The sequence below is a fragment of the Arachis stenosperma genome, chromosome 9 (assembly GCF_014773155.1).
Source record: "Arachis stenosperma cultivar V10309 chromosome 9, arast.V10309.gnm1.PFL2, whole genome shotgun sequence".
Lineage (NCBI taxonomy): Eukaryota > Viridiplantae > Streptophyta > Magnoliopsida > Fabales > Fabaceae > Arachis > Arachis stenosperma.
Genome location: NC_080385.1, coordinates 36,817,208 through 36,889,296, shown reverse-complemented (window position 1 = coordinate 36,889,296; position 72,089 = coordinate 36,817,208). Strand labels below are relative to the sequence as shown.

The 72,089-nt window shown below is 38.8% G+C and overlaps 3 non-coding genes and 1 pseudogene across 3 annotated transcripts; 3 read left to right on the top strand and 1 right to left on the bottom strand.

Annotated features, from left to right (window-relative positions):
* The first annotated feature begins 5,094 nt into the window (after positions 1-5,094).
* Positions 5,095-5,201, top strand: LOC130952923 (small nucleolar RNA R71). The gene has a single exon (XR_009075097.1). It is a non-coding gene; the product is annotated as a small nucleolar RNA R71 (small nucleolar RNA).
* Positions 5,202-43,120: 37,919 nt separating this feature from the next.
* On the top strand, positions 43,121-58,676 carry LOC130949397 (pentatricopeptide repeat-containing protein At3g09040, mitochondrial-like; annotated as a pseudogene).
* Positions 54,277-54,384, top strand: LOC130952126 (small nucleolar RNA R71). Its single transcript, XR_009074306.1, has one exon. It is a non-coding gene; the product is annotated as a small nucleolar RNA R71 (small nucleolar RNA).
* A 10,972-nt stretch (positions 58,677-69,648) lies between the features above and the next one.
* On the bottom strand, positions 69,649-69,756 carry LOC130953094 (small nucleolar RNA R71). Its single transcript, XR_009075268.1, has one exon. It is a non-coding gene; the product is annotated as a small nucleolar RNA R71 (small nucleolar RNA).
* Positions 69,757-72,089: the final 2,333 nt, after the last annotated feature.

Below are 72,089 nucleotides of genomic sequence, written 5' to 3'. Positions count from 1 at the left end.
TAGTCTCCTCTAACTCTCATCAACCGCCAATTCCTTGGTCAATTAATTTCAATTAGGGGATGAAGTTTAATTCTAGTTGTTATGCCACAAAAATCCTAATTATCCAAATATAAGAGGATTATATGTCACATATCCCGTTAAATTCAGATAATTAGAATTTAGGAGAAATTGTTTTCAAGCTGTTGTTCAAGTAAAGAGCTTTTTCAAGTTATACAAGAACTCAATTAGAAAGAGGGTCATACTTCCGTTCCACCCAAATTCATAAGATAAAGAACGAAAACAATTCTTGAAATATAAATCAATACATGAATTAAAATAGAAAAAATAATAGTATCAATCCATACAATAGACAGAGCTCCTAACCTTAACAGTGGAGGTTTAGTTGCTCATGGAAAAGAGTGAAAACTAGGATTCTGGTAAACTGTGAATTTTGGAATGAGATGGGATGAAAAGTTAACTAATGGAATCCTCCCCCCTCTGAAGAGAAGTTTCTTTTCTCTTTTATATCTAATCCCAATTAATTTAAAATCTAATTTCTAAAATTAAAATAATATCTTTTCTTATTTTTAAAATAAAATTTAAATTTAAATCAGAATTAATTAAAGATCTTTGCATTGTAACGTGGGGACCACTTGGCTTCACTAGGATCCACGCCTATCTTGAGCTTTAATGCGCTTTAGCTCCCAGCATTTTCTGCGTTTTCTGCACGTGGCACATGTCACGTGTACGCGTCAGTAACGCGTACGCGTCAGGTATGCGCACGCGTCGCTGTGCAAACTCCAAATCACGTGCACGCGTCACTCCTTCTTTGTAGCTCGAGTTATTCAGGTTTTAGTACAGAGAGGTTAGGGTTGACAGCATCATTCGCCTTCTTCTCTTTTTCTGCAGAAACTCTGTCAAATCCATCCAAATGCTACCTAAAATAAACAGAATTGCATACGACTCAAAGTAGAATCCATAGTGGCTAAAAGATAATTAATTTTTGGTTAAACTCAACAATTTAAATGTAAATTCACTAGAAAAAGATAGGAAAGATGCTCACGCATCACAACACCAAACTTGAATTGTTGCTTGTCCTCAAGCAACCAACTAATATAGGCTTAGGATGTGAATTTGCATGAGAATGAGAGTTCGATTAAGCTCATGTCTCTTCTTATAGTGGGGTTTACAACTGCAATCCTGAATAGGTTTGGCATCTCTCTATCCTTTGAATAAGAAGAATGTCATTGTCATTCGGAATTAGAATCCGGATAGTATTATAAATTCTCTAATCTTTTGTACTTCAATTTAATCCTTGAACACAGCAAATTTCCTTTTTATTCTTTTTTTTCTTTGGTGCTTTGCACCTTGAACCTAGCCGTGACTTTAAATGTTTTGTCTCAAGCTTCACTTGACACAAAAACACCACAAGCACTTAACTGGGGAACTCTCTTTAAGTTCTGATTTTTCTTTCAGTTACTCCCAGATAGTGGTGCTCAAAGCCTTTGGCATACTCTATTAAATGCAATTGATCTCGACTCTTAGTGTTCTGTCTCAAGAATTACTTGACACAATCACACCACAAGCATATGACTAGGGAAACAAGTCTTTGAGCTTTTAATCATGTCTGGCCTCCCTAATCATTGATGCTCAGAACCTTGGACCTTGCTTTTATTTTTTATTTTTATTTTTTTTGCTATTTCTTTTGCTTCAAGGATTAAACTTTCATTAATTTCAGAGAAGTCATAATAGTTCTCCAAATTCCTATTCCTTATACATCAATATCCTTTGATTCAAATTCAACTGTGCACTGTTCATATCATGCATTTAGAATTATAAATAATACCACCACATTTAAGTAAATAAGACTACTCTTAAAATTAAACTCAATTTCTCATGCACTACATCTTTTCTTCTTTCTTTTTGATTTCAAGCTTAGTGGGCAATACATGATACACCTTTCAACATTAAAGCAAATAACAGAAAAAAAATAAATTTAAGAACTAAAAGTACTAAAGATCATGCTGGCAATCAAAGCAACAGAAAATAGAAGATAACAAAATAAGAAGGGAAAGGGAAATAGAATGAAAGGAACTCAACCACCTCAGTTATCTTAGTGGCCGTCTCATTCTTTAGGTTGTGCTCCTCCGTGAAGATGATTCGCCTCCCTTTGGTGCTAGAAAAATAACCAGAAAAACCATAAACGAAGCGACAACAACACCAAACTTAAAGGTTTGCTTGTCCTCAAGAAAAGAAGAACTGAAAATAGAGAGGGACATAAAAATGAATAGTATAGATAGATGCATAGTTCAAAGAGGCGGTGTGTGCGACGCGCACGCGTACGCGTGAGTCGCATAAAGTTCAAGTGACGCGTACGCGTGCTCTCAGTTTATGCAATTCGTGCAAAGGCAGCCCCACGCAAGCACAACTCTTGGGTTAATGCACATGAGGACTAGATAGACAGATGACGCGTGTGCGTCAGGTACGCACACGCGTGGATGGGGACAAAGTGAAAATGATTCGCACGCGTCAGGGACGCGTACGCGTGATGCAGATTGTGCTTCTAGGACAATTCTAGCCCCAAGTCATCACAACTCTCTGGCCAAACACCTATTTACGCCGATTTTCAGGGTCACGCATACGCGTCAGGGACGCTTACGCGTGGTCTGGCAAATGCGCAAGCGATGCACACGCGTACGCGTGCTCTTGCTTGTGCACCAGGCACATTTCCAGCACCACTCCGGCCCAACTCTCGGGTCAATTCCTTGGTGGTGTGAACTCACACATGACGCGCAGGCGTCAGGGATGCTTGCGCGTCGAACACCCCCCGCCATTTTTTTTAAGTGTTCGGTTCCTGTTCTAAAATAGATGCATGATCAAAATGCACATAAAACGAAAGAAAAAAAACAGTAAAAACTCAATAAAAATCAAATAAATTAGAAAACTGCTACTACAAAAAATAATTAAGGATACGAAATTATCGGGTTGCCTCCCGACAAGCGCTTCTTTACCGTCACTAGCTTGACGGTCAACTCCTCTAAGGAGGAGGATCGTAGGGGCTCAGCTCTTCACCCCTTACTTTGAACTTCTTTCCTGTGTCTCCATAAAGTAGCTCAATATGCTCCGGAGAGAGGATTTTGTTTATTGTATAAATCCACACTGGATTGCTAGTCAACACCACTTTCATTCCTGAGGAGAAATCTTCAGTGGGGATCTTTTTGTTTCTCCATCCTCTGGGTACTTTCTTCTTTTTGGGAACCTCCTCCTTGGTGGATGATGCATTCCCGACACCAAACTTAGGTTTGATGTCAGGAGGAATTTTATTGATTGTCACCAAAGGAGGTTTGAGCTGCAGATTCTGTTGTGCATCATCAGGGGATTCTTGAAGGTTTGGATCAATAAGCTCACTCTGCATGCACCTCTCTTCTTCACCTGCTGAATGTATATCTTAAAGACATGAAAGACCAGTTGCTCATTATGCACTCTAAGCACTAATTCACCTTCTTCCACATCAATTAGAACTCTCCTAGTGGCTAGGAATAGTCTTCCTAGGATTATAGAGGCATTCTCATCCTCCCCCGTGTCAAGAATCACAAAGTCTGCTGAGAGGAAGAACTTACCCACTTTGACCAAGATATTCTCCACTAATCTGTATGCAGGCTTTATAGATTTGTCTGCCATCTGTAATGCTATCCTTGTTGGTTGTGCCTCCTAGATTTGCAGCTTCTTCATCACAGACAAGGGCATTAAATTGATTCTTGCTCCCAGATCACATAACGCTCTCTCAAAGGTTGTGCTCCCAATGATGCATAGAATTTGAAAGCTCCCTGGATCTGGCATCTTCCTTGGCAAGTTATTCTGAATGATGGCACTACATTCTTTAGTCAGGACCACTATTTTATCTCCCTTTAAAGGCTTCTTTGACAAAAACACCTTTATGAATTTGACATAGAGAGACATTTGCTCCAAAACCTCAGCAAAAAGAATGTTGATTTGCAGCTTTCTGAAGACTTCCAAGAACTTTGAAAACTGCTTGTCCTTGGTCTCCTTTTGAAGTCTTTGAGGATATGGCATTTTAGGCTTGTACTCAGGAGCTTTAGGTAATGTAGGATAAGTGTCAAGAGAGTCTAGGAATGGGTTGTCCGCACGCTTTGGAGGGGCGTGCTCTACTTCTTCCTTCTTTTCCTCTGGAGCTTCTTTTTCAATTGGCTCCTCATTAACTTGTGCTTCCGTACTTGCCACTCATCCACTTATCAAGGTGATAGCCTTGCATTCCTCTATTGGATTTGGAATTGTGTTACCAGGAAGGCTATTAATGGTCCTCTGATCAATTTCATTAACTTTTGTGGCTAATTGACCCATTTGAATCTCCAATTTTTGAAATATACTTGCAGACCTCTCAGGTATTTACTTGCTCAACTGACCCATTTGTACCTCCAAGTTTCTAATGGAGGCTCTGGTTTCCTACATAAAACTCCTCATCATCTCCCACTTAGAATCTTGTTGGGATTGAGAATTTACCTGCTGAGGTGGTTGTTGTTGATGAGACTGAAATTGGCGGTTATTATGATTGTTCTGTTGGAAACCGCCATGAGAATTATTGTTGAAATTCTGAGATCTCTGAGATTGGTCCCTCCACCCAAGATTGTATGTCTTAGAGTATGGATCATTATTGGGGTTTCTAGGACCACTCCCCATGTAATTGACCTGTTCAGAAAAGGATTGAGCATAATCATAATGATCATTTTGCATAAATTACCTGTCATGTCATAAGAGACCTCTTGAGGTGGATTTTGGGTGTTGATAGCTGAGACTTGCATGCCACCCATCTGTTGAGTAAGTAGATTTATTTGCTGAGACATGAGATTGTTTTGAGCGAGAATAGCATTAAGAGCTTCTACTTCCATAACACCCTTCTTCTGAGGAGCCTCAGAGTTCACAGGGTTCCTGTTAGATGAGTATAAATATTGGTTGTTAGCAATCAATTCAATAAGCTCAATTGTCTCCTATGGTGTCTTCTTCTTGTGTAATGAACCACCTGCAAAATTATCTAAGCACATCTTGGACATTTCACCCAAGCCTTCATAAAAGATATCTAGTTGGGTACATTTGGAGAACATGTCCAGAGGGCATTGCCTAGTGAGTAGCTTGTATCTCTCCTAAGCTTCATAAAGAGTTTCACCATCCTTTTGCTTGAAAGTCTGAACCTCCACCCTAAGCTTAGTCAGCTTCTTTGGTGGAAAAAACTTAGTAATAAACTCAATAACAGCCTTGTCCCAAGTATCCAAACTATCCTTGGGTTGGAAATCTAGCCATAGCTTTGCTCTATCCCTCAAAGCAGACGGGAAGAGCATGAGTCTGTACACCTCAAGGTTCACATTATTTGTCTTCACAGTATCACAAATCTGTAGAAAATTAGAAATAAATTGATTTGGGTCTTCTTGGAGAAGATCATGATACTGACAATTTTGTTGCACCAGGGTGACCAATTGTGGCTTCAACTCAAAGTTGTTTGCAGCTATAGGAGGTACCACAATGATTTTTCCATAAAGATCTGTAGTAGGAGCAGAATAAGAGCCAAGCACTCTCCTTTGTTGTTCATTCCCATTCGGATTAGCCATGTTGGCATTAGCAGCATTATAAGGATTCAGATTGGCAGCATGATCATTATGATCCATGTTGGACACTGTAGCTTTGAAAGTCTTGCTTGTTGCAAACATCGCCTGAAAGTCCTTTCAGGTTCAGGATCAAAATCTAAGAGGGGTTCCTTGTCTCTATTCCTGCGCATAAACAGATAGAAGACAAGAAAAGATGGAACTCTCTACGTCAGAATGCAGAGAATTCCCAGTGAGGTAACCTATGTAAAGAGATAAAAGTATTGAATAAAACAAACACTAAAATTCGAAAGTTACTATTAAAATTAAGACAAAAAAATTTCGAAATTATTAAGCGAATTAAAAAAGAAAAATTAAAATAAGATTAAATAGGGAATACCAAACTTAATTTCAAAAACTAAGAAAAATATTAATGCTATTTATTTATTTATTTATTTTTCAAAAGTACTAAAGCAAAATTTAAATAAAATTAAAACTAAAACGCCTAATCTAAGCAATCAAACAACTAATAGTTGTTAATCACTATCAATCCCTGGCAACGGCACCAAAAACTTGGTGCGGAATTTTACAATCCATAAACTAACCGGCAAGTGCATCGGGTCGTACCAAGTAATACCTCAGGTAAGTGAGGGTCAATCCCACGAGGATTGATGGACTAAGCAACAATGATTGATTAATTTACTTAGTTAGGCAAGCAGAAAATTATGTTTTGAGAGTTCAAAGAGCATTAAACAGTAAATTCAAAATATCAGAAGGCACGCAAGTAAATAAGTTGAAAATAAAATATGGAGAAAACAGTTAAGGCTTCAAAATTATCTATTTTCTGGATTGACTTTTCTTACTAACTATTTTAATCATGCAAGATTTAATTCATGGCAAACTATATGTGACTAGACCCTAATTCCTTAGACCTTTCTAGTCTCCTCTAACTCTCATCAACTGCCAATTCCTTGGTAAATTAATTCCAATTAGGGGATGAAGTTTAATTCTAGTTGTTATGCCACAAAAATCCTAATTATCCAAATATAAGAGGATTATATGTCACGTATCCTGTTAAGTTCAGATAATTAGAATTTAGGAGAAATTATTTTCAAGTTGTTGTTCAAGTAAAGAGCTTTTCCAAGTTATACAAGAACTCAATTAGAAAGAGGGTCATACTTCCGTTCCTCCCAAATTCATAAGATAAAGAACGAAAATAATTCTTGAAATATAAATCAATATATGAATTAAAATAGAAAAATAATAGTATCAATCCATACAATAGATAGAGCTCCTAACCTTAACAGTGGAGGTTTAGTTGCTCATGGAAAAGAGTGAAACTAGGATTCTGGTAAACTGTGAATTTTGGGATGAGATGGGATAAAAAGTTAACTAATGGAATCCTCCCCCCTCTGAAGAGAAGTTTCTTTTCTCTTTTATATCTAATCCTAATTAATTTAAAATCTAATTTCTAAAATTAAAATAATATCTTTTCCTATTTTTAAAATAAAATTTAAATTTAAATCAGAATTAATTAAAGATCTTCGCATCGTAACGTGGGACCACTTGGCTTCACTAGGATCCACGCCTATCTTGAGCTTTAATGCACTTTAGCTCCCACCGTTTTCTGCATTTTCTACACGTGGTGCATGTCACTCACGCGTACGCGTCGATGGTCTTCTTCGCGTGTCACGCGTACGCGTCAGGTACGCGCACGCGTCGCTCCTCTTTTGTAGCTCGAGTTATTCAGGTTTTACTACAGAGAGGTTAGGGTTGACAGCATCATTCGCCTTCTTCTCTTTTTCTGCAGAAACTCCATCAAATCCATCCAATGTTACCTAAAATAAACAGAATTGCACACGACTCAAAGTAGCATCCATAGTGGCTAAAAGATAATTAATTCTTGATTAAACTCAACAATTTAAATTCAAATTCACTAGGAAAAGATAGGAAAGATGCTCACGCATCAGACAGCACGGAAGCCTGAAAGACTACATGACACTCTTCACAACAGCACCCGTGGAGATCCCCGACCTTAATCTAGAGGTGCAGTTACACGCAATCAAGAGCGGTCTACGACCTAGAAAGTTCCAGGAAGCCATCGCTGTAGCAAAGCCGAAAACATTGGAGGAATTCCGAGACAAAGCCACCGGTCAAATCGAGATAGAAGAGTTGCGCGAAACTCGGAGAAATGAATGACCACCGTTCAGGAAAGAAGACGACAAACCCTACAGGTCCCAGAGCAGAGACCCTAAGAAACCTTTCAAACTAGCCTCGAAGTTTGACTCATACACCAAGTTTAATACTAAAAGGGAAGACATAATCAAAGAAATCCTCCAGAACAAGCTGATAAAACCGCCGAGCAAAGCAGGTACATACCAAGACCAAAGGTATGTCGACAAAACAAAGCACTGTTCCTTTTACCAAAAGTTTGGCCACACCACGGATGAATGCGTGGTGGCTAAGGACACACTAGAAAGGCTGGCACGACAAGGGTTGCTAGACAAATACATCGGTAGGCAAGTACGTAAAGACCCGTCAACCTCGGCCGAAGTAGAACACTCGAAGACAAACGACGAAAAATCCCAATGGCAGAATAGTCAACCACAAAAAAGTCATCAACTATATTTCAGGAGGGTTCGCATGCGGTGGAGAAACAAGCTCGGCTAGGAAAAGAAGCTACAGGACTATGTTAACAGTACAAGACGAAACACACCCTGACGTACCTATACCTAGAATCCCCGATATAACGTTCACAAGCAAAGACTTCAAGACTAAAGCTCCTAACCTCGATGACCCTGTTGTCATCTCGGTAACAACCAGAGACCTCCTAATTCATAAAGTCTTATTAGACCAAGGAAGCAGTGCCGACATCATGTTTCTATCAACCTTTAAGAAGATGCAACTGAACGAAAAAGTGTTACAACCATCTTCCGGTGAATTATTTAGATTTTCAGGGGAAAGAATCCCTATTACAGGTTACGTCTGGGTGAGGACGACCCTAGGGGAACCCCCTCACTCAAAAACCTTGGACATCCAATATTTAATTGTTGACTGCTTTAGTCCATATAATATTATTTTAGGAAGACCATCTTTAAATGCTTTTGGAGCTATAGTCTCCACTATTCACTTGTGTGTTAAGTTTTGTTCAGAAAAAGGAGCTATAGTAACAGTGCACTCAAACAGAAAAGAAGCAAGACAATGCTACAACGCATGTCTCAAAACACAGCAGACACCTGCAAGAAGGATAAACTCAGTATACAACGCCAGCAATATACCATACTTTGTCAAATTGGATCCTTGGATCAATCATGAACAAAGACCAACATCGGCAGATGATCTACATAAGGTAAACTTGACAGAAGACAAGAACCAATGCACTAACATCGGTTCTACTCTACCTGCAGGATACAAATAGCAGATGACAGACCTACTCCAAGCCAATGCCGATCTGTTCGCATAGACCCTGGCTGACATGCCAAGGATAAACCCGGAGGTCATATGTCATAGACTGGCACTCGACCATAAAGCTCAGCCAATGAAACAAAAGAGAAGGCATCTCGGGAAAGAAAGGACGAAAGCAGCAACAAAGGAAACACAAAAACTGATAAGCGCATGGTTTATCCGGGAAATACAATTCACATCATGGTTGGCAAACGTGGTAATGGTAAAAAAGAATTTAGGAAAATGGCGAATGTGTGTGGATTTCCTTGACTTGAACCGAGCATGCCCAAAAGACTCATATCCCTTGCCGAACATCGACAAGCTCGTAGACAACACCTCTGGCTATCAAATACTAAGCTTCATGGACGCGTATTCAGGCTACAATCAGATATTCATGCACTCCACTAACGAAGATAAAACAGTCTTCATAACTGACCAGGGCAACTTTTGCTACAAGGTCATGCCATTTGGCCTAAAAAACACAGGTGCTACCTACCAACGTTTAATGGACAAAGTTTTTCAGAGACAAATCAGAAAGAACATGGAGGTGTACGTGGATGATATGGTAGTCAAGTCAAACACCGAAGAGGAACACCTAGCCGACCTAAAAAAAGTGTTCGATCAACTGAGAAAATACAATATGCGGCTCAATTCAGAAAAATGCGCATTCAGAGTTCAAGGAGGTAAATTTCTAGGATTTATGCTAACACACAGAGGCATAGAGGCAAACCCTAACAAGTGTAAGGCAATTTTGGACATGAAGTTGCCATCAACGATCAAAGAGGTGCAGCAACTTACAGGAAGACTAGCCGCCCTGTCAAGATTCCTACCAACAATGGCAGCAAGATCGGACCACTTCTTCAACACACTGTGAAAATCAAAGAAGTTTGAATGGATAGAGAAATGCGAAAACACATTTGCCGAATTCAAACAAATACTCTCATCTCCTCCCATACTGGAAAAACCAAAACCTGGTAACCCGTTATATCTGTATCTTTCAGTATCTGCTAATTCAATTTCATCTGTGCTTGTAACAAAAATAAGTCGGCAACAGAATCCAATATACTTCGTTAGCAAGATTCTGCAAAACGCAGAAACACGATATCCGTCCATTGAAAAATTGGCATACGCCCTAGTAATCACAGCGAGACGACTAAGGCACTATTTTCAAAGCCACAAGACTATAGTACGGACAAACCAACCACTAAGGCAGGTGCTGACAAAACCCGACCTCGCTGGAAGACTAACCAAATGGTCCATCGAGCCGTCAGAATATAATTGAATATCAAACTTGGAGCTCACTAAAATCACAAGCGTTGGCTGACTTCGTAGCAGAACTAACATCAAACGAAGACATACACCCAGAATGGGAGCTGTATGTGGGCGGAGCAGCCAATGAGGACGGCGGAGTGATGCCTGAGCATCTTTTCTATCTTTTCCTAGTGAATTTGCACTTAAATTGTTGAGTTTAATAAACAATTAATTATCTTTTAGTCACTATAGATGCTACTTTGAGTCTTGTGCAATTTTGTTTATTTTAAGTAGCATTCAGCTAGATTTGATGGAGTTTCTGCAGTACAAAAATTAATGGAGAAAACCAGCGAGAATCGATGCTCACGCATACTGATAAATGAATTTCTGCCGGTATAGAAATCATCAAGTAACCAATCGTAGTATAGTCTAAACCGATGCAAAATCCATTATCAAAGTAATTCTACAATCTATAATCGAGAGTATTAATCTCCCGAGTCGTTCTTCCCTAGGAATGCTACAAGGATGCATGCTATTGGTTAAGTGGTCTTTTGTGGCTTGAAGAGTGTGGCATAAAAGTGCTAATAAAAGAAAACAACAATCAATCAATATTAAAAGCCTTGGCCAAGGTTGAACATTGGAAGTTCCATCACTATAGCTTCCTTCAATTGTGATAACAAAGGAGTGTTGCTTCACTTAGTTAACCCCTAATCATAGAGGAAAGTCAAGTAAAAGTAACTAACTTGAGTCACAAGTCCTAGTCTTACCCTAGGGAAGTCTAGCTTTAGTGCACTCTAAGTCAATTAGCAATTCTCAATTCTTAATCAACAATTGACATCCATTATTCAAGTGTCTCCAATGACTCAACCACTAGGCCAAGTGAGGGGATGCTACTCCATATCTAAAGTTGGCATTTTCTCAAACATTTGGAGAACAAGAATGAAAGACATAGTAAAATTGAGAAGAGATTTAGAATCAAAGTAATTCAACACAAGAGATTAACAACAATCAACAATGAACAACAATGAAAATGAGATCTTCAATGAATTAATAGAATCCAAAACAACAAAGTTAAATCTAAGATCTATGAGAATTGAACAATTACAAACACTAATTGAGATTAGAGAAGAGGATCTACAACATGAACAAAGTAAATTGAGAGTTGCAATAGATCTCACCAAGGAATGGTTGAGAATTGAGAAAATGAAGATGAATACTAGAGAGAGGTTGGAGTCTCTCTCTCTACAAATATAACTAACTAAAAATATCTAAAAAAACTTGTGGAATGAGTGTGTGGATGTGAATCTGTCAATCCCCTTCAATCCTTGGTTCTTATATGCAGTTTGGCGCCAAAGTTGGTTGCTGAAACCCTCCAAAATCGCCAGACACGTGTTGCAATAACAGAATCACGTGTGGACTACGACGCGTGCGTACACGGTATGCGTGCGCGTCCCTGGCTAATTCCGCAATGTGCGCGCGAGCGCCTTGTGCGCGTGCGCGTGCTTGGCTGAGATCAATTCTTTGGCTTTTGTGCTTCTCTCCACTTGCATGCTTCCTTCCTTGCTCCTTTGATCCATGCCTAGTCTATTTCAACCTGAGATTACTAGCAAACACATCAAGGCATCTTATGGAATCAAGGATGAATTAAAATTATCAAATTAAAGGTTTAAAAAGCATGTTTTTACACTTAATCACAAATACGGGAGAGATAACAAAACCATGCTAATTCATAGGCTAAATGCGAGAAAAGGTCATCAAAATACTCTAAATTCAATACAAGATAAACCCTAAAAATGGGGTTTATCAACCTCCCCACACTTAAACCTTAGCATGTCCTCATGCTAAAATAAGAAGGAAACAAAGGGTATGATCTTTATTTGATGCAACTAAACTATATGAGTCCTATCTAAATGCAAATACCTAAAGTGAGTGCAAATGCTTTGGTCAACATAACTCAACTTCCAAGAGAACATATATAAGCATAAGAGCTAGAGCAATAGGGATCAAGTCCAAACCACAATTGTATTGAATTATCAAAAGAAATCCAAGCTTGCAAGAATACAGATAATATGGTGAAGACATGTAATTGAACTTTTGAACCCTCACTGGATGTGTATCCACTCTATTCACTCAAGTGTCTGAGAGTTAATTCACTCAATTCTCTTCTAATCATATTTTTCAAAATTTGATTCTCTTCTAACAATCAACACCTATTCAATGCATACATACATTCATCATGAGGTCTTTCATTTAGGTTGTAATGGGATTAGGGTCAAGGTAGGATTATTTATGGTTAAGTGGACTTGAGTGTAGATCTTGGATTAGCATAGACTTTCCCACCTAACCTACATAATGATCTATACAAATTCAAGCTACTCTAACTACCCATTCTTCACTTTTTCTTACATATTCATGCATCTTATTTCTTGATTCATAATACTTATGCATTGATTCCCTTTTATTGAGCTTCACTTTGGGGCATTTTGTCCCCTTTTTGTTGCTTTCTTCTTTCTATTTTTTTTCTTTTTTTTCTATATTGCTTTTTCTTTTCTTTTTTTTCTTTGAGAATTTTCTTTTTCTTTTGTTTTTCTTTCTTTCTTTCAAGCTACACACAAGAATATCAATGCATAAAGTCTATACATTCAATCAATATATGAATATAGTCCCAATTCCTAAATATGGAAGTGTACTACCCTTTTTATCCCATCCAATATTCCCAAGCCTCACCAACTTTGAATAACAAACACTCTCACTAGTCTAGGCTAATCAAAGATCCAAACAAGGGACTTTCATTGGTTTTCCGCCTTGGGCTTGTAATGTGCTAAAATGAGAATAAGTTGGTTAAACGTAGGCCCAAAATTGGCCAACAATAGAGAGTAAAAGGTAGGCTATTTGGGTAAGTGGGCTAATGAAATAATGGCCTCAATCATACAAATGCATGAATACAAGAAATAAATGGACATATAGAATCAAGCAAATCAAGGATTGCAATCATAGAAAAAGACTAATTGCACACAAGAATGGAAAATAAGTGGTTATAAAATGTAACCACCTCAATAGGCTCAAGTCTCACAGGCTTGTGTTCTAAGCTCAATACATGCTTCACAAAGTATAGATTCAAGCAATTTTCACAAAAAAATATTTTTTTCTTTTTCAATCAATTGGGTTGTGCTCTCTAAATGGGTTCCTTGAAAAGTTCCATTATTTTGACTAAGCATTTTTGTGATTAAAAAAAAGTTCCTTAGTTTTCCCTTTCTATTTCCAATTCAAAACCAATTTCATATGTAAAAGGGTTGACTACGTCTTAATAATTCCAAAATATTCTCTAATCACAACTACAAGCTACTAAGAAGATAACTATATAGAGAAAAATCTACTAATATCTAACATCCAAAATAAAAGAGTATGCAACAACCAAAATGTGTCCAAAATATCTAACACAATGTTAGGAAAATATAACTAGGAAATGCGCCCAAAATGTGGTGCCAATGGCGACCTCTCCACACTTAAGATTAAGCATCATCCCCGATGCTAATCCGGAAGGTTAGGGTGAGATCTAGAGGTTTTTGGAGCATATGCTTGAAGTGAGGCAAGAGTAGGTTCTGGTGTTCTCTTCCTCTTTCTTTTGTCTGACATCCTGAAAGTAGAATATGGTAGAATATAAGCAATTGAACAAGTAGTATGAAGCAAATAGGAGCATATTCAGGATGCAAGATGGATGGCAAGTAATTAAGATGCGAACTTGAAATAGAAAACTTGGTTTGCAAGTAAGCCTAGAGAAATTGGAAACATAAACCAAGAATTCAGGATTCCAATCAAAGTGTCACAATTCTCAAAGATTAGGCATATGCACCATCATACCTTAAGGGAATGGTTAAAAGGTCAAGTGTAAGTAAGAGTGAAGTTAGCGGTTAAAGAATCAGTAAGTTAGAAAAGTGAAGTTGGTGTCAGATTCTCTTTTTTATGAATAACGCGCGCGCGCGCATGGTGCGCGTCCGCGTGTATCGATAGATTTGGGGATCGACGCGTACGCACCTTAGGCGCTTACGCGTGGGTGGTGAAAGTCGGTAAGGATGCATACGCGTACGGTGCGCGCATGCGTGTAAGGAGTTGGGCTGGAGGCATGGTGCTGGCCCAAAGTAGGCGCAACTCTCTGGACTTGGTCTGGAAGTTGCGTCACTAGATCGGCGCGCACGCGGCATGTGCACGAGCGCGCACATTCTCGTATAAACGCATGTGCGTGCAGGCGCGCAGTGCGCGTCCGCGTGCTATCCCTTGATGGTGGAGGGGGCGCGCACGCACATAGTGCGCGTCCGCGTGGTACGAGTTAGGCTAGAGGCACAACGTTCGCCCAAGATAGGCCTAACTCTCTGGAAGGTGTATGGTGGTGCATCCGCTCATGGACGCGTGCGCGTACAGCGTGCGTGCGCGTCCTCCCCCCCCTTTTTTTTGAGAAAATGCCTAAAAGCTCTAAATTGCCCAAAGACTCCCCATGGTGTCTACAACTCCTTATTCAGTCAAAAACCACACACTTTATAAAATACAAGTTGGTTTTTAGATTTATTCCATTACTACTAAGCACAACATACATGTTAATATGCTAGTAACTAATGTACACAAACAAGCTAATTATGAGATGAAAACCTACCTACAATGGTAACTCAAATAACTTATTAAACAAAATTAGAAGAGAGTGGAAAGAGTTTACCATGGTGGGATGTCTCCCACCTAGCACTTTTAGTTTAAGTCCTTAAGTTGGACATTTGGTGGAGTCCTTGCTAGGGTGGCTTATGCTTGAACTCTTCTTCGAATTCCCACCAGTGTTTACACTTCCAATAGCCTCCGGGATCCCAATTTAAACATACAAGGCCTTCAAGGAGGCCTAAGCAAGTGACAAGGCCCCTAAGTTGATAATGCTCTATGTATGTTCCGGGGTCCCATACTTTGTTTGTCAACTCCCTTTTTTCTTGATCTTCATGCTTCCATTTGGGTGGCAAACTCATTGAATTCTCATTTAGGCCTCCAAACATTCTCCTAGACCCATGCAATTTGGTTCTACACCACCCATTGCCATTCAACTTTGAACAAGCACCCATCGTGAACTTAGAGTGATGTTTCCAACCACTACATGACTTTTTCTTACTCCCCAATCCACAAAGAGCTCTAAGTTGCCCATCCGTCTTAAGCAAACCATATTCAAGTGGAAAATTAAAGATTAGAGATAAGAATTTTACCCACTTAAATGTTATGTTGGATGGTGACTTAGGAAGGGGTGGTCCCAATGATCTTGCAAGCTCCACTCACTTGTACTCTTCCTTGATTACCTTCACCTCTTCACAAGCTTCTTCAATTTCAACCTCTTCCTCTTGGTGGCTTCCTTCCAATTCAATCTCTTCTTCATTGCTTACCAACGGCATGGGAGGTTGTGCATCTTCTTCCTTGATCTCAATTTTAAGCCTAATGGCCGGGGATTCAATTATAGATAAGAAATTCTCAATGATTGAATCCATCTCTTGATCAATCTCTTCCAATCTTTCATTACTCATACTATGCCTTGGAGGTTGCGCATCATCCTCCTCAACATCATTTTCAAGTTTAATGGGAGAGACTTCAACAACTTCCACAAGATCATCAACAATATCACTTGGTGTGGAAGTGTTCTCAAGCTTGAAATCCACTTCTTGTTTAACTTCCTTTAACTCTTCAACCATTTCTTCTTTCTCAATGATCTCTTCCTCCTCCACTTGTTGCAAGACATATCCCATTTCCTTGTCCTCGTGTTGGGATCCTAAAATCTCCTTCATGTCCATCTCTTCGGTTGATTTCTCACATTCATCCGTGGAGATGCTTTGCTTGTTGTATGAATCCCAAGAATCCATCTTTTGACGGATGGTTGCTTGAAGTCGATCCATTTCTTCCTTGAAACGATCCCTTGATTCTTGTTCCGCCTTACTAACATAAGTAGGATCGTATTGCTCTTGGATTAATGGACATTGATATGCTTCCATGGAGGTTTGTGACGGAGAGGGAAAATCATGATATAGTTGGAAAGGAGGTTCATCAAAGCTTTGAGGTGGGAAGTTATTTTGGTTATTGGTAGAAGGTGGAATTATACAGGACATAGATTCTTGGAGGGTAGAGGTGAAACTAGTGAGTGCAGTTTGGAGCTCTTCTTGCTCTTGAAGAATGATACCAAGTGTATCATTCATGGGGACTTGGTTTGGAGGGTAAAGATGTTGGAGTGGTGGTGATTCAAGGGTTGCTTGTTCATAATCGTCACAAGGGTATGCATAGGGGAAATATAGATTTGGATCATATGTAGGCAATTGGTGCAAATAAGATGTGGGTTGAGAATATGGTGCATAGAATGATGGTGGTTGAGTGGTATAACCATGATAAGAATCATCATATCCATAAGAATGATATGCATTATAGGAAGGATTACCATCATAGTAACTTGAAGGGGAAGGTTGCCATGATGATTGCTCATATGGATGTGGCTCCCTTCCTAAGAATTCATCTATCCCATAATGTGAGCCATCACTCAAGTTTTCATCGCCTACAACATAGTCATAGTCATATCTGAAACCACAAGGATGAGAATTCATAGTGGCAACTAGGAATAAAACTAATAGAGATCTAAAACTAATGAAAACTAACAAACAAACAAAAGACAAACATATTCACAATATTCACATATTTACATTAACCAAAAAAATGGCACTCATGTGCATTCCCCGACAACGGCGCCATTTTGATAAATGAATTTCTGCCAGTATAGAAATCATCCAGTAACCAATCGTAGTATAGTCTAAACCGACGCAAAATCCATTATCAAAGTAATTCTACAATCTATAATCGAGAGTATTAATCTCCCGAGTCGTTCTTCCCTAGGAATGCTACAAGGATGCATGCTATTGGTTAAGTGATCTTTTGTGGCTTGAAGAGTGTGGCATAAAAGTGCTAATAAAAGAAAACAACAATCAATCAATATTAAAAGCCTTGGCCAAGGTTGAACATTGGAAGTTCCATCACTATAGCTTCCTTCAATTGTGATAACAAAGGAGTGTTGCTTCACTTAGTTAACCCCTAATCATAGAGAAAAGTCAAGTAAAAGTAACTAACTTGAGTCACAAGTCCTAGTCTTACCCTAGGGAAGTCTAGCTTTAGTGCACTCTAAGTCAATTAGCAATTCTAAATTCTTAATCAACAATTGACATCCATTATTCAAGTGTCTCCAATGACTCAACCACTAGGCCAAGTGAGGGATGCTACTCCATATCTAAAGTTGGCATTTCTCAAACATTTGGAGAGCACGAATGAAAGACATAGTAAAATTGAGAAGAGATTTAGAATCAAAGTAATTCAACACAGAGATTAACAACAATCAACAATGAACAACAATGAAAATGAGATCTTCAATGAATTAAAGAATCCAAAACAACAAAGTTAAATCTAAGATCTATGAGAATTGAACAATTACAAACACTAATTGAGATTAGAGAAGAGGATCTACAACATGAACAAAGTAAATTGAGAGTTGCAATAGATCTCACCAAGGAATGGTTGAGAATTGAGAAAATGAAGATGAATACTAGAGAGAGGTTGGAGTCTCTCTCTCTACAAATGTAACTAACTAAAAATATCTAAAAAAACTTGTGAATGATGTGTGGATGTGAATCTGTCAATCCCCTTCAATCCTTGGTTCTTATATGCAGTTTGGCGCCAAAGTTGGTTGCTGAAACCCTCCAAAATCGCCAGACACGTGTTGCAATAACAGAATCACGTGTGGACTACGACGCGTGCGCGCACGGTACGCGTGCGCGTCCCTGGCTAATTCTGCAATGTGCGCGCGAGCGCCTTGTGCGCGTGCGCGTGCTTGGCCGAGATCAATTCTTTGGCTTTTGTGCTTCTCTCCACTTGCATGCTTCCTTCCTTGCTCCTTTGATCCATGCCTAGTCTATTTCAACCTGAGATTACTAGCAAACACATCAAGGCATCTTATGGAATCAAGGATGAATTAAAATTATCAAATTAAAGGTTTAAAAAGCATGTTTTTACACTTAAGCACAAATACGGGAGAGATAACAAAACCATGCTAATTCATAGGCTAAATGCGAGAAAAGGTCATCAAAATACTCTAAATTCAGTACAAGATAACCCTAAAAATTGGGTTTATCACATACTTGACACGTTCGCGTGATTTGAAGCTTTCCATGGCGACGCGTGCGCGTGGCTGACGCGTACGCGTGATTTGAAGATTTGCACGGTGACGCGTATGCGTGACTGACGTATACGCGTGACTGATGTATACGCGTGACATGCGCCACGTGCAGAAAATGCAGAAAATGCTGGGGGCGATTTCTGGACTGCTTTTGATCTAGTTTTCAGCCCAAAAAGCACAGATCATAAGCTACAGAGTGAAGGAATCAAGTGGTCCACATCCATTAATTGAAGACTTGCTGATTGCCATAATTAATTCTGATTTAAATTTGTATTCTATTTTAAAATAGGAAAAGATATTATTTAGTTTTAAAAAGTAGATTTTAAATTTATTAGGATTAGATATAAAAGGATTTAGAATTAGTTAACAGGGGAATTCACATTTCATCAGATTGGAACTTTGTACATTTTTATCAGAATCCTATTTTTTCTCTGAAACCTTAACTGTTTTCTCCATATTTTATTCCCAACTCAATTACTTTACTATTTTAATTTCTGTACGATTGTTTAATGCTCTTTGAACATCCAAACACTCTTTTCTGTTTGCCTAACTAAGCCAATCATTTAACCATTATTGCTTAGTCCATCAATCCTCGTGGGATCGACCCTCACTCACCTGAGGTATTACTTGGTACGACCCGGTGCACTTTCCGGTTAGTTTGTGGTTGTAAATTCCGCACCAAGTTTTTGGCACCATTGCCGGGGATTGACTGTGATTGACAACTACTGGTTGTTTGATTTCTTAGATTAGGCATTTTTTATTTCTTTAAATATTCAAAAAAGAAAATTTTCGAAAAAATAACAAAATTATTTAATACTAATATTTTTCTTAATTTCTGAAATTAAGTTTGGTGTCCCCTTAGTTGTTTTATTCTTCCTAGTTCTTTTATTTATTGAGTTTAAATCTCATTTTGCTCTTTCTCCTTGCTTGATTGTCTACCACATGGTGCATTTAATTCTGTTTGGTATTTTGTGCTGAGGAAAAATTATGAAGAGAGATCACATGGATTACTACTCACACCCAAGTAGTGATTCATATTATGATGGATAGAGGAACTATCCAAATTTTGGTTGGCAAAGTCAAAACTAAAGAACTTCAATGCTCCATGTTCCAACTATCAAGAGCCACCACCTCCATATTCACATCAAGAACCACCATCTCCATATTCATACCAAGAACCACCCCCTCTCTATCCATATCAAGAACCATCATCCTTCTACCCATATCAAGAATCACCATCTCCTTCTTATTCATATCAAGAGCCACCATCAGATATTGAGCTCCTCATGAAAGAATTCCTACATGATATAAAGACGAGTGTCAAAAATGTAAAGAAATATGTGCAGTCGATGATCAAGAACCAGGAAGAGGAACAAAGATACAATGCAAGATCCTATGGAAGAAAGTGAGGAAATCAATCAAAGGAGTTTATACTCCAGTGCATTAGAGAACTTTCCACCCTGACATATGGAAGAAGAGGAAGATGGACAACCTCCCATGCCCTTGGTAAGAAATAAAGAAGAGATTGAATTAGAAGAAAGCTACCTAGAGGAAAAAGGTTGAAATTGAGAAAGCTTGCAAAGAGGTGGAAGAATTCAAAGAAGAACACAAGGGAGTGGAGCTTGCAAGACCTCTCCCAAAGCCGTCACCATCCAATACAACATTCAAGTGGGTAAAATTCCTATCCGTAACCTTTACTTTCCCACTTGAATATGGGCTACTGGAGACGGATGGTCAACTTAGAGCTCTTTGTGGCATTAAGAGTAAGAGAAAGATGGTTAGTAGAAAGAGTTGTCAAGCAAGGTTCAATATGGTTGCATGCTCCAAATTGAAGTGCAAGGATTGGTGTAGAGCTAAATTAAATGAGTCTAGAAGGTTGTTTGAATGTCTCTGTGAGAATTCAGATCGCTTGCCACCCGGTGGGAACAATGGTGATCCACAAGAAGACGGGTGTAAAAGCAAGGTTTGGGACCCTGGAATTAATTCCCACAATCAACACTCATGGGGCCTTGTCACTTGATTGAAGGCGTTATGCGCCTATTTTGGAATCCCCGTGGCCATTGGAATTACAAACATTGGTGGAGATTCCTGGATCAATACAAGCACAAGCCACCATGACAAGGAGTTCACCACATGTCCAACTTAAGGACTTTAACTAAAAGTGCTTGGTGGGAGACAACCCACCGTGGTATGATCATTCCCTTTTATTCTTAGTTTTATTTTGTTTTATTTTTATTAGTGTTCATTCATTCATTTATTCAGCATCTTCACATGCATTCTGCATAAAAAAAAAAACGAGCACACGACGCGCAAGCGTCGCTGACGCGTTCGCGTCATATGTGTGTGCGTGAAAAATAAAAGTGAACAGAGAGTTGCACGGGAGTGGCGAAGGAAGTGTGCCTTGCGCACAAATTGGCTCACGCATACACGTCCTTGACTCATGCGCGTCTGATGAGCGGATATTTTATACGTTTTTTGGGGGTAATTTCATGTAGTTTTTAGTATGTTTTAGTTAGTTTTTAGTATATTTTTATTAGTTTTTAGGCAAAATTCATATTTCTGGACTTTATTATGAGTTTGTATATTTTTCTGTGATTTTAGATATTTTCTGACTGAAATTGAGGGAGCTGAGCAAAAATCTGATTCAGGCTGAAAAAGGACTGCTGATGTTGTTGGATTCTGACCTCCCTGCACTCGGAATGGATTTTTTGGAGCTAAAAAAGTCCAATTGGCGCGCTCTTAATTGGGTTGGAAAGTAGACATCCAGGGTTTCCAGCAATATATAATAGTCCATACTTTGCGCGAAGATAAATGATGTAAACTGGTGTTTAACGCCAGTTCCATGTTGCATTCTGGCATTGAACGCCAGAAACAGGTTGTAAGTTGGAGTTAAATGCCAGAAACAGGTTACAACCTGACGTTTAACTCCAGAAATAGCCCAGACACGTGAGAAGCTCAAGTCTCAGCCCCAGCACACACCAAGTGGGCCCCAGAAGTGGATTTCTGCATTATCCATCTTAGTTTACTCATTTTCTGTAAACCTAGGTTACTAGTTTAGTATTTAAACAACTTTTAGACACTTATTTTGTATCTCATGACATTTTAGATCTGAACTTTGTATTCTCTGACGGCATGAGTCTCTAAACTCCATTGTTGGGAGTGAGGAGCTCTGCAGCGTCTCGATGAATTAATGCAATTATTTCTGTTTTCTATTCAAACACGCTTGTTTCTCTCTAAGATGTTCATTCGTTCTTAACCATGATGAAGGTGATGATCCGTGACACTCATCACCCTTCTCAATCTATGAATGCGTGCTTGACAACCACCTCCGTTCTACCTTCGATTGAATGAATATCTCTTGGATTCCTTAATCAGAGTCTTCGTATAAGCTAGAATCCATTGGCAGCATCCTTGAGAATCCGGAAAGTCTAAACCTTGTCTGTGGTATTCCGAGTAGGATTCAGGGATTGGATTTCTGTGACGAGCTTCAAACTCACGACTGTTGGGCGTAGTGACAGACGCAAAAGGATCAATGGATCCTATTCCAGTATGAGTGAGAACCGACAGATGATTAGCCGTGCAGTGACAGTGCATTTGGACCATTTTCACTGAGAAGACGGATGGTAGCCATTGACAACGGTGATCCACCAACACACAGCTTGCCATAGAAGGAACCTTGCGTGCGTGAAGAAGATGACAGTAGGAAAGCAGAGATTCAGAAGATAAAGCATCTCCAAAACTCCAACATATTCTCCATTACTGCGTAACAATTACTAATTTCATGCTCTTTTACTTTTTACAACTGAAATTAAAGAACCCTATCGGTATCCTGACTAAGAATAATAAGATAACTATAACTTGCTTCAAGCCAACAATCTCCGTGGGATCGACCCTTACTCACGTAAGGTATTACTTGGACGACCCAGTGCACTTGTTGGTTAGTTGTGCGGAATTACATAGTGTGAGTGTGATTTTCGTGCACCAAGTTTTTGGCGCCGTTGCCGGGGATTGTTTGAGTTTGAACAACTGACGGTGAATCTTGTTGCTTAGATTAGGAAAAATTTTGTCTTTTGGGTCAGAGTCTTTTATTTTCTTTTCAAAAATTTTTCAAAAATATTATTTTTTATTTTTAGTTTTTCTGTGAGTTTAGTGTCATGTTTTAAGTTTGGTGTCAATTGCATACTTTTCTTTGTCTTTCAATTTTCGAATTGCATGTTCTTTGTTCTTCCTTGATCTTCAAATTATTTCTTGTCAATTTTTCTTGTTTGATCCTTGGTTTGTCTTGTTTTATGTCTCTTCTTGTTTTTCTTGTGCTTTTTCAAAATATTAGTTTTCAAAAAATATTTTTATTTATTAAAAATACCTCTTTAAAATACGTTACATTTATAGCTCAATTGGCTAGAGCGTTGGTTTGTGTTCTTGGTAATTGGGTATCTTCTTTTTAAAATCTTTTTCAAAATTAATTTTTCTTTGATTAAATCTTGTGCCAAACTCTAAGTTTGGTGTTCTCTTGTTAATTTTTCTTTAATTTTCGAAAGTTTTATTGTGGTTTCTAAAAATTTTAAGTTTGGTGTTCTTTCTTTTGTTCTTGGTGTTCTTGTGAGTCTTCAAGGTGTTCATGAGTCTTCTTTGTGTTTTGATCTTAAAATTTTTAAGTTTGGTGTGCCTTGGTGTTTTTAAGTCCTGTGTCTTTTGTGTGTTTTCCTCTTTCATAATAAAATTCAAAAATAAAAAAATATATTTTCTAACTATTTTTAAGCAACCATTTCGAATTTGTTTTCATAAAAATTCAGATTTCAATTTCAAAATTTTTTCAAATCTTATCCTTTAAAATTTTTAAAAAAATCATATCTTTTTCAAAAAAATATCCTAACCACTCTCTCTCTCCTCACTTTTTCGAAAATTTTTAAAATATTTTTTAAAATTTATTTTTATTTTTATTTTAGTTTTTATTTTATTTTATTTTATTATTTCGAAAATTATTTTTTTTATAATAAAATAAATAAAACAAATCCACATCATCTCCCTTTCTCCATTATGGACCTAAGTGGAAATGAACAGTCCAGAAGGACTCTGGGGTCATATGCTAACCTCACTACTGCTTTATATGGGAGTAGTATCTGTATACCCTCCATCAGAGTCAGTAGTATTGAGTTGAATCCTCAGCTCATTATCATGGTGCAACAAAGTTGTCAGTATTTCGGTCTTCCACAGGAAGAACCTACAGAGTTTCTGGCATAGTTTTTACAAATTGCTGACACAGTACATGATAAGGAAGTAGATCAGGATGTCTACAGATTATTACTGTTTCCATTTGCTGTAAAAGACCAAGCTAAGAGGTGGTTAAATAACCAACCTAAGGCTAGCATAAGGACATGGAAACAGCTGTAAGAAAAATTCCTGAATCAATATTTTCCTCCAAAACGGATGACACAGCTAAGGCTGAGCATCCAAGGGTGAGCATCCAAGGCTTTAAACAAGGAGATAATGAATCCCTTTATGATGCCTGGGAAAGATACAGAGAGATGCTAAGAAAATGCCCCTTTGAAATGTTTTCAGAGTGGGTGCAGTTAGACATCTTCTATTATGGGCTTACAGAGAAAGCTCAGATTTTTCTAGACCACTCAGCTGGTGGATCTATCCACATGAGAAAGACAATTGAAGAAGCTCAAGAGCTCATTGATACATTTGCCAGAAATCAGCATCTGTACCTAAGCAGTGAACCTTCCATGAAAGAAGAGGCTAAAACAGTAACTGCTGAACTCAGTCCTGCAGAACAAGTTACTGAATTCAATAAGCAATTAGATTTTATAACAAAATAGTTAGCCGAATTCAAGGAGATATTGCAAGACACAAGACTAGCTAATATGAATATGGAGTTGCAGTTGAAGCAAACAGAATAGCAGTTATCAAAACAAATAAGAGAAGAATGCCAAGCAGTTCAATTAATAAGTGGGAAGAGATTAAATACCTCACTTCAAGGTAGCAGAAAGCCAAAAAATGAATAAACTGCTACCCAAAATCCTTCTGAGAACAGTAAGAGCCCAGAGAGGAATAATTCTGGCGCTTAAACACCAGAAAAGGGTGGAGAGCTGGTGTTAAACGCCCAACCCATGCTCAGTTCTGGCGTTCAAATGCCAGAAACATGCAAGGAGTTGGCATTGAATACCCAAAAGAAGCTCAGTTCTGGCGTTCAGACGCCAGAAACAGGTAAGGAGTTGGCGTCTAACGCCACTCCAGCTTCCACCTCTGGCATTCAAACGCCAATAGGGGATCAAACACATACAATTGCTGATAGCAACCCCTCTAAAAAGGCTTCTCAACCCACATCTGTAGGCAATAAACCTGCAACAACTAAGGTTGAGGAATACAAAGCCAAAATGGCTTATCCTTAGAAACTCCGCCAAGCAGAACAGGATAAATAATTTGCCCGCTTTGCAGACTATCTCAGGACTCTTGAAATAAAGATTCCGTTTGCAGAGGAACTTGAGCAAATACCCTCTTATGCTAAGTTCATGAAAGAGATCTTAAGTCATAAGAAGGATTGGAGAGAAACTGAAAAAGTTTACCTCACTGAAGAATGCAGTGCAGTCATTCTGAAAAGCTTACCAAAAAAGCTTAAAGATCCCGGAAGCTTTATGATACCATGCACATTAGAGGGTACTTGTACCAAGCAAGCTCTATGTGATCTTGGGGCAAGTATCAACCTAATACCTGCATCTACTATCAGAAAGCTTGGTTTGACTGAAGAAGTCAAACCAACTCGGTTATGTCTCCAACTTGCTGATGGCTCCATTAAATACCCATCAGGCGTGATTGAAGACATGATTGTCAAGGTTGGGCCATTTGCCTTTTCCACTAACTTTGTGGTGCTGGAAATGGAGGAGCACAAGAGTGCAACTCTCATTCTAGGAAGACCTTTCCTAGCAACTGGACGAACCCTCATTGACGTCCAAAAAGGGGAATTAACCCTGAGAGTCAATGAAGACGAGTTTAAGTTGAATGTTGTCAAAGCTATGCAGCATCCAAACACCCCAAACGATTGAATGAGCATTGATATTATTGACTCTTTGGTAAAAGAGGTCAATATGACTGAGAGTTTCGAATCAGAGCTAGAAGATATCTTTAAAGATGTTTAGCCTGATTTGGAGGAACCAGAGAGAATAATAGAACCTCTGAAAATCCCTCAGGAAGAGGAGAAACCTCCCAAACCCGAGCTCAAACCATTACCACCATCCCTGAAATATGCATTTCTAGGGGAAGGTGGTGCCTTTCCTGTAATCATAAGCTCTACCTTAGAGCCACAGGAAGAGGAAGCACTAATTCAAGTGCTAAGGACACACAAGACAGCTCTTGGGTGGTCCATCAGTGATCTTAAGGGCATTAGCCCAGCCAGATGCATGCACAAGATACTATTGGAGGATGACACTAAGCCAGTGGTTCAACCACAGAGGTGGCTAAATCCAGCCATGAAGGAGGTGGTGCAGAAGGAGGTCACTAAATTACTAGAGGCTGTGATTATTTATCCTATTTCTGATAGCCCCTGGGTAAGTCCTGTCCAAGTTGTCCCTAAGAAGGGTGGCATGACAGTGGTTCATAATGAAAAAATGAACTAGTTCCTACAAGAACAGTTACAGGGTGGCGTATGTGTATTGATTACAGAAGGCTCAATACAGCTACCAGAAAGGATCATTTTCCTTTACCATTCATAGACCAAATGCTAAAAAGACTAGCAGGTCATGAATACTAGTGCTTCCTGGATGGATATTCAGGTTATAATCAAATTGCAGTAGATCCCCAGGATCAAGAGAAATTAGCATTCACATGTCCATCCGGAGTATTTGCATACAGAAGGATGCCATTTGGTCTGTGCAATGCACCTGCAACCTTTCAAAGGTGCATGCACTATATTTTCTCTGATATGGTGGAAAAATTTCTGGAAGTCTTCATGGATGACTTTTCAGTATTTGGAGACTCATTCAGCTCCTGTCTTGACCATCTAGCACTTGTTCTAAAGAGGTGCTAAGAGACTAACCTGGTTTTAAACTGAGAGAAATGTCACTTTATGGTGACTAAAGGAATTGTCCTTGGACACAAAATTTCGAACAAGGGAATAGAGGTGGATCAAGCTACGGTAGAGGTAATTGAAAAATTACCACCACCTGCCAATGTTAAGGCAATCAGAAGCTTTCTGGGGCATGCAAGATTCTATAGGAGGTTTATAAAAGATTTTTCAAAAATCACCAAACCTCTGAGTAATCTGCTAGCTACTGACATGCCATTTATCTTTGATAAGGAGTGTCTGCAGGCATTTGAGACTCTGATAGCTAAGCTGGTCACAGCACCAGTCATCTCTGTACCAAACTGGACATTACCATTTGAACTAATGTGTGATGCCAGTGACCATGCCATTGGTGCAGTGTTGGGACAAAGGCATGACAAGCTTCTGCATGTCATTTATTATGCCAGTCGTGTTCTAAATGACGCACAAAAAAACTACACAACCACAGAAAAAGAGTTACTTGCAGTGGTTTATGCCATTGACAAGTTCAGATCCTATTTAGTAGGATCAAAAGTGATTGTGTACATTGACCATGATGCTCTTAAATATCTACTCACAAAGCAGGATTCAAAACCCAGACTCATAAGATGGGTGTTGCTTCTGCAAGAGTTTGATATAGAAATAAGAGACAAAAAAGGGACAGAGAACCATGTAGCAGATCACCTGTCCTGAATAGAACCAGTAGAAGGGGCGTCCCTCTCTCTTACTAAGATCTCTGAAAACTTTCCGGATGAGCAACTCTTTGCCATCCAGGAAGTACCATGGTTTGCAGACATTGCAAACTACAAGGCTGTGAGATTCATACCCAAAGAGTATAGTAGGCAGCAATCAAAGAAATTGATCATAGATGCAAAGTACTATCTTTGGGATGAACCATATCTCTTCAAGAGATGTGCGGACGGAGTAATCCGTAGATGTGTGCCTAAAGAAGAAGCACATAAGATCCTATGGCATTGCCATGGATCACAATATGGAGGACATTTTGGAAGTGAGCAAACAGCCACAAAAGTCCTCCAATGTGGCTTCTATTGGCCTACTCTCCACAAAGACTCCCGAGAGTTTGTACTTAATTGTGATAGTTGCCAAAGATCTGGCAATCTGCCTCACAGTTATGCCATGCCTCAACAAGGGATCTTGGAGATTGAGTTGTTTGATGTATGGGGTATTGACTTCATGGGGCCTTTCCCACCATCATACTCAAACACATATTCTGGTGGCAGTAGATTATGTATCCAAATGGGTGGAAGCTATTGCAACACCCACTAATGATACTAAGACAGTGCTGAAATTCCTCCAGAAACATATCTTCAGCAGATTTGGTGTCCCTAGAGTACTAATCAGTGATGGGGGGAGCTCATTTCTGCAATAAACAGCTGTACTCTGCTATGGTTCGATATGGAGTCAGCCATAGGGTGGCAACTCCATATCATCCATAAACAAATGGACAAGCTGAAGTCTCTAATAGAGAACTTAAAAGAATCTTGGAACGGACTGTGATTAACCGTAGAAGGGATTGGGCAAGAAGCTTGGATGATGCTCTGTGGGCATACAAAACAGCATTCAAGACTCCTATAGGGACCTCTCCATACCAGCTTGTGTATGGAAAAGCATGTCACTTGCCAGTGGAACTGGAACATAAGGCCTACTGGGCAACCAGATTCCTAAACCTTGATGCCAAGTTAGCTGGAGAAAAACGATTGCTCCAGTTAAATGAGTTAGAGGAATTCAGACTCAATGCTTTCGAAAATGCAAAAATTTACAAAGAGAAAGCAAAAAGATGGCATGATAAGAAGCTGTCATCCAGAGTCTTTGAGCCAGGGCAAAAAGTTCTGCTGTTTAATTCTAGGCTCAGATTATTCCCCGGGAAATTGAAATCCCGGTGGAGAGGTCCATATGTGATTACAAGTGTTTCACCATATGGATACGTAGAGCTTCAGGATAATGATTCTAACAAAAAGTTTATTGTTAATGGACAGAGAGTCAAACATTATCTTGAAAGCAATTTTGAGTAAGAATGCTCAAAATTGAGACTTGATTAGAGTTCAGTAATAGTCCAGCTAAAGACAATAAAGAAGCGCTTGCTGGGAGGCAACCCAGCCATTAACAAAGCTTATTTGTTAATTAATTGAATATTACAAGTTCATACTAATTATCTTCAAGGTAAACTAGCAATTACATGAGTTCACAGAGTTACAGAAGGATTCAGAGGAGAAAACAGCAAAAAGAAGCTCACTGGTACGAAAAAGCCAGTAAGAGGTGTTTTGGGCATTAAACACCAAAAAGGAGCATCTACTAGGCGTTTAACGCCAGCAGAGATAGCCATCTGGGCGTTAAACGCCAAAAAGAAGCAACTTCTGGGCGTTTAACGCCAGATTTACAGCATCCTAGGCGTTCAGAAAAACGCCCAGTGATAAAGGATTTTCTGGCGTTTAACGCCAGCCAGATGCTACAGCTGGGCGTTAAACGCCCAGGAGAAGCTACAAATGGGTGTTAAACGCCCAAAACATGCAGCGTTTGGGCGTTTAACACCAGGATTGTGGGGATGAGGTAAATTCGTTTTTCACTTCAAATTTTTTCCATTTTTTATGTTTCAATTCATGATTTCTTGCATAAACATGTTACAAACTCTCATCTTTCAACTTCAGTTCCAAAAACTTTTAATCCTAAACTTGTTTCTTAATTCTTCTTCAAAATCTTTTCAAACCTTTTTCAAAACTCAATTATCTTTTTAAATTCTTTTCAAATCTTTTTAAACTCATCATATCTTCTTTTCAAAATTCAGATTTGTCTTTTTCAAATATCTTTCATAACCTTTCAAATTTTAAATTATATCTTTTTCCTATCATACTTATCTTTTACAAATCATATCTTCTATCTTATCTTTTTCAAAATTTTCGAAAACCCACCCTCCTTCCCTTTAAATCCACATTCGGCCTCCCTCCTCTCATCCACCATTCGAAATTGGCTCTCCTTCTATCCCTCTCCTTTCCTTTCTTTTGCTTGAGGACAAGCAAACCTCTAAGTTTGGTGTGTTTATCCGTGATCACTAAACCAATACCCACTAAGATCATGGCTCCTAAGGGAAAACAAACCACTCCAAGAGGCAAGAAAGAGAATATTCCAAAACCACTTTGGAATCAAGGAAAGTTCTTAACCAAAGAACATTCAGACCATTACTACAAAACAATGGGTCTAAGGTCAGTGATCCCGGAAGTTAAATTTGATCTGAAAGAAGATGAATATCCGGAGATCCAAGAGCAAATTCGAAACAGGAGCTGGGAAATCCTAGCTAATCCTGAAACAAAGGTGGGAAGAAACATGGTTCAGGAATTCTACTCTAATCTGTGGCAAACAGACAGGCAGAGAATAGCTGGAACCACCTTCTATGATTATCGGACCTTGGTTAGAGGGAAGATTGTCCACCTTCACCCTGACTAAATTAGGGAGATCTTTAAACTACCTCAGCTGAAAGATGACCCAGACTCCTTTAATAGGAGAATGATGAGAAAAAATAAGGGCTTGAACGAAATTCTAGAGGACATATGCCTCCCTGGAACCAAGTGGATAACCAGCACCAAGGGTGTCCCAAATCAACTCAAGAGAGAAGATCTCAAACCAGTCGCTAGAGGCTGGCTGGACTTCATTGGGCATTCTATACTGTCCACTAGCAACCGCTCTGAAGTCACCATCAAAAGAGCAGTAATGATCCATTTCATTATGATGGGAAAAGAAGTGGAAGTTCATCAGCTAATTTCTTGTGAACTTTACACAATTGCAAATAAGAACTCCAAAGATGTCAAATTGGCTTATCCAAGCTTAATCTTTATGCTATGTAAAGATGCTGGGGTGAAGATGGGAGTGATTGAGTATATCTCAGTTGAGCGACCAATCACAAAAAAGTCAATGGAAGGACAACAAGTGCAGGACGACCCCATCAAGAGGAAAGCACAGGATTTCCTCCCGGAAATCCCTCAAATTGAATACTAGGAGCGTCTTGAAGCATCTATCACCAAGTTGCAAGAAGCTATAGAGCAACTAAAAGAAGAACAGAAAAATCAAAATAGCATGCTTTGCAAACTGCTTAGGAAACAAGAAGAGCAAGGGCATGAACTGAAGCAACTGAAGTGTCAGAAGCTGTCTCTTGAAGGGGCAAGCATCCCACAGATTAAAGGAGCATCCACCTCCCAAAATAAAGGTTGTTGAGTCCTAACCTTAGCCTTAACTCTGTGATAATTGTTCTTATTAGTAATTTACCTTAGAAGTTATATATGAGTAGTAGTAATTAGTATATCTATTTTGATTTTATCTCCAATTAAGCTATAATTTATTTTTTTCATCATCATCAAACATGAATAAAATAGTAGATTTTTAGAATAAAGAGGCAATATTTTTTTGAGTTTTTAATAAGAAAAATTCTAATTATTTATATGTGGTAGCAATACTTTTTATCTTCTGAATGAATGCCTGAACAGTGCATATTTTTTATATTGAAATTTATGAATGTTAAAATTGTTGGCTCTTGAAAGAATGATGAACAAGAGAAATATTATTGTTGATCTGAAAGATCATGAAATTGATTCTTGAAGCAAGAAAAAGCAGTGAAAAAAAAGAGAAGGAGCAGTAGAAAAAGCCAATAGCCCTTAAAACCAAAAGGCAAGGGTAAAAAGGATCCAAAGGCTTTGAGCATTAATGGATAGGAGGGCCCAAGGAAATAAATCCAGGCTTAAGCGGCTAAATCAAGCTGTCCCTAACCATGTGCTTGTGGCATGCAGGTCCAAGTGAAAAGCTTGAGACTGAGTGGTTAAAGTCGTGATCCAAAGAAAAAGAGCGTGCTTAAGAACTCTGGACACCTCTAATTAGGGACTCTAGCAAAGCTAAGTCACAATCTGAAAAGGTTCACCCAGTTATGTGTCTGTGGCATTTATGTATCCGGTGGTAATACTGGAAAACAAAATGCTTAGGGCTACGACCAAGACTCATAAAGTAGTTGTGTTCAAGAATCAACATACTAAACTAGGAGAATCAATAATACTATCTGAATTCTGAGTTCCTATGGATGCCAATCATTCTTAATTTCAAAGGATAAAGTGAGATGCCAAAACTGTTCGGAAGCAAAAAGCTACTAGTCCCGCTCATCTAATTAGAATATGAGCTTCACTTAAAACTCTGAGATATTATTGCTTCTTGATTTCTTTTTATCCTATTTTATTTATCTAGTTGCTTGGGAACAAGCAACAGTTTAAGTTTGGTTTTGTGATGAGCGGATATTTTATACGCTTTTTGGGGGTAATTTCATGTAGTTTTAAATATGTTTTAGTTAGTTTTTAGTATATTTTTATTAGTTTTTAGGCAAAATTCATATTTCTAGACTTTACTATGAGTTTGTGTGTTTTTCTGTGATTTCAGATATTTTCTGACTGAAATTGAGGGAGCTGAGCAAAAATCTGATTCAGGCTGAAAAAGGACTGCTGATGCTGTTGGATTTTAACCTCCTTGCACTCTGAATGGCTTTTTTGGAGCTACGAGAGTCCAATTGGCGTGCGCTCAATTGGGTTGGAAAGTAGACATCCAGATAATAGTTTATACTTTGTGTGAAGATAAATGACGTAAACTGGCGTTTAACGCCAGTTCCATGTTGTATTCTGGCGTTGAACGCCAAAAATAGGTTGCAAGTTGGAGTTAAACGCCAGAAACAGGTTACAACCTGACGTTTAACTCCAGAAACAGCCCAAGCACATGAGAAGCTCAAGTCTCAACCCCAGCACACACCAAGTGAGCCCCAGAAGTGGATTTCTGCATTATCCATCTTAGTTTACTCATTTTCTGTAAACCTAGGTTACTAGTTTAGTATTTAAACAACTTTTAGACACTTATTTTGTATCTCATGACATTTTAGATCTGAACTTTGTATTCTCTGATGGCATGAGTCTCTAAACTCCATTGTTGGGGGTGAGGAGCTCTGCAACATCTCGATGAATTAATGCAATTATTTCTGTTTTCTATTCAAACACGCTTGTTTCTCTCTAAGATGTTCATTCGTTCTTAACCATGATGAAGGTGATGATCCGTGACACTCATCACCCTTCTCAATCTATGAACGCGTGCCTGACAACCACCTCTGTTCTACCTTCGGTTGAATGAATATCTCTTGGATTCCTTAATCAGAGTCTTCGTGGTATAAGCTAGAATCCATTGGCAGCATCCTTGAGAATCTGGAAAGTCTAAACCTTGTCTGTGGTATTCCGAGTAGGATACGGGGATTGGATGACTGTGACGAGCTTCAAACTCGCAAGTGTTGGCCGTAGTGACAGACGCAAAAGGATCAATGGATCCTATTCCAGCATGAGTGAGAACCGACAGATGATTAGCCGTGCGGTGACAGCGCATTTGGACCATTTTCACTGAGAGGACGGATGGTAGCCATTGACAACGGTGATCCAGCAACACACAGCTTGCCATAGAAGGAACCTTACGTGCGTGAAGAAGATGACAATAGGAAAGCAGAGATTTAGAAGACAAAGAATCTCCAAAACTCCAACATATTCTCCATTACTGCATAACAATTACTAATTTCATGCTCTTTTACTTTTTACAACTAAAACTAAAGAACCCTATCGGTATCCTGACAAAGAATAATAAGATAACCATAGCTTGCTTCAAGCCAACAATCTCCGTGGGATCGACCCTTACTCACGTAAAGTATTACTTGGACGACGCAGTACACTTACTGGTTAGTTGTGCGGAATTACATAGTGTGTGTGTGTGATTTTCGTGCACCAGCGTCAATTACAATTTTGGCACTCCACGCGTACGCGTCAAGCATGCGCACGCGTGGATGAGTAAAATCGGCGTAAAAGTTGTTAAGCCAGAAAGTTGTGCTGGTGTGGGGCTGGAACTATGCTGGACGCACAAACTGCACCACGTGGACGCGTCCCTGATGCGTTCGCATCGTTTTCCCATCCTGGCCTTTCACGCGTGCGCGTCCCCGATGCGTATCACTTGAAATTCGTGTGATCGACGCATACGCTTGCCTCACGCGTACGCGTCACATGCGATGCCTAATTAATCCACCTCAGCGCCTGATTTCAAATCAGCCACCTCCCAAATCCTAATTCTCTCTTATTCTTTTATCCTTTTCTTCTTTTTTCATCATACTATTTGTTTTTGTTTTCAATTCTTCTTTACTTAAGGACAAGCAAACCTTTAAGTTTGGTGTTGACGCTTTGCTTAAGGCTTTTCTGTTTAGCACCAAAGGGAGATGAATATTCTTCATGGAGGAATGAAATGGCCACCAACATAACTGAGGTGGTTAAGTTCCTTTCATTTTATTTCTCTTCCGTTCTTATTTTGTTGTCCTCTGTTTTCTGTTGCTTTGATTGCATGCATGAGTTTTAGTACGTTTAGTTCTTATATTTAGATTTAATTATAATAAATTGTCTCATGTACCACTCACTGAGCTTGAATATAAAAAGAAAAGAATTTAAATGATGTACTGCATGAGAAATTGAGTTTAATTTTAAGAATAGTCTTATTTACTTAAATGTGGTGGTATTTTCTGTGATTTTTGAATGCATAATATGAACAGTGCATATTTGAATTTGAATCAAGGGATGTTGATGTATAAGGAACAGGAATTTAGAGAATTATTATTACTTATCTGAAATAAATAATAGTTTAACCCTTGAAGCAAAAGAAACAGCAAAAAAAATTAATAATAAAAGCAAGGTCCAAGGCTCTGAGCATCAATAACTAGGTAGGTCAGACATAATTAAAAGCTCAAAGAGTTGCTTCCCTAGTCATATGCTTGTGGTGTGATTGTGTCAAGTAATCCTTGAGACAGAACACTTAGAGTCGAGACCAAGTGCGTTTAACAAGAGTATGCCAAAGGCTTTGAGCACCACTGTCTGGGAGTAACTGAAAGAAAAATCAGAACTTAAAGAAAGTTCTCCAGTTAAGTGCTTGTGGTGTTTCTGTGTCAAGAAAAGCTTGAGACAAAACATTTAAAGTCACGGCTAGGATCAAGGTGCAAAGCACCAAAGAAAAATAAATTAAAGTAAATTTTGCTGTGTTCAAGGATTAAACTGAAATATAAAGATCAGAGAATTCATAATATTATCCGGATTCTAATTCTGAATGACAATGACATCCTTCTGATTCAAAGGAGAGTGAGATGCCAAACCTATTCAGGATTACAGTTATAAACCCCACTATAAAAAGAGACATGAGCTTAATCGAACTCTCATTCTCATGCAATTCACATCCTAAGCCTATATTAGTTTTGGTTGCTTGAGGACAAACAACAGTTCAAGTTTGGTGTTGTGATGCGTGAGCATCTTTTCTATCTTTTCCTAGTGAATTTGCACTTAAATTATTGAGTTTAATCAAAAATTAATTATCTTTTAGTCACTATGGATGCTACTTTGAGTCTTGTGCAATTTTGTTTATTTTAGGTAGCATTCAGATGGATTTGATGGAGTTTCTACAGTAAAAAAATTAAAGGAGAAAACCAGCGAGGATCGACGCGCACGCGTACCTGACGCGTTCGCGTGATTTGGAGCATTCCATGGCGACGCGTGCCCGTGGCTGATGCGTACGCGTGATTTGAAGATTTGCACGGTGACGCGTACGCGTGACTGACGCGTACGCGTGAAATGCGCCACGTGCAGAAAATGTAGAAAATGCTGGGGGCGATTTCTGGGCTACTTTTGACCCAGTTTTCAGCTCAGAAAGCACAGATCAGAAGCTACAGAGTGAAGGAATCAAGTGATCCCCATCCATCAATTGAAGACTTGCTTATTGCCATAATTAATTCATATTTAAATTTGAATTCTATTTTAAAATAGGAAAAGATATTATTTAGTTTTAGAAAGTAGATTTTAAATTTATTAGGATTAGATATAAAAGAATTTGGAATTAGTTAACAGGGGAATTCACATTTCATCATATTGGAACTCTGTACATTTTTATCAGAATCCTATTTTTCTCTGAAACCTTAACTGTTTTCTCTATATTTTATTCCCAACTAAATTACTTTACTATTTTAATTTCTGTACGATTTTTTAATGCTCTTTGAGCATCCAAACACTCTTTTCTGTTTGCCTAACTAAGCCAATCATTTAACCATTGTTGCTTAGTCCATCAATCCTCGTGAGATCGACCCTCACTCACCTGAGGTATTATTTGGTACGACCCGGTGCACTTGCCGGTTAGTTTGTGGTTGTAAATTCCGCACCACGGAGGAGCATGTATTGTTCTCAAAGATAAAGATGGAATCTCAACCGAGCAGTCAATAAAGTACATGTTTCTGGTTAGCAACAACAATTCTGAATACGAAGCACTCCTAGCCGGCATGAACCTAGCAAAAGAGTGCGGAATACAAAACATCAAGGTCTACTGCGACTTTTTTTTGGTAGTCCAACAGGAAACGACGTATTCCAGGTATGCGAACCTTCCTTAGAAATAGGGGTGGCAAAGGGGCCTAAACCCGCCGAGCCGGCCCGCGTAACCCGCCAAAAAAGGCGGGCCGGGCTAAAAATTGGGACTGCCAAATAGTAAATGCCCACCTAACCCGCACCGCTTAAACCGCGGGTTCTGGCGGGGCGAGGTGGGCTTCCCCGCCGGGCTTTGTGTTTTTTTTGTAAGGGGTATTTTTACAATTTTTTTGCCAAAACCCAACTTCCCCCAACCCAACTTACAATAGAATGAAGATGAAAATTGGGTGTTTTGGATTATGTTTATTTTGTTTTAGAGACAATATTTATAATTATGTTTTAGATTATGTTTATTTTGCTTTGGAAATAATATTTATAATTATGTTTTGGATGAAAACTTGGTTTATAATTATGTTTATTAGATATTTATAATTACAAAGATTTTAATATTTGTGAATATAAAAATTATAATTTGTTTATACCTTTAGAAATTATACTAACTAAAAGTAAAAAAGAAGAAATTTTTTATGCCTTTATATATATTATTTAATAGTTAAAAGTAAAAAAAAAGAAGATATTTGGCGGGCTTGGCCCGCCAGCCCGCCCTTAGGCGAGGCGGGGTGGGATTCTGGGACCGCCTCACTAGGCGGGGCGAGTCAGGCCAGCCCGCCAAAAGGCAGGCTTCTGGTGGGGAGGGGCGGGGCGGGGCGGACTTCCCCGCTTGCCACCCCTACTTAGAACAATATTACTCACAGGTAAAATATTTAGCTCAACATTTCAAACATCTTGAAATAATGCATGTAAATAGAAATGACAATAATCGAGCCTATGTGTTATCTAAACTAGCTACATCTAGAAAAGTGGGAATATCACCTAATTTGTCACACATAACATTAGAACAACCTAGCATATGCAACAACCTTGTCATGAGCATGTCGCAGGAACAGGATTGGAGAACACCCTACATCGAATTCTTAAAACATGAAAAAATGCCAGAGAAGAAAAAAGCCCGAGGCTCTTTCAGAGGAAACCAAGTTTCTTCACCATCATAGGAGATGACTTTTACAGAAGAGGCTTCTCTCGACCTTTGCTCAAGTGTCTAGGAGATGAAGAAGCCACCCTAGCAATGGAAGAAACACACGAAGGGATTTGTGGCACACATATTGGTGGCCGAAGCCTTGCAACAAAAATAGTAAGAGCAGGGTACTATTGGCCGACGTTGAGAAAGGACTGTTGATAAACCATTATTTTATGGTTTATCTTGCGCGCAATTGAGTGGTTTCTATCAAATCCTTACCCACTTATTCATATAATTTGCATGGTTTTACAAATCTTTCCTAATTTTTTAGTATACTTGAAAACATGTTTCCTAGGTCTTTAAACTATCAATTTTAATTATCCTTTATTACCATTCGATATCGTGATCTGTGTGTTAAGTATTTTCAGGATTTATAGGGCAGGAATGGCTTAGAGGATGGAAAGGAAACATGTAAAAGCGGAAGGAATGCTAGAAAATGAAGTTTTGAGGAGCTGGTAGTGACGTGTACGCGTGGACGACGTGTACGCATGACTAGCGCAGAAGACAAGCTACGTGTATGCGTGACCTACGCGTACGCATGACTTACGCGTACGCGTGATATGCGCAACGTACAATAGTTGCAGAAAAACACTGGGAGCGATTTCAGGCCACCTTTGGACCTAATTTTCGGCCTAGAAACACAGACTAGAGGCTGCAGAGCGGAGGAATCAGGATTCTCTCATTCAGACACATAATTTTAGGTTTTAGATGTAGTTTTCTAGAGAGGGAGGCTCTCTCCTTTCTCTAGGTTTTAGGGTTAGGATTTCTTCTTCTTCTCAAATCCAGGTTCACTGTTCCTTGAATTTAGTCTCTTATACTTTTATTTATTCTATTACCTTAGTTTATTCTATTCTTCTTGTTGATTCTCTTCTTATTTATTTTGGCTATGAATTCTCCATGTTAGAATTGATTTCTCTTATTAATGCAAATTGAGGTATTTCATATTTATTACTTCTTCTATTATTTGTTATTAATTGATGTTTTAAGTTAGATTTTCTCCTCTTGACTTTGGTTGAGTAATTGGTGATACTTGAGTTATCAAACTCCTTTGTTGATTGACAATTGAAAGTTGCTAATTGATTTGGATTCCACTAAAGCTAGTCTTTCCTTAGGAGTTGACTAGGACTTGAGGAATCAAATTGATTGGTCCACTTGACTTTCCTTCATAATTAGAGGGTTAACTAAGTGGGAGCAATGAACAATTCTCATCACAATTGATTAGGATATGCTCTTGTAATTGGAAGTTGTTGGCTGTCTTTCTAGTCACTAACGCTAATCCTTCCCAAGGGAGAGGATTAGGACTCGTGAATATAAGTTAGCTCAACTATTTGACTTTCCCTTATTCGGTAAGAGTTAACTAAGTAGAAATAACAACATATTACTATTAATCTTGGAAAATCCAATTCTCATACCTTGCCAAGAGCTTTTACAGTTGTTAGTTTATTTCCCTTGCAATTTACTTTTCTTATTTCTAATTCAAAAACCCTAAAAATATATTTTATCATAACCAATAACAAGAACACCTCCCTGCAATTCTTTTGAGAGACGACCCGAGGTTTAAATACTTCGGTTATCAATTTTATTACGGGTTTGTTACTTGTGACAACCAAAACTTTTGTACGAAGGGATTTTTGTTGGTTTAGAAGCTATACTTGCAACGAGAACTTATTTGTGAATTTCTAGACCACGCAAGAGTCTTGTTCGTCAACTGTCTCAAGAAGTTTCGAAAATGTGACAACTGCCAAAGGTGCTCACCAATTATGCATAGCCCAGCCAAGACTTTACATACCACAGAGATCAGATGGCCCTTCCATAGATGGGGGCTTGATATACTTGGCCCCTTCCCAATTGCCAAAGGACAGGAGAAATTTCTGTTAGTAGCAATCAACTATTTCACAAAATGGATAGAGGCCCAACCACTAGCCAAAATAACGTCGGACAAGGTAAAAGGTTTCATTTGGAAATTTATCATATGTCGGTATGGACTGCCCATGGACATTGTCACTGACAACGGTAGACAATTCATTGATAAAAAAATAGCATCTTTTTTATTCCAAAATTTAAACATAAAACACCATTTCTCCTCGGTTGAGCACCCACAATCCAATGGGCTCACCGAAGTGGCTAATAAAGTCATTTTGCTGGCTCTGAGGAAAAAGGTGACAACAGCCAAAGGACAGTGGGTAGAACTGATACCGAAAATCCTCTGGGGTCACAACACCACCCCACAAAGCTCGACTAAGGAAACACCTTTTACGTTAATGTTCGGATCCGACGCAATGATCCCGTTCAAAATATCCCAAGGGTCAATCAGAACGAATCATCTTGATGAAGACACAAACAACCGAACCAGGAAAACCGAGTTGGACACACTGGGTGAAGTACGAGAAGAATCAAGGATAAGACATGAGGCGATTCAGCTCATGATCCAGCACAAATACAACACAAAGGTCAAACCTCGGATGTTTCAGCAAGGGGACCTCATTCTCCGACGCCTAGAAGACGTCTGAAAACCACCAGAAGAGGATAAGCTCGCCGCCACCTGGGAAGGCCCTTTCCGAGTTATACGGGTTCATGGCTGAGGTGTATATTCGTTGCAAACCCTAGAAGGAGAAGACCTACCGAATACTTGGAATATTGGTTCATTACGATTGTATCACACTTGAACATTTGTAACCTTTTGAAGATTGGGAGGTACTCTTTTTCCTACCTTCGAGGTTTTTCCCATGACAAGGGTTTTATTCGGAGAGGTATTAACGAGGCTGACCACTTCAAAATCAAAGAAACAAGTCTACTAGACATCATTTAAACATGCTATCTAAACAAAACAAGCATGCATTCATACTAAATAGAAAGATATGTTACATACAAAGTCTTACATATTCTTATAACCAAAATACAAAATGAGCAATCCAAAAGCTCTAACAAAGTCTACAAAGATAAACTAACATTCATTTATCATTTACATTTTCATCCTGGGCTTCATCCCCAAGTTCATCATCAACCAAATTCCCCTGAACAACTATTTTTGTAACGTCAAATCGACTGACATCAAAGTCAGGAGCAAAGACAGACACCTGACTCACAGCACAGTCAAACTCGGCAACAAACATTTCTATGCCTCCATCCTCTAACTCATGAATTCAAGCAGTCAGCCTACCTTTCTCCAAGTCAAACTCCTTCGACTACTTCTGCAAGGAGCGGATCTGGTCCTATAAACACCAAACACCATTTTCCAAATCTTTCATCCTCTTAGTCAAATCAATAATCAATTCATCTCTCTCAGAAAGCAATTTCTCAAGAAGCTTAATTTTCTCAGCATCTTTTCTTTCATGAGCACCCAAGAGCTCAGCACTATGACCAACACAAAGTAGCCTAGTAGCAATAACCTGCCAAAAAACAATGTCATCAAAACACCAAAATTTTCCAAGGAAAACAAATCAAATATAAACCAACCTGCATATACTACCCGACAACCTCGTTACCAACATCTTTCAAAAGCTGAGCATCATGAGCATTCTGGCTGACCTTATCTGACAGGGCAGAAAAAGAAAACCGATCACTAAAAATAGATTCCAAGAAACCCCCAGGTGTAAAGCCGTGCAGTGGCATTTGCCTTCTAACCCCACTTCTGACCCCAAAGCCGGCAGCAACATCAAAACTAGAAAGAATTTCCAGTGAACCTTCCGGTTCAGGACTTTTCCTCTTCTCCCCACGAGGATGTGCACTCAACTGTGCGACATCAGCATTATCTTCTTTCAAAACCTTACTCGCATAAGCATCTTTTCCTTCCTTCTTCTCCAAAAACGACCTCATCTTTGCCGAGGACAAGCTCGGAACCCTTCCACCTAACAACAAAAATAGAGTAGAAAACATCATCAGCACAACATAAGAATAAACAACATAGGACAAACCCAACGAAAACACTCACCAATGTATTCACTCAACCTATCAGAATCCGTCTCAAACCTAAGAAGCTCGGCAATGGACAGTAACTTCCCAGAAGAAAACACACTAATCAGATACTCCAAAATCAAATCATCTTCCTCTGACCTCTCAAAGGCATCAAGAACTTGTATAGGCTTAGAACACCAAAAAAGAGGGAACATCTCACCCAGTTCATCATCAAGGAAAAAAGGATACTCGGTCTCAGAAGAATAGTTTTTTACAAACATTTCTTTAAAACTCTTGAAAGAAGATTTAAACAAGGAAAACAAAGTGCACCCTGGGTAGCTGCTCAAATTTAAGCAGAGACCTCTACGAATTCCTTTGGATTGAAAAAGCGAAAAGAACAACTTCAATGAGGGAACGCGATTTAAAAACTACATTAGAACCTCAAAACCACGAAGAAAAGCCCATGAATTGGGATGGAGCTGAGATGGGGCACAGTTCAACTGAGTCAAAACCATGCATTCGAAGTTGGTGAAGGGAAGCTTTAAGTTCAACTCAGAAAACAGACAAGTATAAACATAAAAATACGCCCAATCCCCCTTTTTTTTCATAGACCCTTTCTTCCTCATTATAAGTAATCAGCTCAATGCCACAACTAGCGTTCTTGCCAACTCATTCCAAAGCATTAAGTGAAGCAAGCATTTTCGGGTTTTGATAAAGAGACGTATGACACTTAACGTCAATGTGAACCCATTCATAAAGATCATCTTTAACCTCAACCACTTTATCCTCTGGTTTTTCCATTTTAACACACAAAAGAAAAGAAAGAAGACTACAAGCAAAAGACACTAACCTCTATATGTCATCTCCCTTTCGCAGAAGTACAATGAAAAAACACAAAAGCCCCAATAAAGGTTTCCAATACATTAAACACTATCACACTATTTATCCCATAAATAAAACCCTAACCGTCGGATAAAAAACTGTTGACATGACCAGCCACACCAATAGCCACAATTACCTTGGTCCAAGGACCCAATAACAAGCTACCCTTAAATGTCCCTTCGGGGCTGAAGCCTCAATAAATGCAACCACTCGCTTACCATTTTCCAATTTTCTTTAACCTTTATTTTTGTTGTTATTTATTTTATTTTACAGTTTTTGTTTTCGCTTTATCTATTTACACAACTAACGCCTGTCAGGGTCGAAACCAAGTCGAGCTTGGGGGCTCGGACATAGGTCAAACAAAGCATAACATCGGACAAAACGTCAAAAGCTCAACTTGCTCCCGACCATAGCAAGTCAAGCTTGGGGGCTGTGATCTGTACCTAAAAGGCCGGCTCGACGTTATGCCTCACAAAGACCACGTCTGACAAATAAGAATTCCATGTACCAGGTCAAAACCATGTCACTTATCCCAGGAGAGATATCTAATCTTCAGCTCGGATAAGAAGCCAGGAATCTTGGGCCGACTAACAGCTCTCTCCAATCATAAATAGCGCTATGAAGATAGCCAAAGGCATCTTATCCAGAGCTCACTACCTGTAGTAATCATCATTAGATTATCTTTCCTGTATAGAGACTAACTTAAGCATCAGAGTCCTTTTTGCAAGTAATCCACACTGCTCGGACAAGGCTCACAATTGGTGGTACGCTCCTCAGCCAGAACAACCGTGCAGGCACCTCTTGAAGCCACCACCGACCTAAACCTCGGCTCGAGCTCTTGGCAGGAACAGAAGATGTCTCCTTCTATTTTATTCTTCCCTAATATCTCATATTAAATCTTAAGAATAGGTACATCCAAGTTGGGGAATAAATCATATATATAGGGAGGGAGTATGGGACACACTAAATTTTGTGAATAAGGACCCTACATGCTAATATTTATGCCGGCAGAGTTTGTTACAAAGAGGAAGTGGAATCACTAGATAAAACCATAGTTAACAAATTCGGCTCAACTCAACCAGTTCGATAAAAAATTTGGTCATCCAATCATTTAATCGGGCTGAGTTATTTGTCAAACCATTTAAGTAATAAACTCAGTGAAAATTGGTTTGATTTGGCCAGGTTTTATGAAAACCAGTGACTTGGATCGATTCATATAACTCGTACCGATTTTTTTTAAAGGAAAACGGTGCTGTTCTCTCCATCACTTACTCCTCTGCAATGTGGTGCCCTAACCTAGAACCAACACCCATCTCATCCCTCTCATCTCTCGCCACTCTCTCCCAGTTTCCCTCAAGCTCGTCGCCGGCTCCTCAAGCTCGTTGCTACCTCAAGCTCATGTTGCCGCCTCAAGCTCGTCGCAAGCTCTATCGTGCTAAGCTCGTCTTCCTGCTTCGGCCATCAACGCTTCCTCCGCCGAGAGTATGGATTTAGGGTTTTAGCTTTGGCCCAGATCTTTCATCAACGCTTGCTTCGTCTCTCTGAACTCTGAAGCAAAGTTCAAAACCACCCAACCAAACCCTAGGTTCTCCCTGCAACGGTTCTGCCGTAGTGTCGCCGCCGTCCATGCTGTCGGTGCCTCTGCGTCCTCTCTTGTAGCCCAGGCCCTCTTTTATAGCTCGGCATCCTCCTTCCCCCTATCCCCGTCCTCCCTGGCTTCTCTGTTCGAGGCTTGGAGTAGCTCACCGTCATGTCACCGCTCGCCGTCGTTTTGCCGCTCGCCGCCTGTGTCTCCATTGAAGGTTAGTGGCACTGCTTTCACTTCTTCGGTTCTTCTCTTCCTTTTATACTCTGTTTGCTGATTTTTGAATGTGAAGTTGTGAATGGATTAATGAAAATCAAATAATTGATTTTGTGCTATTGCTCTTTTTTTTATTCCTAAATTTTTTGTTAATATTTTCTTGTTGTTGATAAAAATGGATTGGGGATTAGGGATTAATTGTTGCTATTTTGTAATTAGGGATTATGCTATGTTAGCTTTATTGATTTCAGGTTTAGTGTGATCAGGGATTACTTGTTGCTATTTTATAATTAGGGATTATGCTCTGTTAGCTTTATTGATTTCAGGTTTAGTGTGATTAGGAATTACTTGTTGTTGTTTTGTAAAGTTTGTTGCTGAATGCTAAAATGGAAATCAAATTAAATGTTGTTTGTTGCTTCCATATATTTTCTTTGATAATATTTTCCCGATTATAAATTCTGGTTTTGAGTCAAAACTTTGTATTTGTTTTGTGTGTAGTTTGATTTGACATAATTAGATCTGATCCAATCCTATTAAGTTCAAACTATGCGTTTGGATTTTTGGTATAGAATTGTTGATTACCTGTTTGAAGTGTGTATTTCTTGTAATTGGATCTGTTTTGAACTGGTTTGTGATTTTATGCTGGATTTGGTGTTGATAGTTCATCTTGGGTGTAGTTTTGGGATCATTTACTTGTTAATTCTCAGACATTCAGTTTAGTAAGGATCTTCTTGTACAAATTTGTTATCTTTCTTTAGGTTCCTGATAGATTTATTGGTAATAAATTTATATAAATGCTGGATCATTTTAAACATATCTGTTGGTGTAATTTCACTTTGTAGTATATATCATTATATCTTAAATGGTCTCTGAAGTCTTATCTTTGAACGAGGTATTTTTGTACTCTTTATTTTTAGTTAGGCCATTTTCAAGATAGAGTATTAGTTTTTTTCTTTTCAGTATATATAACATTATTAGCTATTTTTATATGTCTAGGTGGCCACAAGTCCACAACTGAAGGAGTATATAGGTTATGTAATATTTCTACAGAGATTTAGGCATAAATATGAACAAAACTTCTATTGGAATAACATTTCTCATCTTTTATTTGTCTATAGAGATTCAGGCATAAATATGAACAAAATTAATATTTGATTATTATTATTATGTTTGTAAAGACTTACATTTTAAATTTTAATACATAATTTTAATTTTATTTATATAATTTTATATTTTTTAATTATGACCGAGTCAACCGGGTGAATTAGTGACCCACCGGTTGAACCAGTAACTTAGTGACCCAGTCATATGACCGAGTTGATTGTCGGTTCGGTTCTGATAACTATGGACAAAACTATTATTACCTAACCATGGTAATGACTCAAAATTGAAAATTTTATAGAGTACTTGTAATAGGGTTACATTATCTAATAATTGAATTTGGAAATAGGAATAATCACTATGCCCTTTTTTGGAGAATTTTTGAGTTTTTATTTTAAGTGGAACTTGGAAAGATTGAATATGAATCAATTTTATAAGCTTTTTATAGTTTTTGGTCTAATTGCATTTGAAGTAGCTTCCATCTTTCAGTTCTTTGACCTTTAGGTTTGAAGTTATTAATTGTAATTAAAGCTTAAATTGTCTGGCGAAACTTTGAAGCTATTAGATGCACATTTCCAATATGTCTTTTAAAGCTTAAATTATTCTTCTCATTGCATTGGCGCCTATAAAACAGAGGATTAACTTTACTTTTATTGTAATTATTTTAGTACCATCCTTTTTTGATACTCCTTAAAAAGATACTACTGAAATGTAAGTGTCACTGTCCTTAAAATTGTTGTCATTACCTAACCTATTAATTTGAAATAGTTACAAAGTTTATCTTTTAATGTTATTACTTTAGTCCTTATGGAAGATTATAAAACATTTTAAGATTAACATATAGTGAATAAGATTAACATATAGTGAATTAGTGATACAACATTTTATATGGACTAAAATATGATTAGCCGCAAACTGTTTTCTTTAAATAGGACCCTTACCCAATTTCTTTCTTTCATTTTCATAACACCTAATACACATCTATGCAATAGAAATATTAACAAGGTGGTTCTGTTTGTTTGTTTATGCATCTTGCAATTGCACCTCAAGTCCAAGGTTTTTTATTTTTAAGACCTTATTCACTCACCATTCAGCACTGCCCTTCCCCCTCTCCTCCTTCCATCTCACAAGTCTACTAATCCCCATCACCATCATGACTACCATGTGTTTGACAATATTTCCAACCACAGCGATGGAGAAATTGCAAAGTTGTCCATGCACACGCCATCAAACACGACATTTCCTCTGATGGCTTCCTCGCAAGTTTAACTATCGATCTCTACGCCGCTGTCGGCAATATCCCTTTCCCTCAGAGGCTCTTCCACCAGCTCCATCTCTGTCAGAGACATTTATCCGCTTATAATTCTATCATTTCCATGTACTCAAGACAAGGGTTATTCCAAAATGCACTCAATTGTTTTGTTTCTATGATGCGTTTTGGCCAATTGCCTGACCAATTTACGCTTGCTATAGCTCTCTCTATTTTTTCAAAGCTCAGGAATGTTGAATACAGCACGCTGCTTCACTCATGTATGATCAAGGCAGGTTTTGAGTCCAATCTGTTCTGCCAGGGTGCTCTTATCGATCTTTATGCCAAATGCGGCTTTCTCCACCATGCTAGTGCCATATTTGACGCCGCAGTCCACTTGGACACTATTTCTTGCACAGCTTTGATTTCTGGTTATGTTCAAGCCTGGCTGCTCTCCTGACCAAGTGGTTTTTGTGACTATTCTCAATGCTCTTGTGAATTGGGGTAAGCTGGATGATGCCTGTAAATTGTTCTGTGACATGCACACTAGCAATGTTGTGGCACGGAATGCGATGATCTCTGGTCATGCTAAGAGGGGCCATCATAAGGAGGCCATTGAGTTCTTTCTCAAAATGAGGAAGTGTGGTATAAAGTTCTCAAGGTCCACGCTGGCAAGTGTTCTTAGTGTGATTGGCAACTTAGCTGCGTTGGATTATGGGTTACTAGTCCATGCAGAGGCTATCAAACAAGGTTTGGATTTTAGTATATATGTGAAAAGTTCTTTGATCAATATGTATGGGAAGTGCAAAATGTTAGATGCTGCAAAGCAAGTATTTGATGTCATGTCTGAGAAAAATATGGTCACTTGGAATGCCATGCTGGGAGTTTATGCACAGAATGGTTATTTCAATCATGTAATGGAGCTATTCCTTGATATGACACGACGTACCATTGAACCGGATGAATTTACCTTCAATAGCATTTTGAGTTCATGTGCTTGTTTTGAAAGCTTAGAAATTGGTCGTCAGGTGCATTCAGTTGTTATCAAGAGAAGTTTTGCAAACAATTTATTTGTGAACAATGCATTGGTAGATATGTATTCCAAGGCTAGGGCTTTGAAGGAAGCTAAGAAACAGTTTGAGTGCATGAAAACCCGAGATAACATTTCTTGGAATGCCATTATTGTTGGATACGTGCAGGAAGAAGAGGAAACTGATGCTTTCAAAATGTTCAACAGAATGAGGTTACATGGCATAGTACTTGACAAGGCAACTTTGGCAAGCATACTTAGGGCTTGTAAAAATGTTAAGCTATTAGAAGCAAGATTGCAGTTTCATTGCCTGGCAGTTAAGTTGGGATTAGAAACAAACCTTTTTATTGGAAGTTCTCTTATTGACATGTATTCTAAATGCTGGTCCATTGAAGATGCACCAAAAATCTATTCTAGCTTGTTTGAATGGAGTGTGGTATCCATGAATGCTCTGAAAAATATAAAAGAAGCTATTAATATTCTTAGTGAGATGCTGGCATTGGGGCTCAAGCCATTTGAAATTACATTTGCAAGCCTGATAGATGCTTGTAAGGGTTCTCAGGTAAATCTTGGGTTGCAGATCCACTATGCTATAGTTAAGAGGGGTCTTTTATGTGGTAGTAAGTTCTTAGCTACCTCTTTATTGGGTGGTGCACAAAATTGTGATCATCAACAATGGCGCCAAAAACTTGGTAGCGTTCTCAAACGTGAATCACACTTTGTCACAACTTCGCACAACTAACCAGCAAGTGCACTGGGTCGTCCAAGTAATACCTTACGTGAGTAAGAGTGGGTCAATCCCATAGAGATTGTTGGTATGAAGCAAGCTATGGTCATCTTGTAAATCTCAGTTAGGCGGATTCAAATGGTTATAAAGGTTTTTGAAAATAATAATAAATAAAACATAAAATAAAGATAGAGATACTTATGTAAATCATTAGTGGGAATTTCAGATAAGTGTATGGAGATGCTTTGTCCCTGTTGAATCCCTACTTTCCTACTGCCTTCCTTCAATCCTTCTTACTCCTTTCCATGGCAAGCTGTATATAGGGCATCACCATTGTTAATGGCTGCTTCCCATCCTCTCAATAAAAATGGTCCAAATTCTCTTGTCACAGCACGGCTAATCATCTGTCGGTTTTTGATCATGTCGGAATAGAATTCATTGATTCTTTTGCGTCTGTCACCACGCCCAACAATCGCGAGTTTGAAGCTCGTCACAGTCATTCAATCCCTGAATCCTACTCAGAATACCACAGACAAGGTTTAGACATTCTAGATTCTCAAGAGTGACCGCCAAAGGGTTCTAGCTTATACGACGAAGATTCTGATTAAGGAATCCAGGAGATATTCGTTCGTTCTGAGGTAGAACGGAAGTGGTTGTCAATCACTTGTTCATAGGTGAGAATGATGATGAGTGTCACGGATCATCACATTCGTCATGTTGAAGTGCAACGTATATCTTAGAATAAGAACAAGATGAATTGAATAAAAGATAGTAGTACTTTGCATTAAAACTCGAGGTACAATAGAGCTCCACACCTTAATCTATGGTGTGTAGAAACTCCACCGTTGAAAATACATAAGTGATGGTCCAGGCATGGCCGAATGGCCAGCCCCCAAAATGTGATCAATAGTCTCCTAAGATGAACAATAGATTAAAACTGAGACCAAAGATCCCTAATACAATAGTAAAATGTCCTATTTATACTAGACTAGTTACTAGGGTATACAGAAATAAGTCTAAATGCAGAAATCCACTTCTGGGGCCCACTTTGGTGTGTGCTTGGGCTGAGCTTGAGCTTTACACGTGCAGAGGCTTCTCTTGGAGTTAAACGCCAAGTTGTAACGTGTTTTTGGCGTTTAACTCTGGTTTGTGACGTGTTTCTGGCGTTTTACTCCAAAATGCAGCATGAAACTGGCATTGAACGCCAGTTTGCGTCATCTAAACTCGAACAAAGTATGGACTATCATATATTGCTGGAAAGTTCTGGATGTCTACTTTCCAACGCCGTTGAGAGAGTGACATTTAAAGTTCTGGAGCTCCAAAAAATCCATCTCGAGTGCAGGGAGGTCAAAATCCAACAGCATCAGCAGTCCTTTGTCAGCCTAAATCAGATTTTTGCTCAGGTCTTTCAATTTCAGCCAGAAAATACCTAAAATCATAGAAAAACACACAAACTCATAGTAAAGTTCAGAAATGTAAATTTTGCATAAAAACTCATGAAAACATCTCTAAAAGTAGCTAGATCCTACTAAAAACTACCTAAAAACAATGCCAAAAAACGTATAAATTATCCGCTCATCACAATACCAAACTTAAATTGTTGCTTGTCCCCAAGCAACTGAAAATCAAATAGGATAAAAAGAAGAGAATATACTATAAATCCCAAATTATCAATGAATATTAGGTCTAATTAGATGAGCGGGACTTGTAGCTTTTTGCTTCTGAATAGTTTTGGCATCTCACTTTATCCTTTGAAGTTCAGAATGATTGGCATCTATAGGAACTCAGAGTTCAGATAGTGTTATTGATTCTCTTAGTTAAGTATGTTGATTCTTGAACACAGCTACTTTTATGAGTCTTGGACGTGGCTCTAAGCACTTTGTTTTCCAGTATTACCACCGAATACATAAATGTCACAGACACATAACTGGGTGAACCTTTTCAGATTGTGACTCAGCTTTGCTAAAGTCCCCAGTTAGAGGTGTCCAGAGCTCTTAAGCACACTCTTTTTACTTTGGATCACGACTTTAACCACTCAGTCTCAAGCTTTTCACTTGGACCCGCATGCCACAAGCACATGGTTAGGGACAGCTTGATTTAGCCGCTTAGGCCTGGATTTTATTTCCTTGGGCCCTCCTATCCATTGATGCTCAAAGCCTTGGATCCTTTTTACCCTTGTCTTTTGGTTTTAAGGGCTATTGACTTTTTCTGCTTGCTTTTTCTTTTTCTTTTATATATTTTTTTTGCCATTTTTTTTTGCAAGCTTTTTTTTTCTTCAATGCTTTTTCTTGCTTCAAGAATCAATTTTATGATTTTTCAGATCATCAATAACATTTTTATTTTTCATCATTCTTTCAAGAGCCAACAATTTTAACATTCATAAATAACAAGATCAAAAATATGCACTGTTCAAGCATTCATTCAGAGAAGAAAAAGTATTGTCACCACATCAATATAATTAAACTAATTTCAAGGATGAATTTGAAACTCATGTACTTCTTGTTCTTTTGTATTAAAAATATTTTTCATTTAAGAAAGGTGAAGGATTCATGGAATTATTCATAGCCTTAAGACATAGACACTAGACACTAATGATCATATAGTAAAGACACAAACATAGACAAACATATAGCATAAAAACCGAAAAGTAGAGAAATAAGAACAAGGAATGAGTCCACCTTAGTGATGGTGGCGTCTTCTTCTTGAAGGACCAATGGCATCCTTGAGCTCCTCTATGTCTTTTCCTTGCCTTTGTTGCTCCTCCCTCAAAGCTCTTTGATCTTCTCTAATCTCATGGAGAATGATGGAATGCTCTTGGTGCTCCACCCATAATTGGTCCATGTTATAACTCAAGTCTTCTAGAGAAGTGTTGAGTTATTCCCAATAGTTGTTTGGAGGAAATTGCATCCCTTGAGGCATCTCAGGGATTTCTTGATGATGAGCTTCCTCATGCATCTCTTGAGATCCATGGATGGCCTCTCTTGTTTGCTCCATCCTTTTCTTAGTGATAGGCTTGTCCTCTTCAATGAGGATGTCTCCTTCTATGACAACTCCAGCTGAGTAGCATAGATGGCAAATAAGATGAGGAAAAGCTAGCCTTGCCAAGGTGGAGGACTTTTCGGCTACTTTGTAGAGTTCTAGAGAGATGACTTCATGAACTTCTACTTCCTCTCCAATCATGATGCTATGGATCATGATGCCCCGATCCACAGTTACTTCGGATCGGTTGCTAGTGAGGATGATGGAGCGTTGGATGAATTCCAACCATCCTCTAGCCACAGGCTTAAGGTCCAGTCTTCTCAATTAAACCGGCTTGTCTTTAGAGTCTCTTTTCCATTGAGCTCCTTCAACACATATGTCCATAAGGACTTGGTCCAACCTTTGATCAAAGTTGACCCTTCTAGTGTAAGGGCGTGCGTTTTCTTGCATTATAGGCAAGTTGAACGCCAACCTTATATTTTCCAAACTGAAATCTAAGCATTTCCCCCAAACCATTGTAAGATAATTCTTTGGATTCGGGTTCATACTTTGATCATGGTTCCTAGTGATCCATGCACTAGCATAGAACTCTTGAACCATTAATATTCCGACTTGTTGAATGGGGTTGGTAAGAACTTCCCAACCTCTTCTTTGGATCTCATGTCAGATCTCTGGATACTAATTTTTCTTGAGCATGAAAGGGACCTCAGGGATCACCTTCTTCTTAGCCACAACTTCATAGAAGTGGTCTTGATGGACCTTTGAGATGAATCTCTCCATCTCCTATGACTTAGAGGTGGAAGCTTTTGTCTTCCCTTTCCCTTTTCTAGCGGTTTCCCCGGCCTTAGGTGCCATAGATAGTTATGGAAAAATAAAAAAGCTATGCTTTTACCACACCAAACTTAGAATATTGCTCGCCCTCAAGCAAAAGAAGAAAGAATAGAAGAAGAAGAAAATATGGAGGAGGGGGGAGAGATGTGTCTTCGGCTAAGGGGGAGAAGAGAGGGTTGTGTTGTGTGAGAATGAATAAGGATAGAGGGGTTTATATAGTGGAGGGAAAGGGTAGTAGGTTCGGTCATTAGGGAGGGGTTTGGGTGGGAAAGGGATTTTGAATTTGAAGGTAGGTGGGGTTTATGGGGAAGAGTGGATGGATGTGAGTGGTGAAGTGGTGATGGAGAAGAGAGATTGAGGTGATTGGTGAAGGGTTTTTGGGGAAGAGTGTTATTGGATTGTGTAAAGAAAAGATAAGGTAAGTTGAGGTAGGTGGGATCTTGTGGAGTCCACAGATCCTGAGATGATCCAGTGGGGTCCACAAATCCTGAGGTGTCAAGGATTTATCATTCCTGCACCAATTAGGCGTGTAAAATGCCCTCTGCATGTAATCCTGGCGTTTAACGCCAGATTGATACTTGTTTCTGGCGTTAAACGCCAGCTCTATGCTTGTTTTGGGCGTTCAACGCCAATCTGCAGCATGTTTCTGGCATTGAACGCCAGTTCCATGCTTGTTTCTGGCGTTTAATGTCAACTCTCCTCAGGGTGTAATCCTGGCGTTTAAACGCCAGACTGTTGCTTGTTTCTGGTGTTCAACGCCAGATTCATGCTCTGTTCTGGCGTTGAACGCCATCCAGATGCTCCTTACTGGCGTTTAAATGCCAGTGAGCTCTTCCTCCAGGGTGTGCTATTTCCTCTGCTATTTTTTATTCTGTTTTTAATTTTTGTATTTGTTTTGTGACTCCACATGATCATGAACCTAATAAAACATAAAAGAACAATAAAAATATAGATAAATAAAAATTGGGTTGCCTCCCAATAAGCACTTCTTTAATGTCAATAGCTTGACAGTGAGCTATCTTGGAGCTTCACATATGTTCAGAGCATTGTTGGGACTTCCCAACACCAAACTTCGAGTTTGAATGTGGGGGTTCAACACCAAACTTAGAGTTTGGTTGTGGCCTCCCAACACCAAACTTAGAGTTTGATTGTGGGGGCTTTGTTTGACTCTGTATTGAGAGAAGCTTATCATGCCTCTTTTTCATGTTTACAGATGGATACCCTTGGGCCTTAAACATAAGGTAGTCCCCATTCAATTGAAGGACTAATTCTCCTCTGTTAACATCAATCACAGCTCCTGCTGTGGCTAGGAAGGGTCTTCCAAGGATGATGCATTCATCCTCTTCCTTCCTAGTGTCTAAGATTATAAAATCAGCAGGGATGTAAAGGCCTTTAACCTTCACTAACACGTCCTCTACCATTCCATAAGCTTGTCTTATTGACTTGTCTGTTATCTCTAATGAGAAAGAGGCAGTTTGTACCTCAAAGATTCCCAGTTTCTCCATTACAAAGAGTGGCATAAGATTTATACCTGACCCCAGGTCACACAGAGCCTTCTCAAAGGTCTTGGTGCCCATGGTACAGGGCATTAAAAATTTACCAGGATCTTGTTTCTTTTCAGGTAAAGTTGGCTGAACCCATGTATCTAGTTCACTAATGAGTAAGGGAGGTGCATCTTCCCAAGTCTCATTACCAAACAACTTGGCATTCAGCTTCATGATAGCTCCTAGATATTGAGCACTTGCTCTCCAGTTACATCTTCATCCTCTTCAGAGGAAGAATAGTTCTCAGAGCTCATGAATGGTAGAAGGAAGTTTAATGGAATCTCTATGGTCTCTATATGAGCCTCAGATTCCTTTAGGTCCTTAATAGCGAACTCCTTCTTGTCTGGGAGACATCCCATGCGGTCTTCCTCATTGGGATTCACGTCCTGCCCTTCCTCTCTAGGTTCGGCCATTTTGATTATGTCAATAGCCTTGCACTCTCTTTTTAGATTCTCTTCAGTATTGCTTGGGAGAGTACTAGGAGGAGTTTCAGTGATTTTCTTACTCAGCTGGCCCACTTGTGTGTCCAAATTTCTGATGGATGACCTTGTTTCACTCATGAAACTTAAAGTGGCCTTAGACAGATTAAAGACTATGTTTGCTAAGCTAGAGGGGCTCTGCTCAGAATTCTCTGTCTGTTGCTGAGAAGATGATGAAAAAGGCTTGCTATTGCTAAGTATATTTCTTCCACCATTATTAAAGCCTTGTTGAGGCTTTTGTTGATCCTTCCATGAGAAATTTGGATGATTTCTCCATGAGAAATTATAGGTGTTCCCATAGCGTTCACCCATGTAATTCACCTCTGCCATTGCAGGATTCTCAGGATCATAAGCTTCTTCTTCAGAAGACGCCTCTTTAGTACTGTTGGATGCATTTTACCATCCATTCAGACTCTGAGAAATCATGTTGACTTACTGAGTCAATATTTTGTTATGAGCCAATATGGCATTCAGAGCATCAATTTCAAGAACTCCCTTCCTCTGAGGCGTCTCATTACTCATAGAATTCCTCTCAGAAGGGTACATGAATTGGTTATTTGCAACCATGTCAATGAGTTCTTGAGCTTCTGCAGGCGTTTTCTTTAGGTGAATAGATCCACCTGCAGAATGGTCCAGTGAAATCATAGAGAACTCAGATAGACCATAATAGAATATATCCAAAATGGTCCACTCTGAAAGCATGTCAGAAGGACACCTTTTGGTCATCTGCTTGTATCTTTCCCAAGCTTCATAGAGGGATTCACCATCTTTTTGTTTGAAGGTCTGAACATCTACTCTAAGCTTGCTCAGCTTTTGAGGAGGAAAGAACTTAGCCAAGAAGGTCGTGACCACTGACCAGCTTATTCCAAGAGTCCAGGCTATCTTTAGGTTGTGAGTCCAACCATGTTCTAGCTCTGTCTCTTATAGCAAAAGGGAAAAGCATGAGCCTGTAGACTTCAGGATCTACTCCATTAGTCTTAACAGTCTCACAGATCTGTAAGAACTCAGTTAAAAACTGATAGGGATCTTCTTATGGAAGTCCATAAAACTTGCAGTTATGTTGCATTAGAGCAACTAGTTGAGGTTTCAGCTCAAAATTGTTTGCTCCAATGGCAGGGATTGAGATGCTTCTTCCATCAAATTTGGAAGTAGGTGTAGAATAGTCACCAAGCATCCTCCTTGCATTATTATTTTCGGCTGCCATCTCCTCTTCCTTTTCGAAAATTTCTGTAAGGTTGTCTCTGGATTGTTTTAATTTAGCTTCTCTTAGTTTCCTCTTCAGAGTCCTTTCAGGTTCAGGATCTGCTTCAACAAAAATGTCCTTGTCCTTGCTCCTGCTCATATGAAAAAGAAGGGAACAGAAAATAATAATAGGGATCCTCTTTACCACAGTAGAGAGATTCCTTTATGTTAGTAGAAGAAGAAAAGAATAGAAGAAGAAAAAGAGGAAAATTCGAACTCAGAGAGGAAGAGAGGGTTCAAATTTTAAGATGAAGAGAAGAGTGTTAGTAATTAAATAAATAAATAGAAGAAGATGAGAGAGGGAGAAATTCGAAAATTGTTTTTGAAAAACAGTTAGTGATTTTCGAAAATTGAGAGAATAAATAAAATTAAAATTAAAATTTGAAGCAATTAGTTAATTAAAAGAATTTTGAAAAAGAGGGAGGCATTTTCAAAATTTAGAAAGAAAAAAGTAGTTAGGTGGTTTTGAAAAAGATAAGAAACAAACAAAAAGTCAATTAGTTAGTTGAAAAATATTTGAAAATCAATTTTGAAAAGATAAGAAGTTAGAAAAGATTTTTGAAATCAATTTTGAAAAAGATATGATTTGAAAAAGATCTTTTGAAAATATATGATTGTAAAAGATATTTTGGAAAAGATTTGATTTTTAAAATTAAAATTGATTATTTGACTAACAAGAAACTAAAAGATATGACTCTAGAATTTAAAGATTGAACCTTTCTTAACAAGAAAGTAACAAACTTCAAATTTTTTAATCAATCACATTAATTGTTAGTAAAGTTTTCGAAATTTTGAAATAAAAATAAGAAAAAGATTTTGAAAATAAATTTTAAAAATTTTCGAAAATAATAAAAAATGAAAAAGATTTGATTTTTGAAATAGAATTTGGAAAGATAGGATTTTTAAAATTGAAATCTTGACTTGACTAACAAGAAACAACTTATTTTAAAAAATTTTGACTAAGTCAACCCAAAGAATTAGAAAATTATGAGTAAAATAAGGAAAAGATATTTTTTATTTTTGAAATTTTTAATGATGAGAGAGAAAAACACAAAAATGACTCACAACATGAAAATTATGAATCAAAACACATGATGAATGCAAGAACACTATGAACGTCAAGATGAACACCAAGAACACTTTGAAGATCAAGATGAACATCAACACTTATTTTTGAGAAATTTTCAAGAAAAGAAAAACATGCAAGACATCAAACTTAGAAATTTTTAATACTTAGACACTATGAATGCAAAAGTGCATATGAAAAACAACAAAAAATACAAAACAAAAAAATTTAAAGATCAAACAAGAAGACTTGTCAAGAACAACTTGAAGATCATGAAGAACACATGCATGAATTTTTGAAAAAATGCAAAAGTTTCTAAAACATGCAATTGACACCAAACTTAAAAATTGACACTAGACTCAAACAAGAAACACAAAATATTTTTGGTTTTTTTTTTATTTTTCAAAAATAAATTTTTTTGAAAAAACGAAAAAAGAAGAAAAAAATTTTTTGAAAACTTTTGGAAAAGAAAATTACCTAATATGAGCAAAAAGATGAACCGTCAGTTGTCCAAACTCGAACAATCCCCAGCAACGGCGCCAAAAACTTGGTGCACGAAATTGTGATCATCAACAATGGCACCAAAAACTTGGTAGCGCTCTCAAACGTGAATCACACTTTGTCACAACTTCGCACAACTAACCAGCAAGTGCACTGGGTCGTCCAAGTAATACCTTACGTGAGTAAGGGTCGATCCCACGGAGATTGTTGGTATGAAGCAAGCTATGGTCATCTTGTAAATCTCAGTTAGGTAGATTCAAATGGTTATAAAGGTTTTCGAAAATAATAATAAATAAAACATAAAATAAAGATAGAGATAACTGCCTTCCTTCAATCCTTCTTACTCCTTTCCATGGCAAGATGTATGTAGGGCGTCACCGTTGTCAATGGCTCTTTCCCATCCTCTCAGTGAAAATGGTCCAAATGCTCTTGTCATAGCACGGCTAATCATCTGTCGGTTCTCGATCATGTCGGAATAGAATCTATTGATTCTTTTGCGTCTGTCACCACGCCCAACAATCGCGAGTTTGAAGCTCGTCACAGTCATTCAATCCCTGAATCCTACTCGGAATACCACAGACAAGGTTTAGACTTTCCAGATTCTCAAGAGTGACCGCCAAAGGGTTCTAGCTTATACCACGAAGATTCTGATTAAGGAATCCAAGAGATATTCGTTCGTTTTGAGGTAGAACGGAAGTGGTTGTCAATCACTTGTTCATAGGTGAGAATGATCATGAGTGTCACGGATCATCACATTCATCATGTTGAAGTGCAATGAATATCTTAGAATAAGAACAAGCTGAATTGAATAAAAGATAGTAGTACTTTGCATTAAAACTCGAGGTACAGCAGAGTTCCACACCTTAATCTATGGTGTGTAGAAACTCCACCGTTGAAAATACATAAGTGATGGTCCAGGCATGGCCGAATGGCCAGCCCCTAAAATGTGATCAATAGTCTCCTAAGATGAACAATAGATTAAAACTGAGACCAAAGATCCCTAATACAATAGTAAAATGTCCTATTTATACTAGACTAGTTACTAGGGTATACAGAAATAAGTCTAAATGCAGAAATCCACTTTCGGGGCCCACTTTGGTGTGTGCTTGGGCTGAGCTTGAGCTTTACACGTGTAGAGACTTCTCTTGGAGTTAAATGCCAAGTTGTAACGTGTTTTTGGCGTTTAACTCTGGTTTGTGATGTGTTTCTGGCGTTTTACTCCAAAATGCAGCATGGAACTGGCGTTGAACGCCAGTTTGTGTCATCTAAACTCGAAAAAAATATGAACTATTATATATTGCTGGAAAGCTCTGGATGTCTACTTTCCATCGCCGTTAAGAGCGCGCCATTTGGAGTTCTGTAGCTCCAAAAAATCTATCTCGAGTGCAGGGAGGTCAGAATCCAACAACATCAGCAGTCCTTTGTCAGCCTAAATCAGATTTTTGCTTAGGTCCCTCAATTTCAGCTAGAAAATACTTGAAATCACAGAAAAACACACAAACTAATAGTAAAGTCCAGAAATGTGAATTTTGCATAAAAACTAATGAAAACATCCCTAAAACTAGCTAGATCCTACTAAAAACTACCTAAAAACAATGCCAAAAAGCGTATAAATTATCTGCTCATCATTGGGCATGTATATGGACTCACAAAGGATTGCAGATGCCAACATACTTTTCTCAGAGTTTTCGAACCTTAAAAGAATTGTTATGTGGACTGCTCTAATTTCTGGTATACTCAAAATGATTGTTGTTACGAGGCCATAAATTCATACCGAGAAATTCAGGACAACAGTATCTTCCCTGACCAAGCAACATTTATTTCAATTCTTCGAGCTTGTGCTCTCTTATCGGCATTTCAAAATGGGAAAGAGATACATTCTCTAATATTCCATACTGGTTTTTACTTGGATGAGTTAACCAGCAGTGCACTCATAGACATGTATACTAAATGTGGCGATGTAAAAAGTGCTGTGCAAGTTTTTGAAAAAATGGGTACTAAAAAGGATGTGATTTCTTGGAACTCAATGATAGTTGGATTTGCAAAAAATGGTCATGCAGAAAGCACTTTGAAGGTCTTTAATGAGATGGCTCACTCATTTGTTACATCAGATGATGTCACATTCATCAGAGTGCTCACTGCTTGCAGCCATGCGGGGTGGATTTCCGATGGCCATCAAATTTTTTATCTCATGGTGAACTGTTATGGCATTAAACCCAGGGCTGATTACTATGCTTGCATTGTGGATCTTCTTGGTCGCTGGGGTAATCTCGAAGAAGCTGAATAGTTCATCGACAAACTAAATGTGTTGGGCCAATTTATTGGGAGCTTGTTGAATTCATGTTGATGACATAAGGGGAGAGCGAGCAGCTAAGAACCTTATTAAGAACTATGATATAGAAAGAAATCCAAAAGATGCCTGGGTGTAGCTGGATTGTTGTAGGACAAAAGACAAACTCATTTATTACAGGTGATATATCACATCCTAATTATGCTAAAATTTCACATTCTTTAAAGCATTTGATAGCACTCACGAGAGACAATAGATTCCAGGATGATGGAATTTTGCTTGTTGATTAAATTTAAGTTTTTACAGTAATAAGAAATTAACCAATCAACTCAGATTTGCATTCTGACAAAGAACAAATCGTACATATATTTCATTGTTACTGCTTTGAGTGCTTTCTGGCAAATGGAAAGCATTATATTATTATTTGCATTACTTATGAACTGTTAAATGGCAAATGGAAACTAATTTAATAGTTAACACGTAAATAATACCAAGCTGAATACCATAATATCTTTTAGCTAAACTATTACTAAAAACAGCTGCATAAATTACGTGGAATAAAGACCAAAGGGGATCTTGTTATCAATACCATCTTTATAACTTTATTTAACTTTCTTTCTCTCTTTTTGATGGCTCACTGGTGCACGAAATTGTGATCATCAATGGCGCCATCAACATGGTACGCTCAACTGCAATCACAACTTCGCACAACTAACCAGCAAGTGCACTGGGTCGTTGATAAACTACTATTTTATAGTTTATATTGTGTTTAATTGTGTGGTTTTGTCATGATCCTTACCCACTTATTCATCAATTTAGCATGCATTTAGATTTCCTTCCTGATTTTATTACATGTTTGAAAATTACTTCCTAGAGACTTTAATTATTTAATTTCAATTCTCCTTTATTCCATTCGATGCCGTAATCTGTGTGTCGAGTGTTTCAGGCTTCATAGGGCATGAATGAGACGGAGATTGGAAGGAAGCTAGCAAAAATGGAAGGAACACAAGAATTTGAGGAGATAACCAGCGAAAAGTGATGCGGTCGCATGGCTCACGCGACCGCGCGAAGGAGCGCAAATCGCAGTGACGCGGCCGCATGGCTTGCGCGGCCGCGCGGATTGAAAAGCACAAGCAACGCGGTAGCGTGGACGACGCGAACGCGTGAAGAGGAAAAGCGCCAGCGACGCGTCCGCATGGACGACGCGATCGCGTGACATGCGCGATCTGCATAAACTGCAGAATCTGAAACCAGCGACTTTGGCCCAGTTTTCGGCCCGGAACAGCAGACTAGAGTAAGAGAATATGCAGAAACAAGAGATAATTCATTGAGTAGTTTTAGATCTAATTTTTTTACTCTCTTAGGTTTTTTTTCTCTCTAGTTTTTAGAATTCTAATTTTCAATTGATCTTAGCATTGGAACATTGAGAAGAGTTATTTCCTCATCAAGACTTCATCATTCCAGTTTGTTCTCTTCACTTGGTTTTATTCTTCCATGTTCTTTGTTATGTTCAATTTTGTCATTCAGATATTTTTATGATTAATTAATACAAGGATTATTTCTTTTTAATTTAATTTCCATTCCAATAATCATATCTTCTTTTAATTTCCTTTCATATGCCATGAATTTTTTTATTTACAATGAGTGAGTAGTTTCATTACTTGATGGGGAGTTGATTAAAAGGAACTCTTGAGTTAGAAGGATTGGAAGAAAAATTTGTAATTTGGTTGAATGTTGGATTGCTATCCTGTCACCGACGTCAATCCCTTTGAACTAAGTGGATTGTAACTTGTGAATAGATCTGGCATTTCCACTTGTTTGACTTTCTCTTACCTAGTAAGGGATAACCAAACGGAACAACTATTAATTATAAATTAATCTTACAATCACACCATCAATGATAGAGATTCTAACCAATCAATTTCCAGTCAAGGCCTTTTATTTTTATTATTTAAAATTCCTCAATTTAATTCCCAATTTACTTAGCTCAACTCTTTTTGGAATATCTGATTAATAAAACAGCACACTTTTCTGCAACTCGTTGGGAGACGACCTGGGACTTAAAACTCCCAGTAATTTTAATTTAAACTTTCAGTGACATATTTCTAAATTGATAGGCAGATTTTCGGTGAGTTAAGAACTATACTTGCAACGTAAACATTCTAATAAATTTTTAATTCACCAGCTTCTGCATCTCCATCAACTTTTGGCGCCGTTGCCGGGGAGTTGCAATAGAGTGCTTATTTTATTAATTAGAATTTATTTATTTGCATTTTATTTAATTTTGCTACTATGAGCTGTGTATTTCTTCTGTCAAATGACACGTTCACCTCCTGATCCGTGCTTGCTAATATTCGATCCTGAAATTGAAAGAACAATTTCACGAATAAGGTGAGAACAACGTAGGTTAGTCCGCTCTGAGGGCGGATCTGAAAGTGAATCTGAGGAAGAAACCAGCCCCCGTTCTACTGATTCGGTTGTTTTACGTGCAGAAAACATGGCAGCTAGAAGAATTACCATTCAGGAGGAAGGAGCTCCTGATTTTACACTGCAACCGTTTCAAGCGCATCATCCAGCGGTAGCTACAGATTTTGAAATAAAGACCGCACTGCTAAATTTGGAACAGCCTATCAAGCATTTGAGAGATTTCCAAGCAGCCTGTTCTACTGTCAAGCATGATGGCACTGATGAAACTTCAATTCTGCTGAAAGATTTTCTGTTCTCTCTTGAGGGAAAAGCAAGAGAGTGGTACTACACTCAACCTCTAGCAAACGTATCCAACTAGGATACACTCAGAAAGGAGTTCCTGGAGAAATTCTTCCCATCTGAAGTTACTGATAAACTGAGGAAGGATATCTCTACAATTGTTCAGGATGACAATGAGACTTTCTTTGAATACTGGGAGCGCTTCAATAATCTTCTGGAAGCATGTCCCTACCACATGATTGACAAGATCGTGCTACTCAGCTATGTCACACAAGGTATGAGGCCCCAAGATAAGACCACATTGGAAAGTGCCAGCAATGGGTCTATGAAGAAGTACAAGACCACTGATGAAGCTTGGCAATTGATCAGTGATTTAGCTGAATCTACTCGGAACCATAGACATAAGCAAGGCCGTTCAAGGGCCATTGCAGAAGTATCTTCTGGCATAGAGACTGCTGCTCTAAATCGAAGCATCTGTGAAATGACCAACCTGCTTAAGCAAATGCAGTTAAATCAACAAGCTCAGCAAACTCAACCGCAGCAAAACCAACAACTAGTCCCATAAAGAATTTGCGGAATTTGTGCTGATTACAGCCATTACACTGATGAATGCCCGCAACTCCAACAAGAAGACAACATGGTGGCATCCACTCACAACTTCTATGACCGCCCCAACCAAGGGTACAATCAAAGTGGAAATAATAACCATGGATGGCAGGACAATTTAAACCAGAATTGGAGGGACAACAATAATAGGGGAGGCAGAGATAATCAGGGAAATCAGAGGTGGAATAATTACAACAACAGGCAGCAAAATCAACCTTACCGAGCACCTCACCTGAGGCAAAACCAAGGACCACCGAACAATCAGCAGTAACCCTCTCAAATTACTCATTCTTCTGTATCTTCTAATGAAGAATTATTACAAGCTTTTGAGAAAAGACAACTGGCCATGGAAAATACCATCGTGAACAGTATTAACGCCAGTCTGAATGGTTTCACCTCTACTCTGCAAGCTTTTATGACACAACTTGGTTCATCACAAAATTCCAGTAACCAACCTTCAAACACCACTGGAATCCCCTCTCAACCATTACCCAATCCAAAGGGAGGCATTAATGCCATCACCCTGAGGTCCGGAACCACACTGCAGGAGAGGAATCAGGAGGAACCAAGCTCACCAGAATACGCCTCAGCTGAAGAGGTGGTAGAAATCGAAGATGTTGAAGTGGAAGAGGATATACAGGACACAATTAAAGAAGAAATAGCTCAACCACAGGAAGAAGCACAAAAAGGTGCAGGCACCACAGAAAACACTACTCCCATTCCATTCCCACAACTTGCAAAGAAGCCTAGGAAGCAGCTGGAACCTGATCCTAAAATGGTAGAAATATTCAAAAAGGTTGAGGTAACTGTTCCCCTTTTTGATGTTATTCAGCAAGTACCTAAATATGCAAAGTTTCTAAAAGACTTATGTATCCATAAAGATAAAATTAATGAATTAGAAACTATTCCTTTAGGCAGTTCTATATCTGCTTTAATGAGAGGATTACCTGAGAAATGTAGTGATCCAGGTCCTTGCATAGTTAGTTGTACTATTGGTGGTGTAGTAATTTATGATTGCATGTGTGATTTAGGAGCATGTGTCAGTATAATGCCTTTGTCTATATATGATGTTTTAAGGCTACCTCCTTTAAAAAGGTCGGCAGCTCGTTTTGTGTTAGCAGATAAAAGCATTATTACAGTTGCTGGAGTTGCTGAAGATGTTTTGGTGAACATTAAAGGGCTCACATTTCCCACTGATTTTTATATCTTGGAGATGCCCCATAAGGACTCAGATAAACCATCATCAATCCTACTTGGAAGACCATTCCTGAAGACATCAAAATTCAAATTGGATGCTTTTTCAGGGACATACTCCTTTGAAATAGATGGCCGCATAGTAATCTTCAATCTGAATGGAGTCATTGATAACCCCCTAGAAGATCGTTCTATCTTCCAGTGTGATGTCATAGACGAAAGTGTGGCTGAAGTTCAAAAAGAAGAGTTTGAAGAGAGGCATACTGGACAAGGTCCAAGTGTGGGGATCCTCTTAACTGACAATGAGGACACTTCACCATTTTCACAAGCCCCAGATAACCCAGAGCCTGTCCACGATCAAAAGTTAGAATTGAAACCTCTCCCTCCACATCTCAAATATGCTTACCTTGAGGATGAGCAGAAGTTTCCGGTTATTATTGCAAGAGAACTGACTTCTCAACAAGAAGAACAACTACTTGATGTGTTGAGGAAGCATAAGAAGGCAATAGGGTGGAGTTTGGCAGACATAGTGGGAATCAACCCTCAAATATGTGAGCACAGAATATTTTTAGAAGAGGGAGCAAGACCTGTCCGTCAACCACAAAGAAGATTGAATCCTACTATCTTGGAAGTTGTCAAAAAGGAAGTGACCAGACTATTGGAGGCCGGTATCATATATCCCATTTCAGACAGTGAATGGGTGAGCCCAGTGCAAGTGGTGCCCAAGAAGTCCGGAGTCACTACAGTGAAAAATGAGCATGGAGAGCTCATAGCAACTAGAGTTCAGAATGCTTGGAGAGTCTGCATTGATTACAGGCGTCTCAACCAAGCTACTCGTAAGGATCACTATCCACTTCCATTCATTGATCAAATGCTGGATCGCCTGTCAGGTAAATCGCATTATTGCTTTTTAGATGGTTACACAGGTTATTTCCAGATTCATATAGCTCCTGAGGATCAGGAAAAGACTACTTTTACATGTCCTTTTGGGACCTATACTTATAAGAGAATGCCCTTTGGCTTGTGCAATGCACCAGCTACTTTCCAAAGGTGCATGATGAGTCTTTTCTCTGATCTTATTGAGGAATGTATGGAAGTTTTTATGGACGATTTTAGCGTTTATGGTGATTCTTTTAACCTTTTCTTAGATGGATTATCTAGAGTATTAGATAGATGTATTAATACAAACCTTGTGTTGAATTTCGAAAAATGCCACTTTATGGTAAAGCAAGGGATTGTATTAGGACATGTGGTATCTAATAATGGCATTTCTGTAGACCCAGCAAAGGTGAATGTTATTTCTAGTCTACCTTACCCCTCTTCTGTGAGGGAAGTCCGTTCGTTCCTTGGCCATGCAGGTTTCTACAGGAGATTTATTAAGGACTTTAGTAAGGTGGCACTTCCCTTATCCAGATTACTACAAAAGGATATTGAGTTCGAGTTCAGTGAGGATTGCAAACAAGCATTTGATAAGCTAAAGACTGCTCTAACTCAAGCTCCAATTGTGAGAGGACCCGATTGGAACCAACCATTTGAAATCATGTGCGATGCTTCCAACCATACAGTAGGAGCAGCACTGGCTCAGCGTGAAGGTAAGGATCCTTTTGTTATTGCCTATGCGTCTAAGACTTTAGACACTGCCCAGTCCAATTATACTACTACTGAGAAAGAACTACTTGTTATTGTTTTTGCTCTGGATAAATTCCGGGCTTATTTACTTGGTACTAGAGTAGTAGTGTATTCGGACCATGCAGCTCTAAAGTACCTATTGGCTAAAAAGGAATCCAAACCAAGACTTATACGTTGGATACTGCTGTTACAAGAATTTGATTTAGAAATCAAGGATAGGAGTGGAAATCAAAATTTAGTTGCAGACCACTTGAGTCGCCTTGAACATATTACGGGTGATTCTACTCCTATAGATGATAATTTTCCTTTTGACAACCTGCAAGCAGTATCTGAGGTAGTCCCTTGGTATGCACCTGTTACTAATTATTTAGTTAGCCGCACATTTCCTCCACATTTTTCTAAACATCAAAGAGACAAGCTGAAAAGCGAGTCTAAATATTATATATGGGATGACCCATATTTATGGAGATGTGGCGCAGACCAGATAATTAGACGTTGTGTACCTCAATCAGAATTCCAGTCCATTTTAGAGGCCTGTCACTCATCTGAAAGTGGAGGACATTTTGGCCCTCAACGAACAGCTAGAAAGATCTTAGACTGTGGATTCTGGTGGCCTACTCTTTTTAGAGATGCTGCTGAGTTTTGTAAATCTTGTCACCCATGCCAAAAATTTGGTAACATATCCAAGAGGGATGAGATGCCTCAACAATATATGCTCTTCTATGAAATTTTTGATGTTTGGGGCATTGACTTCATGGGTCCATTTTCAAATTCCAGTGGATATTTTTATATATTGTTAGCTGTAGATTATGTTTCCAAATGGGTGGAAGCAATTCCTACCCACACTGATGATGCTAACACCGTTGTTTCCTTTGTGAGAAACCATATTATATGCCGTTTTGGATCACCACGAGCGATCGTGAGCGATCAAGGCACCCATTTTTGTAACAGGAGACTAACAGGATTGATGAAGAAGCATGGGATAATCCATAAAATTGCAACAGCTTACTGATGAGCGGATAATTTATACGCTTTTTGGCATTGTTTTTAGTATGTTTTTAGTAGTTTGAGTTGAGTTTTTAGTATATTTTTATTAGTTTTTAGTTAAAATTCACTTTTCTGGACTTTACTATGAGTTTGTGTGTTTTTCTGTGATTTCAGGTATTTTCTGGCGGAAATTGAGGGATCTGAGCAAAAATCTGATCCAGAGACTCAAAAGGACTGTAGATGCTGTTGGATTCTGACCTCCCTGCACTCGAAGTGGATTTTCTGGAGCTACAGAAGCCCAATTGGCGCGCTCTCAACGGCGTTGGAAAGTAGACATCCTGGGCTTTCCAGCAATATATGATAGTCCATACTTTGCCCAAGATTTGATGGCCCAAACCGGCGTTCAAAGTCACCTACAGAGATTCCAGCGTTAAACGCCGGAACTGGCACCAAAATGGGAGTTAAACGCCCAAACTGGCATAAAAGCTGGCGTTTAACTCCAAGAAGAGTCTCTACACGAAAATGCTTCATTGCTCAGCCCAAGCACACACCAAGTGGGCCCGGAAGTGGATTTTTATGTCATTTACTCATCTCTGTACACCCTAGGCTACTAGTTTTCTATAAGTAGGACCTTTTACTATTGTATTTTCATCTTTGGATTATTTTTAGATCCTTTGATCATCTTTGGACATCTAGTTCTTAGATCATTTGGGAGGCTGGCCATTCGGCCATGCCTAGACCTTGTTCTTATGTATTTTCAACGGTGGAGTTTCTACACACCATAGATTAAGGTGTGGAGCTCTGCTGTACCTCGAGTATTAATGCAATTACTATTGTTCTTCTATTCAATTCCGCTTGTTCTTTGTCCAAGATATCACTTGTTCTTCAACTTGATGAATGTGATGATCCGTGACACTCATCATCATTCTCACTCATGAACAAAGTGACTGACAACCACTCTTGTTCTACAAGCATCAAAGGCTATAGTGTTTATCTCTTGGATTCCTGATACACGATGCATGGTTGATCGCCTGACAACCGAGTGCTCGTCTGACAAACGAGCCAGCCATTCCGTGAGATCAGAGTCTTCGTGGTATAGGCGAGAACTGATGGCGGCATTCAAGAGAATCCGGAAGGTCTAACCTTGTCTGTGGTATTCTGAGTAGGATTCAATGATTGAATGACTGTGACGTGCTTCAAACTCCTGAAGGCGGGGCGTTAGTGACAGACGCAAAAGAATCAGTGGATTCTATTCCGGCCTGATTGAGAACCGACAGATGGATAGCCGTGCCGTGACAGGGTGCGTTGAACATTTCCAATGAGAGGATGGGAGGTAGCCACTGACAACGGTGAAACCCTTGCATGAGCTTGCCATGGAAAGGAGTAAGAAGGATTGGATGAAGACAGTAGGAAAGCAGAAAGACGGAAGGGAAGGCATCTTCATTCGCTTATCTGAAGCTCTCACCAATGATATACATAAGTATCTCTATCTTTATCTTTATGCTTTATTCGTTTATCACTATACCCATTTGAGTCTGCCTGACTGAGATTTACAAGGTGACCATAGCTTGCTTCATACCACCAATCTCCGTGGGATCGACCCTTACTCGCGTAAGGTTTATTACTTGGACGACCCAGTGCACTTGCTGGTTAGTTGTGCGAAGTTGTGTTTATGCCTGGTATTGAGCACCAAGTTTTTGGGATTCATTACCGGGGATTGTTTTGTGTAAAAGTATTGATCACAATTTCGTGCACCAAGTTTTTGGCGCCGTTGCCGGGGATTGTTCTTGAGTATGGACAACTGACGGTTCATCTTGTTGCTTAGATTAGGTATTTTTCTTCAGAGTTCTTAAGAATGAATTCTAGTGTTTCAAGGTGATGTTCTTATCATCACCAAGGCTGATTGATTCTCATCAATTTAGCTCTTGAATGCAGTGTCCTGCTGAAGCTTGGCCGGCCATGTCTAATTCCTTTAGACTAAAGCTTTAGACTAACATTGCATGATTCCTGGAATTCTCATTAAGAATTTTGATACCTTTATTTTCCTTTTCACTTAATTTTCGAAAAAGCACAAAAAAATTACAAAATCATAAAATCCAAAAATATGTCTTGTTTGAGTCTAGAGTCTCATCTTAAGTTTAGTGTCAATTGCATGTTTCTGTTCTTATTGCATTCATGCATGTGTCCTCATTGATCTTCAAGTTGTTCTTGATGATTTCCTTGTTTTGATCTCTGAATTCTATTGACTTGAGTGTTTTGTTATATGCATTCTCATTTTGTTAGTGTCAATGGTATACAAACTGCTAAGTTTGGTGTCTTGCATGCATTATTATTTGATTTTAGTTGCATTTTGATTATTCCTTATTATTAAAAATCCAAAAATATTTTTTAATTTGTGTCTTTTCAAGTCAATAATACAGAGAATTGAAGATTCAGAACATACTGCAGAGGAATCACACAGAAAAAGCTGGGCATTCAAAAATGCCCAGTGAAGAAGACAGACTGGCGTTTAAACGCCAGCCAGGGTGCCTGGCTGGGCGTTTAACGCCCAAAAGGGTAGTAGTTTGGGCGTTAAACGCCAGAATGTGCACCATTCTGGGCGTTTAACGCCAGGATGGCAAAGGGGGAAGATTTTGTTTTTCAAATCAATTTTTTTCAAGATTTCAAAGTTTTTCAAAATCAAATCTTTTTCAAATCATATCTTTTCAATCAAATGTTTTCAAAATTAATTTCTTTCCTTTTTCAAAGATACTTACTAACAATTAATGATTTGATTGAACATTTCAAGTATGTTGCCTTTTCTGTTGAGGAAGGTTTAATGTTTGAATCATATCTTTTCTTGTTAGGCAAGTCATTATTTTTTAAAATCAAATCTTTTTAAAATTGTTTTCAAATCATATCTTTTCAATCATATCTTTTTAAAACCATAACTTTTCAATCAAATCTTTTTAATCACATCTTTTTCAAAATAGTTTTCAATCAAATCTTTTTAAATCCTAATTTCAAAATCTTTTTCAAAAAATCACTTGATTTCTTTCCCACTCTTATTTTCGAAAATCAATTAGTGTTTTTCAAAATGTTTTCAAAATCTTTTACTTAATTTTCGAAAATTACTTCCTTCCTTCTAACATCCTTCTATTTATGGACTAACACTATTCCTTAATGCAAAATTCGAACTCCATCTTCTTTGATAAGTTCGAATTTTCTACTTCTGTCTTATACTTTTCTTTTCCTCTGACACCTCAAGGAATCTCTACACTGTGACATAGAAGATTCCATATTTTCTTGTTCTCTTCTCTTTCATATGAGCAGGAACAAAGACAAAGGCATTCTTGTTGAAGCTGACCCTGAACTTGAAAGGACCTTGAAGCGAAAGCTAAGAGAAGCTAAGGCACAACTCTTTATTGAGGACCTGACCGAATTCTTCAAAGAAGAAGAACCCATGGCAGCCGAAAACAACAACAATGCCAACAATGCAAGGAAGGTGCTGGGTGACTTTACTGCACCTACTCCCGACTTCTATGGGAGAAGCATCTCTATCCCTGCCATTGGAGCAAACAACTTTGAGCTTAAGCCTCAATTAGTTTCTCTAATGCAACAGAATTGCAAGTTCCATGGACTTCCACTGGAAGATCCTCATCAGTTTTTAGCTGAGTTCTTGCAAATCTGTGACACAATCAAGACTAATGGGGTTGACCCTGAGGTCTACAGACTGATGCTATTCCCTTTTGCTGTAAGAGACAGAGCTAGAATATGGTTGGACTCACAACCTAAAGAAAGCCTGGACTCTTGGGAAAAGCTAGTCAATGCCTTCTTGGCAAAGTTCTTTCCACCTCAAAAATTGAGTAAGCTTAGAGTGGAAGTCCAAACCTTCAGACAGAAGGATGGAGAATCCCTCTATGAAGCTTGGGAAAGATACAAACAATTAATCAGAAGATGTCCCTCAGACATGCTTTCTGAATGGAGCATCATAGGTATTTTCTATGATGGTCTCTCTGAACTATCCAAGATGTCTCTAGATAGCTCTGCTGGAGGATCTCTTCATCTGAAGAAGACGCCTACAGAAGCTCAAGAGCTCATTGAAATGGTTGCAAATAACCAATTCATGTACACTTCTGAAAGGAATCCTGTGAACAATGGGACAAATCAGAAGAAAGGAGTTCTTGAGATTGATACTCTAAATGCCATTTTGGCTCAGAATAAGATATTGACTCAACAAGTCAATTTGATTTCTCAAAGTCTGTCTGGAATGCAAAATGCACCAAGCAGTACTAAGGAAGCTTCATCTGAAGAAGAAGCTTATGATCCTGAGAACCCTTCAATGGAAGAGGTGAATTACTTAGGAGAACCCTATGGAAACACCTATAATTCTTCATGGAGAAATCACCCAAATTTCTCATGGAAGAATCAAGAGAAACCCCAACAAGGTTTCAACAACAACAATGGTGGAAGAAACAGGTTTAGCAATGGCAAGCCTTTTCCATCATCTTCTCAGCAACAGACAGAGAATTCTAAGCAGAACCCCTCTGACTTAGCAACCATGGTCTCTGATCTAATCAAAACCACTCAAAGTTTCATGACTGAAACAAGGTCCTCCATTAGGAATTTGGAGGCACAAGTGGGACAGCCAAGTAAGAAAATTACTGAACTCCCTCCAAGTACTCTTCCAAGCAATACAGAAGAAAATCCAAAAGGAGAGTGCAAGGCCATCAACATGGCCGAATTTGGAGAGGGAAGAGAGGAAGTGGACGCCACTGAGGAAGGCCTCAATGGGCGTGCACTAGCCTCCACAGAGTTCCCTAATGAGGAACCATGGGAATCTGAGGCTCAAAATGAGACCATAGAGATTCCATTGGACTTACTTCCGCCGTTCATGAGCTCTGGTGAGTATTCTTCCTCTGAAGAGGATGAGTATGTCACTGAAGAGCAAGTTGCTAAATACCTTGGAGCAATCATGAAGCTAAATGACAAGTTATTTGGAAATGAGACTTGGGAGGATGAACCCCCTTTGCTCACCAAAGAACTGGATGACTTGTCTAGGCAGAAATTATCTCAAAAGAAACAAGATCCTGGGAAGTTTTCCATACCTTGTACCATAGGCACCATGACCTTCAAGAAGGCTCTGTGTGACTTAGGGTCAAGTGTAAACCTTATGCCTCTCTCTGTAATGGAGAAGCTAGGGATCTTTGAGGTACAAGCTGCAAGAATCTCACTAGAGATGGCAGACAATTCAAAGAAACAAGCTCATGGACTTGTAGAGGATGTTCTGGTGAAGATTGAAGACCATTACATCCCTGCTGATTTCATAGTCCTAGAGACTGGGAAGTGCATGGATGAATCTATCATCCTTGGCAGACCCTTCCTAGCCACAGCAAAGGCTGTGATTGATGTTGATGGAGGTGAACTGATCATTCAAGTGAATGAAAAATCCTATGTGTTTAAGGCTCAAGGATATCCCTCTGTCACCATGGATAGGAAGCATGAAGAGCTTCTCTCAAATCAGAGACAAACAGAGCCCCCACAGTCAAACTTTAAGTTTGGTGTTGGGAGGCCACAACCAAACTCTAAGTTTGGTGTTGAACCCCCACATTCAAACTCTAAGTTTGGTGTTGGGAGGTTCCAACATTGCTCTGAGTATCTGTGAGGCTTCATGAGAGCCCTCTGTCAAGCTACTGACATTAAAGAAGCGCTTGTTGGGAGGCAACCCAATGTTATATTTAATCTATTTTCCTTTGTTATTTTATGTTTTTTGTAGGTTGATGATCATGAGAAGTCACAAAATCAATTGAAAAAGCAAAAACAGAATGAAAAACAGGAAGAAAAACAGCACACCCTGGAGGAAGAACCCACTGGCGTTTAAACGCCAGTGAGGCTAGCAGTTGGGCGTTTAACGCCCAGTCTGGTACCATTCTGGGCGTTTAACGCCAGAAAGGGGCACCAGACTGGCGTTAAACGCCAGGAAAGGGCAAGAACCTGGCGTTAAACACCAGGAATGGGCATCAGCCCGGCGTTTAACGCCAGAAATGGCTCAAAACGTGATTTTGAATGCCATTTGGTGCAGGGATGACTTTTCCTTGACACCTAAGGATCTGTGGACCCCACAGGATCCCCACCAACCCCACCACCCCCTCTCTTCTTCACCCATTCACCAATCACCTCAACACCTCTCTCCCAAAAAAACCCCCCACCTATCAAATCCCACTATCATCTTCACTCCTTCATTTTCACACACCCTAAACACTACTTCTTCCCCTAATGGCCGAAACACAAAGCCATTCCCTTCTTCTT